This window comes from Pelophylax lessonae (assembly GCF_965119305.1).
Source record: "Pelophylax lessonae genome assembly, chromosome: 10".
Lineage (NCBI taxonomy): Eukaryota > Metazoa > Chordata > Amphibia > Anura > Ranidae > Pelophylax > Pelophylax lessonae.
The window spans coordinates 169457851-169529939 of record NC_138777.1 but is presented as its reverse complement, the minus strand read 5'-3'; the positions used below and the strand labels follow the sequence as shown (position 1 = coordinate 169529939).

The following is a 72089-nucleotide window of genomic DNA, read 5'->3' as shown; positions in this document are numbered from 1 at the left end:
TTTGCGCAAAAGTTACAGCATCTACAAACTTTGGGATATTTGTATTTATTTATTTTTTTTAATAGTAATGGCAGCAATCAGCGACTTATAGCGGGACTGCGATATTGCGATGGACAAATCGGACATCTAACTGACACTTTTTTGGGAACCAGTGACACTAATACATTAATCAGTGCTAAATACAGGCAACTGTCACTGTACTAATGACATTGGCAGGGAAGGGGTTAACATCAGGGGCGGTCAAAGGGTAAACTGTGTGCCTAGCTAATGTTTCAGTGTAGTGTGGAGGTGCTTTTACTAGTGGAAGGCATGGATCGGTGTTCCTGCTCTACAGAAACACAGGATCCATGCCTTCTATACTAGCAGAATGGTGATCTGCTTTGTTTACATAGGCAGACTGCTGTTCTGCCTGTGTACAGAATGATCAGCAGGTGCTGGCAAACATCGGGTCTGTGGGACCCGCTGATACGTTCCAGCTGTGTAAAATCACAGCAGAAGCAGGCTGCCAGCGGCATGCACTCGCACCGGAAGTTCAGGATCACGTGTATATATACGTGGTCCTGCGCAGTGCAGCCGCCCTGTAGCAGTAAATTTGCTATGGGGCGGTCAGCAAGTGGTTAACATACCAGCATGCCGTTGGAGTGTAGGAGGACACCCACAAGCCCAGGAAGAAGTTGCCTTTTAGGGGTGCCCTGCATGGCCAAAGCACAAATCTACTTTAAGCCCTGCTTCCCACTAGTGCAGCTTTGAAATTGTACTACTTCAGGGCAATATCAAAGCCGTTGATTAGTGCCATTTGGATGTGCGATTTCATTGTGGCTTGTGACCTCATTTAAAAGAGGTCAATGCAAGTCACAATGAAATCGCAGAAAACTAGTGCAGGAATCTTTTCCAAAGTTGCTACGACTTGAGTCACAATTTAACCACTTTACCGCTGAGTACTGGAATAGTACTGCGGCAAAGTGGCACGATCCCGTCTGACGACGTAGACCTACGTCGCCAGACTCCTCCCCCTGTAGGCGGCGCTCGCGCGCCGCCGGAGGCGCGCTCCCGCTGTTTACATTCACAGCGGGAGTCGGGCCAGGGGAGGAGCAGCGGCGATCGCCGCTGCTCTGCCCCGATCGTCGGGGAATCCAGTTTGGAGATCCGCCTGCCTGTGTAAACAGAGCGGGCGGATCTCCTCAGTGACAGGGAGTGACAGATCGGAGTGTTCAGCATAGCTGGACATCCGATCTGTCCCTGTCTCACTCAGTCACCTCCCCCCCCACACGTTAGTAAGCACCAGGCATACATTAACCCCTCCCTCTCCAATAAAATTAACCCCTTCCCTGCCAGTGTCATTTTTACAGTAACAGTGCATATTTATAGCACTGATCACTGTAGTAATGTCACTGGTACCCCCAAAAGTGTCAAAAATCTCAGTCAAGGGTCCGATCTGTCCGCCGCAATGTCGCAGTCCCGCAAAAAAAAATCGCAGATCGCCGCCATTACTCGTTAAAAAAAAAAAACACCAAAAATGACATAAATCTTTCCCTTTGTTAGTAAACGCAATAACTTTTGCGCAAACCAATCAAAATATGCTTATTGCGATTTTTTTTACCAAACATGGGTAGCAGAAAACAAATTGGCCAAAAATTTAAAAAAAAATTGGTTTTTACATCTTTTTTGGGGGGAATTTCATATAAAAAAAATGTGAAAAATATTGTTATTTTTTCAAAATAAACGCTCTTTTTTTGTTTATAGCGCAAAAAGTAAAAATCGCACAGGTGATCAAATACCACCAAAAGAAAGCTCTGTTTGTGGGAAAAAAAGGACGTAAATTTCGTTTGGGTACGGCGTTGCATGACCGCGCAATTGTCAGTTAAATTCGCACAGCGCCGAATCGCAAAAAGTGGCCCAGACGTAAGACAGCAAAATGCTCTAGTGGTAAAGTGGTTAAACAGTTGCATTGCGGCAATGGCACGGAATATGTTTAAGTTTTATAGACCCATTATATTGTTAAATAGGAATTGAATAATTCTAACAAAAACCTTAGCAATGAGGATGGCCACACTTATAATACTAGTTTATTGCATCCTGACCAAACTAGCTTTATGCCAGGTAAGAACATTCATGCTTATATTAGGAGGTTCCATATCAATGTTTTAAATGCCTTACAATTACACCGATTTGGCCTTATGGTGTCAATGGACATTACAAAGGCATTCATTCAGTTCACTGTAATTATTTTTGGACTTTAATACACAGAAAGGATATTGGGTCCTTATCCTTGAAAGACACTACGTTTTCATACAGTGATCCAGGATCTAGGTTACACACTAACAGGGAAGTTTTAATGTTTTCCCTCTGCGGAGATCATTAGCACACAGCTTTTGAGAGCCAATCCCGACAGTTCATGTGAAATTATCTGAAGGGACAAGTACATTTTTCTCATAAGATAACAGAACGAATGATTTTCACCGCCTCCTTTGCTGCATTTGTCTGAGCACCCGTCTAAACATAGATCCCCCCTCTCCAAATAGTCCAGGCTGCAATAAAACCCCAGCCACGGAACTTGGTAGAAATGAAGGACGGCCATCCCAGGTGCTCTGTTGGGCTTGTGCAATTCATTCCCTGCTGAAAAAATTACTCTGGGCGGATTGTATTAAAGATGTGCCCGCAGATAAAGAGGCAGATGCACTCAGAGGTAAAGCATACAATCATGAAGCAATAGCCGAGAGTATGCAGAGTTTGACTACTGCAAGCTGCTCCGGAAATGAGCCTAAGCCAAAAGGCACGTCTAAACAGGGGCAAGCCTCCCTACCACTGATGAAAATAGCCTCAGGTTAATCTGCGGAATATTTAATTGAGCATTCATTTGATTTTCAGCTCATATAGTAGATCCTTTCATCACAGAAGTAAAAGAGGCCATAAAATTAAAACAAGATTCTCAACTGCCTCAGAAGGTAAGGAGATATTCCCAAATTTAAAGATACAGGGAGCCTCCTTCCCGTTAATGACTGAAATACAGGAATTAATAGAAGATGAATGGGAAAAGCCAGAGTAGAAGGTGAATGTTCAGAATTGGTTCGCCAAACTATACCCATTCAAATCTTCAGATGCTGCAATATGGGATACGCCGCCAGGGGTAGACATCACTTTACCTAGCAAGGCGAGTTTCCCTCCCTTTGGAAGATTTTTGTCACCTTTCAGAGACCCTGCTTTACTCAGCAGTGGGCTCAGCTTGCTGACTAGTGATAAACCCTACTTCTATTTCCAGGGCTCTTAAGGCAGGCCTCGACAAAACCCGGGCGCCAGGTCGCATTTGCGACTAGAATTAGCGACCTGGCGCCTGGGGTGCCCTGCAGAAGGTGTCCTGTAATTTTTGCATGGACTTCCGCGCACGGAGTGCACGGACTTCCGGGCCGTCCGAAAATTGAGGCCCCGGCTTTTCGGCCTACTTGAGATGAGAGGCTTCCAATGGGGAACTGGCGCCCTCTTGTGGTGGCCGAGAGTAATGACTGTTGTAATTACTGTTTCCACTGCCTGTTTGTTCACAATGCATTACCATCTCCCTGTCCAGTTAGTTACCTTTGACAGGGAGTGTGGTTATTTATTATTAATTTAATTTATTTTTTAAATGTAAAAACTAAATAATATTTTTTTCTTTTTTTTTTTTAATTATTAAAAAAAAAAATATATATTTTTTTTTTCCAATTATTATTATAAAAAAAAAATAATATATATATATATATATATATATATATAATCTTTTTTTTTTTCCTCATCGCCATGCCACAGCCGAAGGCCCCTTTCACACGGGCTGTCTGATCAGGTCCGCCTGTCAGTTTTTCAGGCAGACCTGATCGGACCCTTCATTCTCCTCTATGGAGCAGTAATCTGCCGCCATCTGATCCTGTCCGCCAAAAGCAGACGGATGGTGGTTCTATTTTCTATCCATCCCATGGATCGGATCAGATGGCATCGGATGGAAAGAGACAGACAGTCTGTTTTCATCCAAGTGCGCTAGAGGAGAGTGGGGTTCTAGTCGTATTTATGTGTAAATTTAGTATCCGTTTTATTAAATAAAGCTTGGTTGTTAGTTTAAAAAAAAAAAAAACTGGCTCCTAACTTTTTTAGCTGGCTCCTAGATTTCAGGAAAATTTGTCAAGCCCTGTCTTAAGGTATGGGTCGCGAACGTGGAAACGGAAGTAAACTCAGGAATGGAGCCAACCAAAACTATTACAGCGTTAGAAGAGCTTAATTTTACAGCAGCCTTTCTGGCAGAACCATCTAAAGATGGAATTGTGGTGGGGGACACAGTGGTTATTTAAATAAACGTCTATTGGCACCTCCCCCAAGAAGAGCAAAAATTGTATGTAGGGGGTGAAGGCATGTGCTGGTCTACACACAGAAAGGGTGCAGTCCAAGCATCAGGCCTAGGGGGTTTAAATGTGCCACATATACTAACAAAAGAAAATTATTTTCACACTTCCAAACCATGTAAAAGGTAACAAATATAATTTTATTAGGTTTATGTTGACAACAATAGGAAGTGTAAGAGTTGAGTGTGGTACAGCAGTCATAAATACATATTATTACATTACATAGAGCCCCAAAGTGTCCGGGCTACATAGATAGAATGAAGAGCTGGAACTACGCGTTTCGCATGAGATGCTTCCTCAGGTTCCAGCAAGGTAGAAATAACAATATGTTCTATGAAATAAGCAACATATACATTAATTTATAAATAAGCAAAGATATATGTTAATATTATTCATACATGTGGAATATATAGAATTTTAAGAGTAAAGAAAATTGCCAACTTTACACTGTTTGGATCTTATCAGTATATCAAGAATTATTTATCTCTAAGATTAAAAAATATTTTATTCCTTTATTCTGACCAGTCTTATATCAATGAGTATTTATTTCATATTTTCTAAACTCTGTATTCTAGAAAAACTCAATTAATATTATTTCTTTAATTAATATGCTCAAAATAATAAAAGAAAAAGAGGAGAGATGGAATAAAAATAAAAAAAGAGAGAGAGAGAAGAGAAAAAGAGAAGGAGAGAGAGAGAGAGAGAAGGAGAAAGAAAAAGGGGGAGGGGGTACCTATTAGCATATATAGTAATCCATCAGAGAAACTTAAGTTTCTCTCTCTCTCTCTCTCTCTCCTTCTCTTTTTCTCTTCTCTCTCTCTCTTTTTTTATTTTTATTCCATCTCTCCTCTTTTTCTTTTATTATTTTGAGCATATTAATTAAAGAAATAATATTAATTGAGTTTTTCTAGAATACAGAGTTTAGAAAATATGAAATAAATACTCATTGATATAAGACTGGTCAGAATAAAGGAATAAAATATTTTTTAATCTTATAGAGATAAATAATTCTTGATATACTGATAAGATCCAAACAGTGTAAAGTTGGCAATTTTCTTTACTCTTAAAATTCTATATATTCCACATGTATGAATAATATTAACATATATCTTTGCTTATTTATAAATTAATGTATATGTTGCTTATTTCATAGAACATATTGTTATTTCTACCTTGCTGGAACCTGAGGAAGCATCTCATGCGAAACGCGTAGTTCCAGCTCTTCATTCTATCTATGTAGCCCGGACACTTTGGGGCTCTATGTAATGTAATAATATGTATTTATGACTGCTGTACCACACTCAACTCTTACACTTCCTATTGTTGTCAACATAAACCTAATAAAATTATATTTGTTACCTTTTACATGGTTTGGAAGTGTGAAAATAATTTTCTTTTGTTAGTATATGTGGCACATTTAAACCCCCTAGGCCTGATGCTTGGACTGCACCCTTTCTGTGTGTAGACCAGCACATGCCTTCACCCCCTACATACAATTTTAACCATCTAAAGATATGGTGCAAATTTTGGCAAGGCTTATGGCACACTCCATCACAGCAAAGAGGGCTCGATATCTTGATATATCTCTGCTGATAGGATCTACTTTATCAATATCACTGGTGTCACCTCAATTCAGCGAGGTGGTCGGTTGACGGCGTGGCTCTTGAATCAGCCAGGTTACAATCTTAGGGGCTTTCAAACCAAGTGATTGAAATACTGTTGAAAGCAAGGAAGTCCACAACAAATGCTACCTATGATAGAATCTGGGAGAGATTTGTATTCTTCACTTCACGGAGAGATTTTTCTCCACTGGCTCTGGCTATCCCACATATATTAAAGTTCTTACAATCGGCTCTAGATATAGACCTAGCCTACAACTCAATCCAAGTCCAGGTATTAGCACTATCATTTTACATGGTGCAAATGGGGTAAAAGAGCTTTTGGTGAAACAATTTCTGAGGACTGTAATATGATTATGGCCTCCTAGGAAAACTCTCTTTTCATCATGGGATTTAGCAGTAGTGTTGAAAGACCTACTTCAGCCACCATTTGTCCTGGACGATACTTGCTCGCTTTGGTTCTTGACTATCAGGTCAGTATTTTTTACAGCTATCACTTTGGCATGAAGTGTATCCGAGCTGGCGGCGCTGTCCTGTAAGGAGCCATTCTGTATCATCCTTCGGAATAAAGTCATTCTGCAGCCTTCACCTAACTTGTCCTCAAAAGTGGTTTCCAAATTTCATGAAAATTGGTAAGTGTTGCTTCAAAGTTTTATGAAAGCACCAGCCAGCTCAGATCAGCTAGACTTTAGACCATTGGATATGGTCAAATTGATAACTACCGAATCACACCAGATTCTGCGAAACTACTTATTTATATTACCTTCGGGTCCTAGAAAAGGGGAAGAGGCTTCATTGAGAATTATAGCTACCTGGATCACCAAGACGATCATTCTGGTATACAAGTAGGACCTTGACAAAGTGTGCAAGCTCACTCAACGAGAGGGGTGGCAGCCTCCTGGATAGCATATACCAAGGTGTCAGTGGAAGACATATATGAAAGACTGCTAGCTGGAGTCCTTTCGAAAACCTTTGCTTGGCGTTTCAAATTGGACGTAATCTCCGCCAACTCAACTAGATTTGGTGGGATATCAGTGTTGTCAGCCCCTTTCCAGGAGACTTTTTTCTTTTTCTGAGAAGCAGCATATTTTCTGTAGTCTTCATTCTTTTTCCGCCCTAGATCATCTAAGGTATATCTCATTCAGTGCAGACGTGAGGTGGGCCAGGAAAACAGAAAATTGTTTTCAGGGACTTACAGTATCTCACAAAAGTGAGTACATCCCTCACATTTTTGTAAATATTTTATTATATCTTTTCATGTGACAACACTGAAGAACTGACAATTTGCTACAATGTAGTGAGTGTCCCCTCAAAATAACTCAACACACAGCCAATAATGTCTAAACCGCTGGCAACAAAAGTGAGTAAACCCCTAACTTAAAATGTCCAAATTGTGCCAAATTAGCCATTTTCCATCCCTGGTGTCATGTGACTCATTAGTGTTACAAGGTCTCAGGTGTGAATGGGGAACAGGTGTGTTAAATTGTTAAATTTGGTGTTATCGCTTTCACTCTCTCATACTGGTTGTATAATAGGAGATGTAGCGCTAATCAGAAGGATAAACCAATAAAGTCCATATGAGGTAATAAATATTCACGTGACAATATTAAACCACACCGACAGTCCTGGAAATGTAACAAGGGGTGCAATAGATCCGCCACCAAAGAAGGTCTTCAAAATACCCTTACCAGATCAATAGACCAAAAGGTCATAAGCAGCATATGGTAAGTAGCTGTAAAACAACGGTCTGAAGCACCAATTTCTTCACTTCCTGCATTTCATCTCGAGCCACTGGTCTGCCTAAGGCTACGTTCACATGTCAGCGTATCGATCGATTCTGCCCACGATCCGGAAATCATTGCAAATCGCGGGACGCCTGTGCGTTGCCCGTGATTTGCAATAGCACCCCAAACGCTGTGCGATGTTGCCGCGATTTGCGCCTGCCGAATTGCGGTAACAACGTGCAAAAAAAATTGCGGGACGCATGAAGCCCAAAAAAGGTACAAGAGCTTCTTTGGGGCGTCATGCGTCCCGCAATTTTTTTTGCGCGATGTTACCGCGATTCGGCAGGCGCAAATCGTGGCAACATCGCACAGCGTTTGGGGTGCTATTGCAAATCACGGGCAACGCACAGGCGTCTCGCGATTTGCAATGATTTCCGCATCGCGGGCAGAATCGCGGTGATTCTGCCCGCGATCGATACGCTGACATGTGAATGAAGCCTTAATGATCTCACAAGATACAAAGGTGCCTCTCATAGTGCAGTCATTTCACAAAACGTTTATTAAAGAATAAGAGAGCAGCTTACATTTCAGCAGAGTGGCAGCAGCGTATCTGTGTGTAGTGTCACCGGTGTGATTCAGTTTCCAACCAAAAAGATGGCCGCCGTCCTCCCGAACCACGCATGCGTCCGACCATCCGCCTATGGGGTCCACCCAACGTGTTTCGTCACACGTATTGACGTCGCCAGGGGCGTGGCCTTTTCTACATATTTTGCAGACTGCTGGTGGGTACTTCTGGCGGTTACTGCTGGTGGGTAATGCTGGCATGTAATGCTGGTCATGCGGGAACTGCTGTCACCTCACAGGTTCCCGCCATCTCCGACTGTCCGTGTACATCTCATACTGGTCACTATAAGTTCAACATGGTACCTCATGGCAAAGAACTCTCTTAGGATCTGAAAAAAAAAATTGTTGCTCTACATCAAGATGGCCTAGGGCTATAAGAAGATTGCCAAGACCCTGAAACTGAGCTGCAGCACAGTGGCCAAGACCATACAGTGGTTTAACAGGACAGGATCCACTAAGAACAGGCCTCGTCATGGTCGACCAAAGGAGTTGAGTGCATGTCCTTAGCGTCATCTCTAGTGGTTGTCTTTGGGGAAATAGACGTATGAGGGAGTGCTGCCAGAATTGTAGAGGTTGAAGGGGTCGTGTGTCAACCTGTTAGTGCTCAGACCATATGCCGCACATTGCATCAAATTGGTCTACATGGCTGTCGTCCCAGAAGGAAGCCTCTTCTAAAGATGATGCACAAGAAAGCCTGCAAACAGTTTGCTGAAGACAAGCAGACTAAAGACATGAATTACTGGAACCATGTCCTGTGATCTGATGAGACCAAGATAAACGTATTTGGTTCAGATGGTGTCAAGCGTGTGTGGCGGCAACTAGGTAAGGAGTACAAAGACAAGTGTGTCTTGCCTACAGTCAAGCATGATGGTGGGAGTGTCATGGTCTGGGGCTGCATGAGTGCTGCCAGAACTGGTTAGCTACAGTTCATTGAGGGAACCATGAATACCAACATATACTGTGACATACTGAAGCAGAGCATGATCCCCTCCCTTCAGAAAATTGGCCTCAGGGCAGTATTCTGACATGATAACGAACCCAAATACACCTTTAAGACGACAACTGCCTTGCTAAAGAAGCTGAGGGTAAAGGTGATGGACTGGCCAAGCATGTCTCCAGACCTAAACCCTATTGAGCATCTGTGGGGCATCCTCAAATAGATGGTGGAGGAGCGCAAGGTCTCTAACATCCAACTGCTCTGTGATGTCATCATGGAAGAGAACTCCAGTGGCAACCTGTGAAGCTCTGGTGAACTCCATGCCCAAGAGGGTTAAAGAGGAAGTAAACCCTCCTCTGCAACTTTTACCTATAAGTAAGCCTATGATAAGGCTTACCTATAGGTACTGTAGATATCTCCTAAACATGTACTGTTTAGGAGATATTTACCTTACATGCAGCCAGTGACGTCACTGGCGCATGCGCTCTGAAGGAACGGCTGCTGGTGCTGTTCCTTCAGAGCCCCGTGCAGTGACCGTCGGCTCCCGCACTCGTGCGCGGGTGTGACGTCACCACGGCTTCGGCCAATCAGATGGCCGGATGCAGCGATCCCAGAAGACGGGCGACTGGACATGTCCCCCGTCATACAGGTAAGCGGGCGGCACGGCAGGGGCTCGTTCTAAGGTAAGTATTTCATAATGAGCTAGTATGCGGTGCATACTAGCTCATTATGTAATTCTCTTTCAGGTTGCAAAAAAAAAAAAAAATGTATGGGTTTACAACCTCTTTAAGGTAGTGCTGGAAAATAATGGTGGCCACACAAAATATTGACACTTTGGGCCCAATTTGGAAATTTTAACTTAGGGGTGTACTCACTTTTGTTGCCAGCGGTTTAGACATTAATGGCTGTGTGTTGAGTTATTTTGAGGGAACAGCAAATTTACACTGTTATACAAGCTGTACACTCAATACTTTACATTGTAGAAAAGTGTCATTTCTTCAGTGTTGTCACATGAAAAGATATAATAAAATATTTACAAAAATGTGAGGGGTGCACTTCGTTTTGTGACATACTGTAACATAATTCTTTCCTGGCCTATTCTCACCTCAGCACAACTTTCTTCCCTCCCTAGTGGCCTGTTGCTGGCTAAATCATTGAACGTAGTCTGCAGCGGAGTCTCTTTTTTTTATTTGGCTATCGTGGGGAAGGTGGTCCTGAGGGTTCTGAAAGAAGAGCTAACCCATTCAGTGCTGATGTGAGGATAGGCCAGGAAAAGAAAATTACGGTAAGTATCTGGAAACAATTTTCCATTATCTCTTTATGCAGATGACACCGTGGTCTATTTAGATGTCTCCGCTCAATATTTTCTTTTGTTAATAGACATTGTTGATCAACCATTCTACATAGTCCAAAGTCATCACCAACAGCTGCAATCTGCAGGACTTTAGTACATTTTAGTACTTTAGCACACACAATAAATGGTCAGATAATATGCCTGAATTTACCAAGGACGACTAGATTTAGATGGAACAAAACTGGTTTATTGACATCATTAGTATAGCTGTGATAAGGTGGTTCTATTTTACCTCTTTGGACTTGTTCAAATGCTTTCATTTTAGTCAAACTTACAGAATCTGCTGCTGACTGCTCATTTTGGTTTTACTGTCCCCAAATATCCTGTCCTGGTTTGACTAAATATATTAGATGAACATGACTAAAGCCCCGTACACACGCACTGATTGTCGGCCGAACGATCGGCCGTCTTTTGTCCAGTGCTGTCCTGTCGGTTGAAAAGTGCTAAAGACTGCACACGAATTTTGTCGGCCAACAACAGCCGACTGCAGAAGTGATGTCATGTGATGGTTAACTTTCTGTGTGTTTTTTCTTCTCTGAGCATGCCCAGGCTTGCTCATCTGCTGTTTGTCGGCCGAATTCTGTACTGACTGAGGAACAATCGGCCGTTCTGGTGTTGGCCAACAAAAATTTTAAAGGCTGCACACCAGATTCTGTTCGGCCGAAAAGTCGCAGTCGGTTGTCGGAAGCATCATACTAACAAGCCGACAATCGGCCGATCGGACGGTGCCCGAATATTTACGGCCGACAATCGCTACGTGTGTACGGGCCTTATGTTTTAGATGTGTTTATGCCTAGAAAGTGATCATGTCCTACTGGAGAAACTCTTAAGGGCCATACACACTATAAGATTTTCTGAAGACTTTTAACTTTAGATTTACCAAAACCATATAATATGAGGTCAGACCTAAACACTTTCAATTTGTATGCAATCTGGCAGGCTCTTGCACTACATAGAAAAGATAAATCTGAAGGAAATCTAACCACAAAAGTTGGATAGTGTGTATCCAGCTTTAGCCGTTATAGATAGATCAGCTGATTCAGATAGTAAATGATATGTTAGCCAAATGTATATGGGCTGTCACTGCCCAAATAAGTTCAATAAAACCCATGGCTGGTGCAAATTACTGTTTTCAGCACAGTATAGAGTTCTAACATAGAATCATGTTTATTGTTTTGTAAAAAAAAAAAAAAAAAAAAAAAAAAAGTATACCTGTGTTTGAGGCAGGATTACGTTTCTGACGTTGTTTTATAGTTTGTTAAGTGCTAAATGGCACTGTGTAACAGCAATGTGTGAAAATATTATTATAATTTGTTTCTAAAATGTGAAAATTGATGAACAACCTTAAATAAAATAAATAAAACAATCCCGCAAAGATGCTCATATAAAAGGTGTTGGGAGAATCCAGTTCTAGCAAAGGATTTAATTTAATCATTTATTAAATAATTAATTTAATTAAAAACATAGTACCATGTAATAGGAGATGCACAGCCAACCCCTCCAGTAGGAATGGGATGGGGCGTTTTCGGGATCCCGCCAGGAAGCAGACACTGCACACTGCTAATCAGAGGCAGTGAGACATTTCCTGATTAGCAGCTGCTAAGAGACAATATCCCCTGGATGGATGGATCCAGCACAGCCTTCAAAATATCTCCGATACAGATATTGTCTCAGTTTAAGGCTTGTCTTTATCCTAGATCTGGTGAGTGCATCCCCATAGGGGTTTATTTCCTGAGAGCACTTTGGCACCTATGTGGATTACTTTGAGCACCTTTTCAGCACCTTATGGCACTTTTCCACTGCAAGTACCGGCTAGTACCGGCTCGGGTCTACTCGGCCCTGCTTGGCCCGGTTTGCTTTTCCACTGCGGTACCGCATGGTATAGTGTCGGAACGGTTCGGTACGGTATAGGTTTGCTTTTCCACTAAAGTAGTACTAAAGTTAAGTGGGTGGGATAACAACGGGGTGGGTGTGATTCTCTGACCAATCAGCGGCTAGTAGTGACTGCATGCAAAGGATTGTGGGATATGGTACCAATTTGGTACCTGTTGGAACCACAATCGAGTAGGTACTGTTTTTTCAGAGCCGTACCGTACCGTACCGTTCGGTTCCATGCAGTGGAAAAGCACCGCCGTACCGTACCGAACCGTTCCGACCCTATACCATGCGGTACCGCAGTGGAAAAGCACAAAAGCGTGCCGAGCCGGTACGGTTCTATGCAGTGGAAAAGCGCCATTAGTTCCAGTCAAGGGAACCATTTATTTTGGACTGCACTTTAATTCAAAAAAATATATTTTTGCACTACTGTATTGTTTGCACTATGGACATTATATGATTGCACTTTATTATATATGAATTTTGTATTTATTGATCAAACTATGCACGGATTTATTTAACAATATTCACCAATTTTTATACCTTTTAGCGCTGCTTTTAGATTGATTTTAGATACCTTTTTGGATGCTGTTGACCCCCCCTGGTTAACCCCTACCTATAGTGCTAAACTTGATAGCCCAAACACTGTCACAGTTTTCGGTCAGCCCTTTTTCTCACTTTAGGCTAGCAAGACACCCGGCTCAGATGGCCTCCCTGCAGAATTCTATAGGACCTACGCAGAGGAGCTGCCACAAATACAGAAGATGTTGTGCCAGTCCTTGTGCTCTGGGGCGTTCCTGACTTCTATGTCTGAAGATGTGGTGGTGCTGCTCAAGCCTGGGAGGGATCCAGACCTATGCTCCTTATATCATTCAATTTCCTTGCTGAACTTGGACGTAAAAAATCTTGGGCAATCGCGCAAACTATTATCTCGGCCCTTGTGGATGGTGATCAGTCTAGATTCATCCTGGTTAAGGGAAAGGATATTAATATCCATAGGCTATTTACACAGATTGCCTTGGCTTCTCCGGACAGCACAGGGGTGGTAGCCCCCCTTGATGCCGAGAAGGCTTTTTTATTCTGTCAAGTGGAACGACCTTTGGCCTGTCTTGGAGAAATTTGGTTTTGGACCTCGCTTCTTCACCTGGATTTGTTTGTTATACTCTGCCCCAATGTACCGTACCAGGAATCCATAACCTGTCCTCTCAATTTCCCCTTTGAGGTACGTGCCAAGGGTGCCCCCTTTCTTGGGGGCTCTTCGCTCTGGCAATGAAGTGTCGGCTGCGGCGGCTTTGCGAGCTGCCCCTACGGTTTAGGGTATTCAGGTGGGTGCCCTGGTCAAAAAAGTGGCCCTACACGTGGATGACACCCTTTTATTTTTACAGGACCCCTTCTAACTGCAGGCTGTGGTTGGGATAGCAAATACATTTGGTGCCTTCTCTGGCATAGGGATCAACTGGGACAAGTCCATTCTTTTTCCACTTGGAACTTTCCTCCTGTTACTAATTTAGAATTTAGGTACCTTGGCATTCGTGTTGGCAATTCTACCCAGACGTATGTGGACTTTAACTTGTTACCCCTGTTGCATTCCCTTCCACTTTCTACTGTAGGTAGAATCAATTTGTTAAAAATGATTTGCCTAAATTCCTATATTTTTTATTTATTTTTTTGTAACCCTTCCATACTTGTCCCTAAATCCCTTTTTGATAGACTGCATGGTAACGTCAGTATGATTGTTTGGACTACGTTGAAACTCCAGCTTAATCAGGGGAGGGGTCTCTCCCTCCCAGATTTTTATTTGTACTATTGGGCTGCAGTGTCAGTTACTGTACAGTGGTGGTTTTACCAGCCAAAAGACAACCCTGTGGTAGCCCTAGAGGCAGATCTGGTGGGCTTCTATGAAACCCTCAGTAACCTGGTTTTCTGGGGCCCCGCTGCTCATCCTGCACTCACTGGTTTGATAAGAGAACCACCATCATGGTCTGGTACCAAGCACGGGCAAAATATCAAACCCTCTACATACCACTTTAGGCTAACTCCACTCTACCCCCTTTTTGCATATGCTTCCTGACCCCCACATATCCGCCTCTCAAAGGATCATGGGTCCTAAACACATTTCTAAAAGGCATGATAAAGAGTTTTGCGGAACTTAAAACGGAATGTTAATTGCCCAAACAATTGTTGTTTCGATATTTACAATTTTGGCATGCAGTGCTCTCACAATTCTCTACCCCGGTCACCCTTCAATCTGACCCTCTGAAGCATCTTTTAACCTCCAGGGAGCTGGTGAAACCTGTCCTCAATCTACCTTCAACTCTCAATTGCTCACTGCTAAAGTGAACAGGCCATTTCATAAATGACAGGTAGACCTGTCGGGCCTCACTTAAGGGCTCTTTCACACTATCCGCTCTGTCGGCAGACTCAGTTTATCTCAGCGGGGGATCGATCCGCCGATCCCCCACTGAGCAGGAGAATGACCGCTGTTCTCCGCACTGTGTGCAGAGACACAGCTGTCAGAGCCCCATACATCTCTATGGCGGAATCGGATGGGAACGGACCGTCGGTCCGTTCTCATCCGATCGACGGATGGAAAAGCTAGAGTTATTACCTGATAACTCCTTTTCCAGGAATCCTCCACGGCGGTCACGAGAGATAGGCTCCCCCTCCTGCATCAAACACAAGCACGCAAGTTTAAAACAAGCCGCCCTAGGCTGCCCCTTCAGTTGTATAAAGATTTCCTTGTCGTCAAACACGAATGTGCTGATATATGGACTTAGTATCCTACATCTATAAGGGTGGGGGTCTACCGTCCTGGAGGATTCCTGGAAAAGGAGTTATCAGGTAATAACTCTAGCTTTCCCCAGTCATCCTCCAGGACGGTCACATGAGACCCCAAAGATTCATACCTAGGGTGGGACTACCGCTTGCGGGACATTTCGACCAAAGGTTAGGTCTTGGGCGGAGACCAAGTCGATCCTATAGTGATTCACGAACGTGGAGTCACTGGACCAGATAGCTGCCCGGCAGATCTGCTCAATAGACGCCCCAGCTCTCTCTGCCAGGAAGTGGCTATGGAGCGTGTGGAATGAGCTTTTATGTTTGTTGGTCTGGCTGATTCCTGGCTGTCGTAGGCTACTTTAATTACATTTCTGATCCATCTTGCGATGGAGCTTTTAGATGCTGTTTTTCCTTTGTGGGTACCTCCAAATAGTACAAACAGATTTGAGGATTTTCTAAATTGCCTGGTGGCTTCAAGGTAGGCCAAAGTGCACCTCCTGACATCCAGGGTTGCAAATTTTTCTTCCCCCTGGTTCGTTGGGTTTTGACAGAAGGATGGCAGTATGACTTCTTGTGTACGATGGAAGTCTGAAAAGACTTTGGGGAGGAATAGCGGATCCGTCTTGAGTATCAGTTTATCTAGGAAGACCGTGAGAAAAGGTTCTTTTATGGAAAAAGCTTGAATCTTGCTGACCCTTCTGGCTGACGTGATTGCTACCAGAAAAGCCGTTTTCAGTGTTAGGTTTTTTAGAGAAGCTTCCGAAATTGGCCCGAAGGGTGCTTGGGTAAGTGTACTGAGTACCAGGGAGAGGTTCCAGGGAGCCACGTTTGTGGTTTCCGCTGGGCGTGTTCTGAAAATTGATTTTAATTTAAAAATTTTAATTAGCGGATTTACGCTGAGTTGGGTGTCCAGAAAAACTGAGAGAGCTGCCGTACGCACTTTAAGGGTGCGTGCCGCCAGTCCTGCTTCGGCTCCGTCTAATAGGAATTCTAGTACCGTACCAACCTCTTGTAGGTCTTTGTTCTTCTGGCACATGTTATCGGAGTATTTGTTCCAAATTTTTCCGTAGCTTTTTTGCGTAACCGGTTTTCTGCTTTTCAGAAGAGTTTCTACCACCCCTGGGGTAAGTCCCTTTCCCCGTAAGATGCCCCGTTCAACAGCCAAGCTGTCAACTTTAGGGTTTGGAGTTGGGGGTGATAGGCTCCTGACTGCAGGAGAAGATCTTCTTGTATTGGTAGAGTCCAAGGTTTTTCTTCTGTCATATTTCCCAGGGCCGAGAACCAAGACCTTTTTGGCCAGTAGAGTGTTATCAGGATTACCCTCGCCCTCTCCGTCCAGATCTTCCAGAGTGTTTTGGGGATTAGCTGTATGGGCGGGAAAGCATACCCCAGTTTGAATGACCATGGGAAGCCCAGTGCGTCTACTCCTAGGGAGTCTTTCTCCCTCTTTAGGGAGAAGTATTGCTTTGTCTTCCTGTTGCTTGCTGAGGCGAAGAGGTCCACCTCCGGGGCTCCCCACCTTTTGATGATTCGGGAAAACCCCCCTGTTCAGCTCCCACTCTGTTGGGTCTAGCTGTTTCCGACTTAGTATGTCCGCTAGTGTGTTGAGTGAGCCCTTTATGTGTATTGCTGATATCGACTGGAGGTGTATTTCTGCCCAAGAAAGGAGCGAATATGTTATCTTCATTAGGGGTTTTGACCTTGTGCCCCCTTGACGGTTGATGTATGCCACCCATTGTCGTTCCATTGTGCGACAGGATCTGGACGTGTTTTCCTATTACCATTTCCTGAAACGCCTGAAGGGCCTTCCATATTGCTGACAATTCTCGCAGGTTGGAAGATGCTTTCACTAGCCTGGGTTCCCAGGGCCCCTGTCTGACTTGCTGCCCTATATGTGCCCCCCCCTCCAGAAGCGCTTGCGTCCGTGGTGACTCAAACTTGTGTGTGAGGTAGCCACAGTCTGCCTCTTCCTAGGGTGTTCTTCCCGGTCCACCAGGTTAGAGTTTCCCTGACCATTCTTGGGATTGGTATGACTTCTTCCAGGGAGTCCTGGTTTTTGTCCCAGCCTTGCAGCAGATGATGTTGTAGAGCTCTCATATGTAGTTGGCTCCACTGGACCGCCGGGATTGCTGCCGCCATCAGTCCCAAGAGTGACATGACTGCTCTCATTTTCCCCTGCTTTTCGGTTATAAGTTGGTTTGCTTTGTCGCACAGCTTTATTATTTTTTCCTCCGGGAGGATGATTTTCTGCTCTATGGTATTGATGGTGTATCCCAGGAACGTGGTCACTTGGGAGGGAATTCTGCTTGATTTTTTTAAAATGATTTGCCACCTCAGATAAGTTAGGAACTCCTCTGTCTTCTGTAGGTTTGCTAGGGTTTCATCTCTGGAAACCCCATAAATTAGGAAGTCGTCCAGGTATGGGACTAGCTGGACTCCTTTTAACCTCAGTTCCTGTACTACCTCCGCCATTATCTTGGTGAAAATGCACGGGGCTGAAGTAGAGCTGCACGATTAATCGTATGAAAATCGCGATCTCGATTCACCCCCCCCCCCTGACGATCTAAACCTGACATATGCTCGATTCTTTGCATAGCGAGTGAGGAAGCAGAGAGAACAGCTGTGGAGAAAAAAAAAAAAAGCCTCCCGCAAACAAACGCCTATCAGCATTAAGTCTCCCAGTAACTATAAACAAAATGATTACATTGTATCTTTTCCTTCCCTCTGCCAGGGAGAAAGGAAGTTTAACCTCTTAAAGACTAGACATTTTTCTGACACTTGTTGCTTGCAAGTTAAAATCAGTTTTTTTTTTGCTAGAAAAGTACTTAGAACCCCCAAACATTTTATATATTTTTTTAGCAGAGACCCTACAGAAAAAAATGGCGATTGTTGCAATATTTTATGTCACACTGTATTTGCGCAGCAGTCTTTCAAACGCAATTAATAGACTTTAATGAATAAAAAAAAAAACTTAACAGTAAAGTTATCCCAATTTTTTTTTGTTAAGGCCGTACACACGTGCAGATTGTCGGCCGAAAAGATTCGGCCGAGGACCGATCGGCCGATTGTAGGCTTGTTAGTATGATGCTTCCGACAGCCAACAGCGCACTTTCGGCCGAACAGAATCTGTCGTGCAAGCATTAAAATTTTTGTATGCCGACACCAGAACGGCCGATTGTTCGCCAGTCAGTACAGATTTCGGCCGACAGACAGCAGATTTGCAAGACTGGGCATGCTCAGAAAAGAAAAAACACAGGGAAAGTTAACCATCACATGACATCACTTCTGCAGTCGGCGGACAAAATTAGTGTGCAGTCTTTTGCACTTTTCAGTAGACAGGACAGCCCGGGGACAAAAGACGGCCGATCGGTCGGCCAACGATCGGTACGTGTGTACAGGGCTTTACACAGAGAATCGTGATCTTTATTCCAAGCTAAAAAATTGTGATTCTCATTTTGGCCAGAATTGTGCAGCTCTAGGCTGAAGAGATGCCGAAGGGAAGCGCTTGTTATTGAAAATGGCGCGTTTTCGCACCCTCCTGTGTGGCGAAACGCAGGAACTTTTGGTGGTCGGGGTGGATTGGTACGTGAAGGTAAGCATCCTTCAGATCTAGTGTTACTAGGAATGCTGCTGGTGGTAGGATTGTTCTTATTGAAAAGATTGTTTCCATCTTGAACTTTCTGTATTTTATGGATTTGTTTAGATTCTTTAGATTCAGAATTAAACGAGACCTGCCCGAGGGTTTCTCTCTGAGAAATATGTGAGAATAGTGCCCTTTGGTGTGAAGGGTTGGTTGTATCTCCACTATCACACCTTCGCTTAGTAGGTCTTTGATTGCCAAGTCCATGAGTCTTTTGCCTTTTGATCCTACTTGGACCTTTGTAGTTTTGAATCTATACTGGGGTTCTGATTCGAATTCTATCATGTAACCCAGTGCAATGATCTGTAAAATAAATTGATTTGAACGGAACGTTTCCTATTGTGGGAGAAAATGACGTAGCCTGCCCCCCACTGCCATCCGGCTGGCGTCATTGGGTTTTGCTGGTAGATGCGGATTTTGGGAACAGGAGATTGGTCCTGCCCTTGTTTCTGTTGAAGTTCCACCGGCGTTGAGTCTGGGGTCTTTCCCCTTTCGCCTGGTTTTCGCGTCTTGGTTGACGAAAGGAATGTTTTTCCCTTTGTTTGGGTTTTTTAAACGGGAAGCCCTTTCTGTCAGCTGATCTTTCTAGCACTTTCTCTAACTGAGCCAAACAGTAGGTTGCCATCAAAGGGAATGTTACATAGCTTGTTTTTAGAGGCATAGTCACCCTCCCAGGTCTTCAGCCATAGTGCTCTCCTGGTTGCGTTGATCAGGCCCGTGGTTCGGGCAGCAAATCTTACCTCTTCTGCTGAGGCATCAGCCATATATGCCACTCCTTTCTCAATGAGTAGGAGGGAGTCAAGGGCCTCTTCTGTCCCTGGAACCTTGCTCAGATGACCTCTGAGCTGTTCCAGCCAGAATGAAACATTTCTGGCCACGCAAGTATTCGCGATATTAGGTTGAAATCCCGCTGCCCCTGCCTCATAGGCTCACCGGAGTACAACCTTCATCTTTTTTCTATTGGGTCTTTCAATTGGCCCATGTCCTCGAAGGATAGGTCCGATCTCAGAGACTTTGGCCAAAGATACATCCAGTTTTGGGCATTTGGTCGCGGTGATCTGGTTCTCCTCTAATGGAAATCGTCTTTTCAGCGCCTTGGGGAAGAAAAGTTTATTTTCTGGGTTCTTCCATTCTTTTTCTATCATGTTTTTGATTGCCTGGTGTACTGGGAACGTTTTTCTTCCTGGAGTCCCCTGTAAAGTCTATCCCTGATGGACTGTGGGGAGTGTTTCTGGGATGTCTTCGGTTATATATATATATATATATATATATATATATATATATATATATATATATATATAGCGCCTGTAGTAATTCTTCAGTTTCCTCCGCCGGGAAGAGGTGTTTGGGCGTTTTTTGGGGTTCCACCATTCCCGGATCATCTGAATCCGAGCTGCTTTTATCTAGCAGTTCCCCCTCTTCTGATTCCGAATCGGAGGAGCTTGGTTGGGTTTGCGTTTCCCCTTAGGTTTAGGGGTTTTGCCTCTTGATGCCGTGGAGGGCTGATCTTCTCCTTTCATGGCATTAATTGTGGCCTGCAGAGACTGCATTGTGGCTGTGATTTCCTTTTTGAAATCCAAAAAGTCCTTTGCTAATGGCTTTGCTTCCTCGTCAACTATTTTTTTTAATGCATTTACTGCATAAAAGTTTGTCGCTTTCTGTTAGAAGTTTTGTACTGCATGTACGGCAGTATTTTCTCTTTTTTGGTTTGTTCAAACTGTCCGTCTGTTCCTGGCTTTTGGTCGAGTGAGAGCTGGGGCTGGGCTCCGCAGCCTCTGGCAATCTGGTGCGGTCCTCCGCCATTGTGCCGCCTGGAGGGGTATCACTGCAGGAGCTGTGCGCTGAAGTGATCCGCTGCTGCTGTGTAAGAGGTGTGTTGAGGTAAAGGCATCCGCCCTATCTTTCGTGTAATTTATCCCTATCCAAGATGGCTGCCGAGGCACTTCCTGTGCAGGCGCCATCTTGGTGATGTCACTTCCGCTCCCGAAGGCCGTGAGTGAAGCAGACGCTGCAGGAGTCAGAGACTTTGCCTCTATTATGCAGGGAGATGTGATCAGCCTCTGCAGCCGCCATCCCCCGCATGAGCCTGCCAGAGTGGCGACCGCACTGGGGGAGACCGCCTGGAGTCCCAGTGAGTGGCGTCAGGGCTGTATACCCATCCCCCACTTAGCCTAAAGCGGGGATGGGAAGTGTCCGGGAAATCCTTCTTTGGAAACCCCCTGATAAGCACCAAGTTTCCAGGTTGGGGAGGGGGGGGGGGGCTGTCCTGGCATCCCCCCCCCGTCCCCCTTTTCCTTTGACCTGAGACCGACGGTCTCGCCAGTCGTAATTCAGGAGGTCTCAGTGGGTACCGAAGGACGCCTGCCCTGGGTAATAAACCTGTTTCCAGGCCTAAAAAAAAAAAAAACTGGGGAGTTATCCCCCGATGCTGTGTTTGCAGGACGCAGAAAACACAAGAACTGAAGGGGCAGCCTAGGGCGGCTTGTTTTAACCTTGTGTGCTTGCGTTTCCTGCAGGAGGTGGAGCCCATCTCTCATGTGACCATCCTGGAGGATGACTGGAGAAATAGGGTTTCCATCCATCCAGATTTGACGGATCAGATCGGATGTCAGTGGACATGTCTCCGCTGACATCCGATGCCCCATAGGGATGCATGGGGGGGACCATTCAGATCCACCAAAAAACTGACAGGTGGATCTGAATGGTCTGCCTGTGTGAAAGGGGCCTAAGAGGACTGGGATGATTATGTAAGCCACTAGGTTACCACTATCTCAGCCCAAAGACAGTTTTGCCCAAATCAAACTGCAGCCAGTCTCTTAGGCCCCTTTCACACATGCTGTCCGTTTTTCATCCATCCATTGATGGATGAAAAATAGACATCAATGCATTCCTATGGTAAAATGGATGTAACTGGATGATCATTCATTTACATCAGTTTTCACCCGCTTCCATCAACATCAGTTTTTTTTTTTTTTTAACGGATAAAAAGCCTACTTTTCATTTGTTTAAAAAAAACTGATCGGATGAGAAAGGATGAAAAACGAATGCGGACTGAAAAAAAAAAAAGCGGATGACAAAAAAAACGTGACTGAACTGATGAAATGAGTGGTCCCATATGTGTAAAAGGGGCCTTAGTCTGGAACCCAGGGTGTTGGAGGGTACAGAGCTAGACTGTTATATGTCAAGCTACTTGTTCTATTCTCCTCCTAAGGCCAGAGGGAGCACTTCCTTAGTTGAAAATAGATACCCCCTACCGCAACTTATCAGTGTGCAAAGTTACCATTGTATAAACTCGCCTATGACGGCCCCAATTTGATAAAGTTTGGTCAGCATGGATAAGACTCCTGGGAATATCCGATCTGGGACCCAACTCGTTGTTTAACTACCTCAATACTGGGCACTTAAACCCCCTTCCTTCCCAGACCAATTTTCATCTTTTCGCGCTGTTGCATTTTGAATGACAATTGCGCGGTCATGCAACATTGTACCTAAACCAAATTTGTGTCATTTTTTCCCCACAAATAGAGCTTTCTTTTGGTGGTATTTGATTACTGCCAGGTTTTTTCTTTTTTGGTGCACAAATAAAAAAAAAAAAGACAGAAAAGTTTGAAAAAAAAAATAAGTTTTTTGTTTAGGTTATAAAATTTTGTGAATAGATACGTTTTTTCCTGCACTGATGACGCCGCACTGACAGGCACTGATGAGGAGACACTGATGGGCACTGATAGGCGGCACTGGTGGATGGCAATAACAGGCACTGGTGGGCAGCACTGATATATGGCATTGGTGGGCAGCACTGATAGGAGGGCACCACTGGCAGGCTGTTTGCCATCCCTGGTGGCTCTAGTGGCAACCCACCCCAGGGCTGCACTGGTAATCAATGTTCTGATTACCAGCACAGACCCCCCCTGTGATCAGCGAGTACTTCGAAATACTCACTGATCACCCAAGCTCCAGTATCGATCCTCTTCTTCTCCTCCCTGACAGGATCTGTCAGGGAGGAGAAGAGATCGAAGCCGTTACAACGGCTGTATTTACATTGCATGACGGCTGCGATTGGACACAGCTGTCATGTGATCAGGAGGGCCAATCACAGGGCCCTCCTGACGCATCTTGTTGCGCTGTGTCCGAGGGACACAGGCACATCGAGATCGCGCCGCGGCGCGATCTCGCTCCTTCTGAAGGACGTTCCGGAACGTCCATTCAGAAGGACGAGACTCCCACCCGGCCGTATATGTACAATGGCCAGGTGGGAGGTGGTTAAGGGGTCTACTTCCATAATCTCCTACTGTTTCCATTGTATCTTGGTCCATTCCTCCCCTCCTTTTCCTGGTCCTACTCTTTATAGATCCTGAACCCCTTGCTGGGATCATGGAACCATGCCACCCTAAACCCTGTTGGAGTGCAAATTCAGCTAATATAGCTAATAACCATCTCTGTTGTAATGTGTACTGATGCCATGGCTCTGACCCAACACACTGTACACTTATGATGCCTTCTGTGTCCGTTACTGCATCTACCACTAGCCACAATTATTGTAATGTTTTCCATTTTCTTTTGATTCAATAAACTAATTGTTAAAGAAAAAAACCTCTTGCTGGCAATAAAGAGTAAGAGTCAGACAATGAGTGTGTCAGTTTTGGATAAATGTTACATTTGACGGTCAAACAAAAGAGGTTTTAAGTTTAAAGGAAATTACGAGTCACTTTGACAAACACACACGTTGAAAATCCTACTGTTTTTTTTATTTTTAACCATGGAGCAATCAGTTATGGGCATTTTAAGATTGGCACAGACTAGGTTTCTGGCCACAAAAAAAAAAAAAAAGTTACCTGGATAGAGATAGGACAATAATAGCGTTTTGGCTTCTAACAGACTTTACAGAATATTTCAGGTCAAACTATAAGATTTTGGCACCTATGATCAGATAAAATATTAACTTTTTAACCAACCTTATGCTAAACTTGTCTTCCTTCCCCACTATATGTACCCCCCCCCCCCCCCCCGCAGCGAGGAATTCCTATTTTTGGTCACCGGAACATCACTGGGGCTGAAGAGGTCTTTAATCTGGCACAGCAGGGATCCAAAAGGTCACCCTGCTTCACTTATCCCAATCACACCCTTGTGGATACTTGTCCTGTGATGCTTGGCATGAAGGGGGGAAGGCGATTAGTAGTGACAATGCTGATAGCCCTCTGCATGTGTAGAGACTGAGCTTATCCACCTTTTAGGAATGTTTAGGCAATTCAAATTTCTGGATACAGTATAGTAAATAAGGCATTTGAACAGGTCTCAGTGTTTTGATGCACCCCAAGAACCATTTCCACAACTGGCCTTTTTCAGAAACGATGTGTATGTTCAAAAGGAATACACCAGCAAATTCATAGTGCTGAACCAAATACTGCAGTAATGCATACAGCAGACCAAATGTGCAAACCCAGGTATACATTAGATAGGCATCACACCATTTTCATTCCTGCATGGCCCTCTCCCTCTATAACGGTCTACGCATTCATTCCCACAATCCTTTATTTTATCAAGAGTGTTAAAGAGGATATTGCAAATAAATGTCATCAAACAGGGGAAAAAAAAAAAAAAACACCAATACTTTATTGAAGGCATTTATTAAAGGTTTACTGGTAAAGTGGTCCATGTTTTGGTCACACAAATGCATTACACATTAATGTCGGACTTGATCATTTTTGTTAGAAGAAAAACTACATTAGCTGCCACATCCAACCCATTTTAAATGCTAGTTTCCAACCAGTGATATGGCTCATCTGGAATGAATACTAACATGGAACTGTTTACATCTGAATGCCGGATCTGCATAATTGCTGTAGATTTAAAAAAACTCAAAGAATTCCAGAGAACCTACATGACTGGCTTTCAAATGGCCTTTCCAGATGAACAGAAATGGCAGCCCATGAGTTTTATGCACTACAGGTTTCCTTCAACACCTTCCCATACTAGTTTGTTGGATGCTACTCTTAAGCCAATGCCACAAAAAATGATTTTTAAAGCACAATCCTTCCAATTCACCCATCTAAGTTTGTTGGTCAGTGCACTGTTCATAAGCAGAAAAAAATAAAAATAAAAGGGAAAAGACCATGGCAATGGCACAAACCGTTCATCTGATATTAACGCTAATATCTGGATAATGAACACAACAGAAAGCCTAATTTTCTTGCATGTTTTATTGGTGACCAACTCATTTGCAATGAGCATTAGAATTTTCTCCCCAAGTGTTTATCTGCTATATGATTAGCATCAACATGGCAGCAGTAAAATGGAAATAAGGTTTAAGCTTTACTGCTCATTGATGTATGCTGTTTGATCCAGTCTGCATTGTACACAAAATTTTTGACATGAGAGAACCCCCCACATATTAAAAAACAATTACATTTGGAACACTTACTCTTCCAGTCATTTACATACAATCAAGATTAAATAGCCAAATAAAAATAAGCAAATAAAAAAAAAAAAAAAACATCCTTAGGTTTACTTTCGGCTTTTTAAGGACTCGTGCCCCCCCTCCCCCCAATTTGTTTTCTAAATCTGAGCTTCTGCTCCAAAATGTACCTATGGCCTTACATAGTGGAGGCAACCATAATGTGGACTAATCCAATGTCACCAAATAACAGTAATGTCTCCAAATTCCCAGTCCAATAACAGACTGCATTTACTAATGTACTGGTTATGCCCATAGAACAGCTACCTCCAATATGTGTTAATTAAACACAAAAACACTGGAGAGAAATTACATCACACAAGTTTTATTTCTTAAAAATGTTTTCTTCTCTTGGCATAAAAATTAAACAGGTTACAGGCTTATGATGAGACCGAAGTAAAAATCACTGCATATTACTCCTAGCTAGGCAGGAGAATGCAGGGCAGGACGGAGCCCCCATTCACACAGGTGTCTGTCCCACAACGCTCTTGAAGAAAAATGGACAGTCCACCTCAGCCAGAGGAGGACAAGACTGGACAGAGTTGTGAACCTGTGCAGGTTCTAAGATCAACAAACACACAAAAAGTTGAAAGGAGATCAAGTCTCTGACCTTTTACATGCTCTGCAGTTTCTCCTCCACAAAATTGTTTTTTTTTTTTTCTTTTTTTGGATGTAGAAAAGAAATATACAAACCAAGCCCCCCCCACCCCGAGCTGCCTTCCCCTGTGTGACTACTTCATTCACCGGTATCCACGGTACCCATAGTAATCCCAGTATGGTGCTCTGTCATAGTTCTGCCACTGTGGAAAACAAGAAAAGAAAGTTGGTTATTTGAGGAAGACAAGACAGCAGTACATTTACCATAAACAATGGTGTTTACTTACTATGCAACACCGCACATCAAATCAATTCAGATTCAAAGTCAAGACCGCCAAGGCTACACATGCATTTTAGATTTTACATTACAAAAAGTCAAGACTGGTCCCCCCAGATCTGGATTATCTGGGTTTTGTAGTTTTATATAGCAGTATTAATGATATATATATATATATATATATACATATACATATACATATATACATATACATATACATATATATATATATATATATATATATATATATATATATATATATATATATATATATATATATATATATATATACACACACACACATACATATGTGTGTTGGTATTGTATTTATAATGTGATCCAAGTGACAGCGGGTTTGTACGTTTTTTTTGCAGAATAATTTCTGATTTTAAATATTTTTACTTATTTACATTACTGTGACTTGCATATTTGGTGCAGTGTATGCTTAAGTTAGCTGTTCGGTCCAAACACGAGTTTTGGCCTATTATATTAGCCCTCTCCTTTTAGGATCTGTTTACAGTTTTTTATATGGAGCACTGAGTTTAAATGTTTATTCCCCTTTAAGATTTAGTTGTAGCCCGGTGCCTTCCGGGTTTACGGCGTCTGTTGCTATGGCAACGTATAGGGGTAACGTATAGGGGTAGTCAGCCAATCAGTAGTCACTGCGGGCTATTTATGAGGGTGACAGTTTGACCAATCTCCATGACCGCTGAGGAAGCCTCCACTCACGGGAGGCGATACGCGTGCGGGGGGTTAGGAGGAGCGTCTGACGTCACCCGCTGACACTTGGAAACCGGCGAGGACCGAGCTGGACTCGTAGCTCTCGCCGCTGTACACATCTGAACTGCATATGTTCCATTCATCTAAGAGTAAGAGGCCAATTTCATTGTTTGTGATTAATAAAGTTTAAATCCGGTTTACACTATGGGCTGCCTGCTTTTGTCTCCTTTATAATATATGTTGGAGGAAGCCCTGGAGTTTATCATACGATTTCCCATGAATAGCGGTGCCCTGGTTTTGCCTGTGAAGAGTGGAGATCTGGTTGCCCTATTTTTATTAGGTTAAGGCGAGAGGTCAATTCGTATGATGGTGGGCTGTTTTGCACACTGAAGATCACCTGTAATACCTGCATTACCCGTCAGGATTTTGCCACTTTAGTCTGCACATGTGGGCGGTTTGCATGGACTATTTCATTATATGCCATTTATACTCCATTTATGCTTGACTTCTAAGGATTTTAGCACTGCGCTATTTGTTTTTAAGACTGGGTCCCCCCCATATTGCCATCTCCACCCTATGTGTTTTGTCAGTGAGGTCACCAGGGTGCCCCTGATGACATCACTATGACAAAACCTGTAGGGCAGGGCTTCACTGATCCAAGAAAGAGCTAGTATGAGTCAGGCCACAAGTGATCTGCCGGTTTCTGTTACCTTTCTGGGTCCAGGATTTGAAATGTGAGGGGAGCTGGTGGCTTGATATTTCTTCGTGCAGTTACTCTGGCTCCTTAACGGGAGTGCAATTTATGGTTTTGATAGAGTTTTATGGGTTACAAAAAGAGGCGCTTTTTTGAGTTGCTTTGGTTTGAAGTGGGATTTTCTGGCACCTGCTGTGAATACCTGCATAGCCATCGGATACACACATGTAGCTGCCATCTCACACTCCAGATTGTTTTGAGGCTTATTTGGAATTGAAGTTTATTGATTGCACTTTATTTTTAATTAATCAGATAAGTGTACATTGATCACAAGTGAATATGAACTTGCATGTACTTTAGGTTTATTGGTATACATTGATTCTTTGTGCATATTGATCATATTGCTTTACAATGATCCTTTTTATCAATTGATCTTAGGAGTGTGATTTTGAATCCCAGTAAAAGCCTTTACCATAGCCCAACTACACTATAAATGTATAGCTCTTTTGGTTATAAATCCTAACAATACATTTTTGTGCTTTGCATGTAATTTTCAAGCAGAATATGGATTATGCTCGGGCGGTGGTGTCTGGATGGAAATTTGCCAACAACCCTAAAATGATATAGAAAGCAAAAATTCCCCTAGGTGCGGGACTTTTTAGGCATAGGACGATCAAGCTAGTAATGAGAGTATATGCACAAATGTAAAAAGTAAATATATCGATTTATTCAAAGTGTAGAAAAAAGTTATACTAAATAACATACAATGTGATGTAAAAACAAAGCAATATACATGCGGTATAGATACATCAAACCGGAAAACTGAACGAAGGCGTGAGTGATCTCTCAAGATAAGACCTTGACGCGTTTCGGGTAACAACCCTTTATCCAAAAGGTCAGTTGGGGTACACTTCTAATTATAAAGTACAAATTATTTAAGTATGTAGTATCAGATTATATATAATACAGCAGCAAAATACATATACATTGCACTTGTTGTCTCTAGAAAAGTAATATATAAAAAGATGTATATACACACACCCCGTATCAGGTTTCCAGAAGTTCGTAACCACATGTGTAGAGAGGTGCCGCGGTTTAAAGAAGCCGCAGCACTAAAAGGAAGCGCGCCAATAAGGGGAAGGGCCAGGACAGAGGAGTCCCCAAGTCCTTATAATGGGGGAGGGATGGAATCAGCGAAAATAAAGCCAAATAAGAGTTGTAATGCTTGATTGAATAGTATTGTGCTACAGCCCTCCGTGGCCTATCCCGCAAGGATCCCACGGGGCAACTGACCTTTTGGACAAAGGGTTGTTACCCGAAACGCGTCAAGGTCTTATCTTGCGAGATCACCCACGCCTTCGTTGTTCAGTTTTCCGTTATGATGTATATATATCGCATGTATATTGCATTGTTTTTACCTCATATTGTATGTTATTTAGTATAACTTTTTTTCTACACTTTGAATAAATCGATATATTTACTTTTTACATTTGTGCATATACTCTCATTACTAGCTTGATGGTCCTTTGCCTAAAAAGTCCTGCACCTAGGGGAATTTGCTATTTTCAAGATGAGCGGTCAAATAAAAAGTGGCAGATGGTCCTGGAAGGCTCCTACTGAATATTCTCCAGCTATGCTAAAAAAGCTTAAAGGAAATCTCCCAGCTGACCTAAACATCTAAAGACGACCTTAAAGTGGTTGTAAACCCTTACACCCAATCACCCAGTGATGTGACTGGCCTCAGGTGAGAGATTAAACAAATCCTCCTGCAAACGTACCAGTTTATCAACATCGATTCAAAGTGCACAATTAGCTCAGGATCTCTCAGCTCTAAAAGCAGGTGGTGGGGAGTCAAAGTTACACCAGTGAGGAGAGCTCTAAGAGCTGATTGGCGGGAATAGACACTCTCCATCATACAGCACACAGGAACCAGAGCTGAGGCTGTCAAAGGCTCTGCCCTACCAAGTCACCATTTTTCCCTTGATGTTAGGAAAACTCATCAGAAGCGACTCATGCTGATAGAGGAACAAAGTAGCGGACAGAAACCCAAAACTTAGTGCACCCAATTGAGACAAGTACACACTATAGAGGGATAGGCTTTGTTCATATTTCATGTCTGAGGTTTACCACCATTTTAGGCTAAGCTTGACTTTTTCCAACCAACCACTACAAACATATATGACACGATAGGCACTAGGTATTGGAATAAACTAAACAAAAAAAAAAAAAAAAACAACACAACGCACTACAACTGCTCTTTTAAAAACATTCCATAGTGCAAGGGTGAACAACATTTTTCAATGTGTTTTTTGACAGTCACCAAAATCAGTTCCAAAACTTAAAACACTTACCCCTCTATTTTGTTGCCTGAAGTTTGGTTGTCCATAGTATCTTTGTGGCTCAGCATAACGATCATAGAAATCCTGGTAACCCTATATTGCAAAATCAGATAGTTTAGTAAGATGCATGATGTTCAAGCACTCACCCCACGTTGTCAATAAGCCCTTCAATATGCATTCATAAAAAGGTGGTCTTTTTAAAATTATGAATACACATCTTTTTGCAGATAGAAAATGTGCGCTATCATTTTTTTTTTTTTTATTTAGGAGTCCAACTCCAACCTTTAGGCCCATTCTACATGCAACTGACCCAACAATAATCTAGTTACTTACTCCTCTTTGGGTTCCTCCCCAGTAATGACGTGGCTGCTGATGATAGGGCTGTGGCCTTGAGTGCTGCATGTACATACGGCTATTGAAGTTCCTCTGATGTTGGTAGTTACCTAAGAGGGGACAGAGCATTAAGACTGCTGTCAGGTTGACATTTCTTTGGGCTTGTTACAATCCAGCCTAACAGAAGGTTGAGCATGCTGGCATAGTACAAGTGATATATGGATCATATTGGTAACCCATTTCTTGGGACACAATGCCAAGATTAATTGTGTGTATTAAATGAGCAGACAGACCCTTTTTTTTCCACCCAATGGTCAGGGGTAGGTCGGAAAATTCCTGACTATTATCAGGATAATGAGTGGAAAGGAATAAAGTTTTGCTTACGGTTTCCACCGCCGCCACGTCCCCTATCTGAACGTGTGCGCTTTTGCATACGGTTTCGTCTCTTTTCATTGGTGGGCAGCTGTTTCCGTGCCTCCTTTTTCTCTTTCTGTACCAGAGCATCTGCTTCTTCCTGGCCCAACTCTGCATACAGAACATCATCTAGAAAATCACCCTTTGCAGGGAGAACGAAGTTGGCTGAATAAGACAAGACATGCCAGTTAGAGTGGAAATAGAGAGTGGACTAAATTACTGTTTAGACAAGCAAGATTAATAACCTCTCATTTCCAGAAGTACATATTCAGGGACAATCTCCCCTTCCTTCTCTTTGCGCGTTTCCAATCTTTTCTTCCACTCTTCATCACTGAGAACGAGTACCACAGCTTTGCGTTGAAATCCTTTGAAACAATGCATTTTCCTGCGCTGTGCAGAGCTGTACACAGTGCACTGTGAAGAGGGCAGAAAAGAAAAATCTTAACATTCAAGTTAATAAGACCATTTGTACCAGCAAACACTTCACTCTTCTCACCTGATCAATGATGTAATTTCTCTTCCTGCGGGCAGCCAGTGGCACCAGCCTGATCAAACACTGAGTTGCTACCTGGACAAGATGGTCCTTGGCTTTCTCATCTTCTTCAGGTGCATCTGGTCCGGCTGTCTGCATAGAGAAAAACACAGGCAAAAGTTGTCAAAAAGATCCAGTCAGTCAATACAAAGCATATTACAAGATGGCAGCATATGGAAAAGCACAAGTATTCCACTCCTGTTTGGCTTTGTGCACTGCCACTAAGCCCACAAAAAAAAAAGTTCAAAACTATGTTCATACTGCAGTGTCACTAACACCACTGGTCAAAATATACCCCAGTGTCCTGTTGGGATTTTAACAAAAAGGAGCCAGTCCCTAGCCATAAATAGTCTCCATGCTTACTGGAGATCTGATTGATAAAAAAAAAAAAAAAAACACAGGGATATTAAACCACATACCAGCGTGTCACATTTCTGCTAAGTGAGAAAATAATGCCAGAATCTAAATCAGATATTTATTTATTTCTTTCATGGTGCTCACCTTCAGTTGTGGCAGCAGAGCATCTGTACAAAGATGCTGGAATTGTTTGTCTGGGTTCTCCTTAATGTGTTTTTGAGCCCATGTGCTTTTTCCAGTTCCTGGGAGGCCAACCATAAGCAACACCTGAAAAAAAATAAAAATAAATGAATACTAGGATTACCCAAGTCAACTATCAGATCAGTATGTAACAGTTTATTGCATTCTTACACATTGGTGCTTCCCCCTCTGAAATGAAACTAGAGCGATCTACAAGACCAGGACCTGTGCAAGCATACACCAAGGCTCGACAAGTGCAAAAAAAAAAAATCCCAAACAAAAACACATGTTGCTTCTGCCAAAATGCTAGGTTAGACACCACCATGCAATGTATATCACTTCAAATGAACCTATCCAAAGCAACCTCAGCTGATTTTAAGATCGACAAAAGACTAGTCCTACAAACATGCTGCTTACCTCACACTCCTCATTGGTTTTTGGTGGTGATGGTGCACTTGTAAGATCCCCATCTGGTAAATCTTTCAGGAATGTAAAGGTATCAGGTGGAACATGCCAGGGCTCCTCCCTCTGTCCAAAGTTCACCTGGAAAGCGCAGCCTTTGCACAAAATATGGGGCATCAATGCCTGCTCTCCCAGCGTACTCTTCTCTATGACAAATGCCTTCCCAAATTCAGTGCCATTTTTAGAGAAAGATATTTCCACTGAGTCACCATCAAGGTTCTGTAGAAAGAAAAAATGCATTTTTAAGACCGAAGAAAAAAAAAAAAAAAAAAATCACTTCAAATATGCTTTGCAGTAAAAACACACAAGACAAACACTTGACATTTCCTGGGTTGGGCATCTTTCCTCTTTGACCACTGATGATGCAACTACTGCACAAACAAGAGCGCTGCATTGTTCCAGAACCAAGGTCCATTCTGTATCTTAGAAAACTGGGAGTCCAATGTGCCACAGGCAGTGTATGCACAGACTTTATTTTTTATTTTATTAAGAGAACCCATTTAGATAAAAATGGTTTTGCACATATTTCTTTGTTTAGGGAAAAAATAATCAGTCTGAATTTAGCCATGCAAGATAAGGGCAAAACCTTTAGTTTTACCAAAAAAATGTATCCCAAGGATAAAGTGGGGAAATGTTAAATCCGCAGGTTTTTCTTGAGATAAGACTTCAAATGAACGACCATTGCCCCACGAATGAAAACATGTTGACAGCAAATACAAACAAATTAGAAATGCCCCCAGAACAAGGAGGTAAAGGGGAAAATCGTCTCCAAGGGGATATCAACTGGAAGGGGAAAATTTCCATCAGTTTGGAGGGTTTCTCTAACTTCCTGTTAGGTAGAATAGAAAGGAAACACACCACAGGCAGGTGTTTAAACCCTTCCCTACTCTATCCAAAAATCAAGAAAAGGCCTGAGCCGTAGAACTCTGCAACCTCTTTTACAGGACTCCCAACAGCTGCTCTGGTAGCAAAAAGGGTTAAATATATTATGCAGTTTCCCATCTGGCCAACAGAAAGCTTTGATCTTCTGTTCACAGATTCAGCTACTTCAGCTGCCACCTGTATTAAAAGGTGTCCATTGCTAAAGAATGCAGGCTAAACAACACCTTTTAAATGTTGCCCCCCCCCCATTGCTCTGATACTCTATGTATATTTACCTTTTTCTATGCAGTCACATGAATGCAATGCTTCAGGGCAATCTTTTCTCTGCAGCTGGTGGGTGTGAACTCTCTCCTGGCAAACACCACCTTTAAAGCTATGAATGCCAGCAGGATGTCACTGCTCTTTGCAATTAGGAGAGGTGATGAGGGCCAACAGCTTAGCAGCATTGTAAAGCCTTCCACATAACAGGCTGACCAAAGCTTGGCAGTCATGTCACTGCACAGAAACTAACCATTCTGCCCACCTTAGAATGCCAGCCACCTCAATGACTTCTTGTGCCCCCCTGGTAATTGACACAAGCCACAGCCGTGGCAATGTCTAATTAAACGCGCACTGGACATCCCTGAATACGATCCATCCAATGTTCTAGGCACAGTATGATCGTTTGGAGTACCAAGGCATTGAGCAGTAGTAGTCCGGACTCTTCCAGTGTCCAGACCCCCTGAGCAGAATTTTTTGCTGAGGAGGCCTCCCCAGCCGGACAGGCTGGCATCCATGGTGACCACTGTCCAAAACAAGGAGAGGAAGGATTTGCACAGCCGAAGAACGAAGCCACCATATCAGGGACTAATTCCCCAACTCAGCTGGATCCGATTGTCCAGAGACTGCGGAGTTCTGTCCCAATAGGCCAGAATCTCCCTTGCAGGCACCTCGTATAGAACTGTGCAAACGGAATTGCTTAAAAAATTATTATATAGATGTAGCCAGACTATCTGCTGTGTCCTACTCCTCTAGGGGGCAGTATAGTCTAATGGTTAACAAGATCAGGAGCCGTGTCCGTCAATGAACAAAAGAGAAAGCTTTTTAGTTGCAAAGCAAGCTGTACTGCCAAGTCATCTTTAGCTCGCTTAGTGTTTTGGCAATCATTCATCCTGTACTATTTGTAGGACAGATTGATTGAGAGCCAATAGCATACAATTAAACAGCTTAAAACAAAATCTAAAAAAGCCAAAAAGACTTACAGCAAGGCAGCCAACCACATCATTTTCACCAAAGGATTCCCCATAAGATTCAAAATGTGCACTGGTGACCTTCAAACCTCGGCTGTCATAAGCAAAGGATAAGTCATCTTCACCTGATAAACAAAACAGTGACAGAGGGAAAGTTCAGCAAAAAATATTGCATGTAAACAAGGAGCAGTTTTAATAAAACGCATTTGGAAGAGGTTATTACCCAGCTGAGGAGCCGACTTGTATACGGACCAACCCACACGGAGCAGAGGAACCTCTGTAGAGCCTTCTTTCACAGGCAGGTTTTCTGTTAGCTATTCATTAGGTGGGAAAAAAAAAAAACTCACATGAGTGTTCAAGCATTTGTAATCAAGCTCAACTAGGTAAGACATGCAAGGAGTGCTGCCAAGAGAATAGACAGAATGAAGACACCGACCTACTAAAAGATCACCAGCTGCCACAGGAGCCAATAAGGCAAGTACTTCTCCGCATTACACCCCCAGAAATTAACTGCTTGCCGACCGCCACACAACTATTTACTGTGGCAGTCAGCCCCGTACAGGCAAACCGACGTAGGGCTACTTCACTCGCCTACAAACCTCTAGGGGGCGAGCGCGCGGTGTCGGAGGCACGCTCCCGCCCCCGCTTGTTCCCAGACATGTCCGCGCGAGTGACCAGCGGCTCGGATGTCCGCGGGTCACTCGCGATCTCCCGCTGGAGGGGGAGAAAGGCAGGTGGCTAATGTAAACAAAGCCGCCTGTCATTCTCCCTGATGTAACTGCAAAGACTATACGAGATCCTGCTATGTAGGATTGTATGTCTCTGTGGTTACATCAATAGCCACGCTCCTTTACAGTTAGAATCTCGCCCCTAGGGACACACCCCTTGATCACTAATAAAGTTAACCCCTTCCCTGCCAGTGTCATTTTTACAGTAACAGTGCATATTTATAGCACTGATTACTGTAGTAATGTCACTGGTACCCCCAAAAGTGTCAAAAATGTTAGTAAGGGGTCTGATCTGTCCGCCGCAATGTAGCAGTCCCGCAAAAAAAAAAAAAAAAAAAAAAAAAAAAAGACAAATCTTTCCCGTAGTTCGTAAACGCAATAACTTTTTTTTTTTTTTAAACCAATCAAAATACGCTTATTGCGATTTTTTTTTTTACCAAACATATGTAGCAGGAAACAAATTGGCCTAAAATGTTAAAAAATTTTGATTTACATTTTTTTGGGAATTTCGTATAAAAAAAAATGTGATTTTTAAATTGTCGCTTTTTTTGTTTATAGCGCAAAAAGTAAAAATCGCACAGGTGATCAAATATCACCAATAGAAAACTTTGTGGGAAAAAAAGGACGTCAATTTAATTTGGGTACAGCGTCGCACTACCGCGCAACTGTCTGTTAAAGGCACGCAGTGCCGAATCGCAAAATAGGCCCAGGAAAATCCTCCGGGGCTTAAGTGGTTAAAAAAGCAGCAATTATACAGGGGCACACCATGATTAATTTTAATTTATAACCAACTTTGGCTCATGTTTATTAGAGACTATCATAGTCAAAATAAGCTACAAAGTATGTTTTGCCAATGTCTTGCTCCATATTGTCTAAAAACTTGACATTTTAAGCTGAAGACAGGTTTATATACAGTTCTTTTAGATTGTAAGCTCTAACAACCATGGCCCTCTAAATTCCTCCTGTATGAAACTGTACTGTTTGCCCTAACGTAAAGCGATGCGCAAACTGCTGGCGCTATATAAATCCAGTATAATAGTAAAAGAAATGGCATACCTATGACTATGTTGCCCCTTACTGCTCCTGTCTTGCTGTCTAACGTAAGAATTCAAAAGTGCTAGTCAAAGCACACTGAATTTTAACAGTCACACCAAAATACCGTCATACTCCCATCTACTATTTGAGGAAAAATAAAAAACATTGTACTTAGAAATTTGCCTGAAAACGCACCTTGACTTCATAGTAAACTTCGCCCTCAGTTACACCATGAGTGGCTCGAGAGCCTGACCACAAAGATGGAAATTTCTCAGAAAAGAGAGGTCTTCCTCCAAAGCGGTCCTTATCTATCTTAAACTGCAGATCACAGCTGGCTGTAAGAATACATGGGAATCAGAAAAATAAAAACTTACACAAACAAGCAACAAAAGAATAGAGAGCAGGAATTTATATCTAGGCAAAATTCACATTTAAACATGAATGCTACATGCAACCATGGATTCATCTAAACTCCCTCCCCAAAAGACTGAATTTGCTGCACCTTACCAGTCCCGATATGAGGTTTCTGCATTTGTTTTATCCTGCAAGCTCCTCCTTAACCGTCACCTAATCTCAAAAATAACTTCTGTCCTGTCCCTGGGTGGCTAGCCTCACTCGTCCACTATGTAGAGTGTCATGGTTGCCACCCAGGCTAAACTTCAAACATACCAGTCTTTGTTCACCTCCATTACATGGGAGTGGGGGAGATTTGTAGTTCAGTTCCTCTCCCAGAAGAGATTGAAATACTGCATTTCTGGCAGATCAACGGGTTTTGCACGTACTTACTGAAATGTATTTATTTTTTTTAAATAAAGACACGGCGGCAGTCACCACATCTGAGGACAGGTAATCTGCAATATACTGTATATATTGAATGTAACAAAAATTGTATGCATAACTGCAATATACTAAACGTTCCTGGGTTTAGTTATTCATCAATGAAAGAACAAAAAAAATAAAAATTTGGATATGCTAATGTAGTAACATTTTGTAAACCCAAAAAAGCTCCCATTGTTAAATGCCCATTTCCTATGAAAAAATAAAAATCACACACGTGTGATATTTCGGTCTAAAGATGTGCACAAATTTCCTCTTATAGAGAAAAAAAATACAATCTTCAATTGAGCCTATTGTGACCCTAACCTTCTCTCTTCAGGATAAGATGGTCACTAGGACTAGCAAGAGAAGATCTCTCTAAATGAAGACAATAAAGTGGCTGTAAACCCTTACATATACCGAGTGAAGGGACTATCTTCAGGTGACACAAATCCTCCTACATAAGTTATATCAGTCTTTAAAGAGCTGAATTTTTTAAGCTTGTCTGAGTTTAGGAATAAAGGAGGTGTAGAGCTGAAGGTATGCACTGCAGAGATCTGGGAGGATAGATCTGAGCGCAGATTGCGGGGTGGGAAGCTCCCACCCACCATCTCCGCACAGCTCACATGAACAGAGCTGTGACTGTCAATCAGCTGGAGATCCCTCCAATGTCTTTTCTCTTGGTGTCAGGAAAACTTGTCAGAAGTGATTGATGCCAATAGAGGAACGAAGCAGCAGACAGAAAATGGCACTTCGTGTTTTAAATTGAGACAAGTACACACTATAGGGAGATCGAGAGGGATATGGTTTGTTCACATTTCATGTCTGAGGCTTACAACCACTTTAAAAATAAAAGAAATCTATATATTAGGTCAAGAGGATAGGACAATATAGATACAAGGACTTACAAATATCAAGACACACCACGCTGTCTTCCACTTCGTCGCATGCCTCTGCAGCAGGTGCAGGAGACTTGGAACTAGCAAAGTAAAAGAATAAATTAATACCTGTGATCCAGGTACATTTTTATCACAATACACAAAAAAAAAAACTTCAGCTATAAGAGCTATACATTGGACCTATAACGACAAGACATAGAACTGTAGAAATAAAATTTCAAAATCTTTTAAGACTTTTCTGAGTAGGCAGTACTCATTTGGACATGATATAACTGCATCTGTACTATTTTAAGTGTAGGTTTCCGATTTATATAGTACATGGTTTCCATGGAGAGGTAGCAAGAGAAACAACAAAATAAATTGCAGAGACATCAAGTGCCAAACCAAAGAACAAAATTCAATCAGACATTGAAACAAATAGGGCATCCCTGGCAAAATGCAGTGGGAGCTAGACTTATTTATTTTTAAGTGTGTGTTTGATAGCCTTGTTTATAGATATAATTTGTAGCGATATACCATTATGTAAAAGGATGCAGCAACAGTTGCTCATTTACTCCACATAATCCTATTTTGCAATTCTACACACAGGTTGCGCATTACAATTGCCTCTCCTGATTCCAGGCTCTTTAAATCCCCTTATTGGGGAATACATGGGCAATTAAAGCCAAGCTCAGAACCCAAGAAACAGTCAAACCATGTCAGAATCACAACAGATGGGTTTGGAAGCAAGGCTTTGCCTGCTCTTAGGAGGAATTTTAGAGAAAAAAAAGAAATGTGTGTGTGTATATATTATATATATATATATTCTATATAATATAAATACATAAACACACATGCGCCATCAAGCAGTCCCTCAAGATATACTGCCCCCATAAATCTGATGGAAAAACCTTACCGGCTATAATAACCCTCCTCCTTGTATTCATGAAATGTGCGACCACGTTGTTCTTCCTCCCGTACTCTTTTAACTCCTTTGCGTGCAGCTCCTGAATTTTTTGAATCCGATTTCTTTTCCTTCTTATCACCTTCGGCAGCTGCAAAATCCAGAAGAGTAAAAAGTATTCATAAGAACTTGCTTTGGAAAGAAAAAAAGATCAGTGATGGAAGGTTTAATGAAATAGTCAGGAAAATATTTTGGTAACTAAAGTACCATGGGAAATGTCATTCTTTAGAATCTGTAAAGTCTGTAGTCAAACACCCATTATTTTTTAGACCTGGCCATTAATGCATTTGCTAAAGTGCAAGCAAAACCAAAATGACCCGGTCACATACCTGCCCCCCCACACACACACACTATATATAATAAATATATATATATATATACATATACATACATATATATATATATATATATATATATATATATATATACATACACACACACATACATATACATACATATATATATATATATATATATATATATATATATATATATATATATATATATACACACATACATACACACACACACATATACATACATATACACATACACACATACACACATACACACACACACGCAGTGTCTCAATGTTTTCATGAGGTATTTACACATTTTTCCAAGTAAGATTCAACTAAAATATTTGGATCTTGGGTGCAAGTGAATCACTGAAGAATCATCAATAAATATAGTCCCACAAATCAGTTGCATCATAAGATTATAATCTGCTGAACTATTGTGACAGGACGACACAGGCAATTAAATCAAGGATTAGAACCATCACAAAAACATCCACAATACTTTGATTTTATACACCGAGGGGCCTTTATATCTGCTGCCTAAACTGCAACTTTTCTGCATGAAAGTTTACCTAATCGTGTATGTAAAATGTGGATTTTATTTTAAATTATCTGCATAGGCATAGAACGTTGAACCAAGTAAGCAGAGGAGAAAAAAAAAAAAAAAGAAGAAGAGCCCAAATGCATGTACATTTAAATAGGTCTGCAAAATCGGCTTCCAATCTTTAATCGTAATGTGGGGTACAAAAAAGGAACTGACAGATCGCTGTACTAACACAAGCAATGTTCGTGGGACAATCTCCCCCGCTGTGCTATTGTGTTCGAACTGGCGGATCCACACCGATCAGCTGATCAGATGCTGGTTTTCCAGCATGCCTGTAGACAGAGGCCAGTTGTAAGACTGAGGCTACAACTGTTGATCTTAGGCACAACATTATGTTGATAAAATGCAGTGTCCAGCCCAGAATAGTCAGTAACTGTAGCAGTATCAAAAGAGCCCTCTAGTGTACATCTCCTTTGAACTGCGGGGCTCAATTATGATCCGCTTCTGCACATTCAGGAGACGGCATCTGTTGACAGCTTTAGGTTTTGCAGTTAGTAGTGTAGCATCTGTCAGACAATAGGTGACCTCTCACCCTTCACCTCCCATGGCCTGATCTACAGAGAGATTAACTTCCATCCCATAGGGTGACAGATATACATTATAAAGGTAAGCTTGTCCCTTTACAACTTGAATATTTTAAACCTTTAAGATTTTTTACGCTCAAGTTTTAATAAAATCAACCCCATTGTATTGCACACAATACAAAATAACTATCTGCTTTATCTGTCTAAGGACTTTCAGCTAGGTACATCATCGCAATATTTACACATTTCTTCATGGTCTCTAAAAAAAAAAAAAAAAAAAAAAAAAAAGTCAAATATAGAAAAAATAAATCCAGTTTTCATTTGAATAATGTAGTGTAGATATATAAAAAAAGAAAGTGACCCGTTCCTTTCATTGAAAATATGTAGTTTTAGTTACCAGGGAACCTTAACTGTTTTAATGTAAAGCACACATTAAAGAGGAAGTAAACCCTCCTCTGACACTTTTCCCTATAGGTAAGCCTCATCATAGACTTACCTATAGGTACTGTAAATATCTCCTAAACATGTACCGTTTAGGAGATATTTACCTTACATGCAGCCAGTGACGTCACTGGCGCATGCGCTCTGAAGGAACGGCCGCTGGTGCCCGTTTCTTCAGAGCCCCGTGCTGTGACCGTCGGCTCCCGCGCGGGAGTGACGTCACCGCGGCTCCGGCCAATCAGATGGCCGGATGCTGGGTTCCCAGAAGACGGGCGACTGGACATGTCACCCATCATACAGGTAAGCGGACGGCACAGCGGGGGCTCGTTCTAAGTAGGGCTGGGCGATAAAACGATACAGATATGTATCGCGATAGTCCCGTGTTAGATAGCAATAGAAGACTTCGAACGATAACCACTCCGACGGGTTTAAGCTTTAAAAATGGCGCCGCCCGTCGCATACATGTCACCGCGCACGCGCCGCCGCTCGGGAGAGGCCGGGAATAGCCGAAATTACACAAGTGGTGGCGGCGCGTGCGCAATGACGTGGCGGCGCCATTTTTAAAATGAAGGCGCCTCTGGAACAGGTAAGTGAAACAGCTTCACTACCTGCCATTATGCAGGGCTGCGGGCACACTACAAGGGATGCAGTGCTGCGGGCATGGTTTACCTGTACCATGCCCACAGCACTGCATCTCCTGTAGTATGCCCACAACCCCGGATCCTCTTGCACCATGCCAGTGCCCTGCATTCTCCTGCACCATGCCAGTGCCCTGCATTCTCCTGCACCATGCCAGTGCCTTGCATTCTCCTGCACCATGCCAGTGCCCTGCATTCTCCTGCACCATGCCAGTGCCCTGCATTCTCCTGCACCATGCCAGTGCCCTGCATTCTCCTGCACCATGCCAGTCACCCTGCATTCTCCTGCACCATGCCAGTCACCCTGCATTCTCCTGTACCATGCCCGCCGCCCTGCATTCTCACCCTAGGGTCACTATTTTAAATGGGTAATAAAAAATATCAATAATTATCGATATCGACCGATATGAAACACTGATATCGTGATACAGTTTTCAGCCATATCGCCCAGCCCTAGTTCTAAGGTAAGTATTTCATAATGAGCTAGTATGCAATGCATACTAGCACATTATGTATTTCTCTTCCAGGTCAAAAGAAAAAAAAAAAAAGTTTGTATGGGTTTACAACCTCTTTAAGGGCCGGTTCACACTATGCCCACACAAGAATCGCACAGGAAAACGCGTTCCTGTGTGATTCACATGTGGTTCTATGCAGTGCGAAATCACTCCGCACCAAAAGTAGCGAATGCACTACTTTTAGAACACACTGCAACCAGATCACATGGTACAAAAGTACCATGCGATCTAGTACGGGCAAACACACTGTTTGCAATCTGCATTTGGGGTGTCATTAACTTTGTATTGACACCCAATGCAAATTGCAAACCAAATGCATTTTGCATGCAGTGTGAATTGCAAAGAAATGCACGGCGTGTTCCTGTGCGATTCATGTGCAGGCATAGTGTGACCCGATCGCAAATTAATTTTAACTCATTCAAAATTAAAGCCCACCAATCAAATTCCCAGAACACCAACAACCTACCCACCTGAATAGACAGAAGTGTAACACTGTGGAGTATGGCCTTGTCAAGGCATGCGATAAGATCAGGTCAAGGTACTATCCAAGGATTTTCACACCTCAAAATATAACTAAAGGCTACATTATTATTTTAGATTTGGATTGAGTAGTGAGGGGTTAGAACCCCAGTCAAGATTTTACTGTGTCCGTGTAAGGGGTTCTCTCACCAACAGTCCTGATACCAAGAATGAAAGTGAAGGCAAATCTTGAAATGAGATCACTCGTTCCTGTGACAACTTTCTAAATGGGGATTTCCATCATATAGGAAAGATATCCTCTCACGGTTGAGTTTACAGGAGAGGAAGTGAAATAACCCCCCCCCCCCCGCCAAAAAAAACCTTCCCCTGTACAAAATAAATGTCTTGCATATAGACAAACTTGGAAAAAAATGTATAAACGTTTGTTATGGCAATCAAACTGCAGAAGTCTGGACATACATTAGTAAAATTGTGACTTTTCTGAATAGATTTGTTTTCCTAATCCTTAGTGGAGTCAATGTTTGTTTTATTCACCTCAGTGATTTCTTTGAATTAGTGATCGACCAGTTATCGGCAAAGCCGATATATCAAGGGCCGATATGCACTTTCCCTGATATAGCGGACTTTTGTTTTACCGACATTTCGGGAAAGTGCATGTACCGGAGTGATGCCTCTAGCATCACCCGGTACCCGTGTCCATAGCTGACGGTCGGCTGACTTGTAATGACAACCGGTGCGGCTGAGAAGCCGCTCGGCTGTCATTCCAAGGAGCAGGAGCGGGCCTCCCCGGGTCTCCTGTCCCACCGTCACCGCCGCCGTCTGACCGGGTCTCCATTTCTTTGAATTCGGCGCCACCGAGTACCCAGAAGTGATGTCAGGGCATGACCACTTCCGAGTACTGGTGGCGCCAAATTCAAAACGCCAAGTTCTGTCGTTTTGAATGCTTTTAAGTGCAGAGGAGGGGTTTGGGGTATTTTAGACCCCCAGATCCCTCCACCACAGTACCTGTAGACATTAAAAAAAAGTTTTTTTTTTTTTTAATGTCCAAAAATATTGATCAATACCGATATCCGTTGACCCCCCAAAAAAAAAAAATCAGTATTGGCAGTAAAAAACCATATCGGCCAATCACTACTTTCACTACCAGCTTAAGTCGGACATTTCCCAGATGGAGCGTTTTGCAGCCACCAGATTCTCCCGTTTTCATTTAGCCCCCCAATCACAGTAGTGCATTCACTCACAGCAGCTGCTGCACGAAAATAGAAATCCCATTATTCTCTATGGTGTCCATTCACACGTAGTGCAGCTGCAGAGTGTTTTTGATAAAGTACAGGCGCTACTTTAGTGCAGTTGCAATGCGATTCTGACCCCATGCAGAAACACATGAAAAACAAATGTAAAGTGCGTGTTTTTAGTGCATTCTGGCAGAGTTGTCCAGTCTCCATCCCCTACAAAATAAAACATATCGCGCTGCAGCTACCCAAGTGAAAAGCTAGACTTATGCTTGCCCTACATTGTACAATTTACCAAAACCATATAAAGGTCCCACCTAAAAATGTTCTCAAATTGTAAGCAATCAGGCAGGCCCTTAAACTAATAATATATATATATATATATATATATATATATATATATATATATATATACACATACATACATACATATACACACACACATATATATATTTTTTTTTTTATCAGGGGCTTTCAAATTTCTAAGCAGAGCCAATTTACGGTCCCTCGTGCTTAAGGAGGGCAGACTGGCCAATGGGGAGAAGAAAATGCCCTGGTATCAGTGCCCCATCATAGGTTTTAATAGGAGGAACAGTGCCCCTTTGTTGATATAGTGCTCCATTGACTTGTCAGTAAGGGGAATGGTGTCCCATCATTGGTGTCAATTGGTAAAAGCGTGTCTCAGGGGCCAGATAAAGGCAAGCAAGGGGCCACATCTGTCCCCAGGACCCAGTTTGGACACAGACTTCAAGCATTTTCTACCCCAGCACTTCATTGATATATGCCTGCTGTATCATGTACTCGTATGGTAAAGTATCCTGTTCTCTGTATTGCTTCCATTTGTGTGAAATCCCTGGTGTTCCTACCAGTCACCTCTGCTTTCCTATTAAAAACTGACCGCACTAAGCAGGAGAGCACAGCATGGTTCGGTTCTCTAGCTATGCTGGGAACTCTGTACTCTCCACCAATGTTCATACTTGTCCCGACATCCTCATTACACAGCCATTCACCGGGAAGCTCAATGTGCTATTGCTTCTCCTCCCCCAGCTCTTATGCAGCTGAGAACAGAGGGAGTGTGATCACTTAAAGAAAAAAAAAAAAAGGAAAAACCATTTACATTTTTTTTTTATATCTACACAAAATAGATTGCCTTTCATTTATATTTAAACGTAATGGGTTGTTTTACAGGGTGGTCATTTTTAGGGATGCACTGATCCGACTTTTTTGGACCCGATACCGATATCTGGCGTTGTGAAATCGCCGATACCGGAACCGATCCGGAGCTACACACAAAGGAAGCGGTGCAGTACAGAGCAAAGCTGCTGCTTCATGTGTATGGTTCCTCCATTCACAGGCGGAGTGCATCTGATATCACTCCACCTGTGAGGCGGACCTATACAGGAAGTAGCGGCTCCCATTCCATACTACCATCATACTATTACTGCACCTAGTAAGGGATGGCTGAGCCATTACTCAGCAAAAACCGGATCGGCCAGTGGATCGGTCAATGTTACTGATCCCCCGACCCATCTAAAATGGCCATATCGGCACCGATATCCGATCCAAATATCGGATAGGTGCATTCCTAGTCATTTTACAATCGCTTGAATTGAAAATGAAGAAAATTGTAAAATATATGGCCAGCTTTATTCATCCGGCAACCAATGACCTGAGAAAACCCCGCACCACAGACAGATCACACTACGCCAATGACCCGAGAGAACCCCGCACCACAGACAGATCACACTACGCCAATGACCCGAGAGAACCCCGCACCACAGACAGATCACACTACACCACAGACAGATCACACTACACCAATGATGTGAGAAAACCCCGCACCACAGACAGATCACACTACACCAATGACCCGAGAGAACCCTGCACCACAGACAGATCACACTACACCAATGACCTGAGAAAACCCTGCACCACAGACAGATCACACTACACCAATGACCTGAGAAAACCCTGCACCACAGACAGATCACACTACACCAGTGATGCCCCCCTAACAGGAAGGCCAGAGGATCACTGGAGTTGGATGACCACAGCAATGTGTGATTCAGGGTGGGGGAGAAGATGGACATAGGTTTCCATGACTACAGCCTATATGACCAATTATGATGATGATGGGAGGGGCAGTCCCTGCACACCGCCTACTCCTAGATCAGTAATGGAGAAATGTGAGATTTCTTTACATTTCCCCGACCCTCCATACAACCATCACACCCCGATTTCTATCGTACACGAACGATCCCCGATCAGACAAAGACAATCAAATCCCAGAGATTCGGAGACTGTGCTGATTGGATCATCGCCAACATCCCCTCCCCCAATAAACAATGGCCCTTCCCCATCCATCTGCGCAATGTAGGAGAGGCTGTGTAGGCCCCGATGGCCGGTGCCATGTCGGCTCCCCCCTGATGCCCCCCCCATATCCATCCATATAGGCGGACTGTTTGTATGGAGACAAAATGGCGGCCTCCATTGTGTACAGACCACAATGCTCCACCCGCCCCTCCCCCATCCTCCGGTATACTCACCGCCAGCCGCCGTCTTCACTCCGTCCTTACTATCCGCCGACTCCTTGATTGCGGCCCCGTTCACCGACCCTCCGGCCTCCGCCTCCATCTCCTCCTCGTCGTCTTCCTCGGTGGGGACACAGGCCGATTCCCCGGGGATGTCCTGTGCGGCCTCCTCGTCCTCTTCCTCGTCTATCGCCTCCGCGGCCTGGTCGTCTTCGTCCTCCCCCTCACCGAGCTCTAAGGCCCGCTCCTCCTCCTCTTCCTCCGTTAATCCCGGGTTGGTGATGGTGGTCGCCGCCTTCTCCTCGTCACCCCCGCCGAGTAGCTCGGAGTCCAGGGCCTCCTGCAGTCTGTCGCTGAGCTCAGCCTTCAGGCCTCGGCAGTCTAGTCCCCGGCGCTGCAGTTCAGCTCGCAGCTCGGTCACTTTCATCTTCCGCGGGTCTAGGCCGCTCATGTTGCCGCTGATTACAGATAAAGACACAGGGCGGATGTTCGTCTGAGCGCACCGGAAGTGGACGAGGGAAACGCCCCGGAAGTTCAGCTCAAAATGGGAGTAGCAGGGGCGGAAGCGCACCCCAGTGCCTCAAACAGCTGGAAAATGATGCTAGGCCTCTGGTGGCTCAGCTCCCTTGTAGCGCCCCTTTCGCTCACAGCTAAACTGGAAAGGGGTCCCCCTGTGTGTCGGTAACGTTCCGCAACGGTGGCAATAATTCATACCCCCAGTAACAATAGACACCCGCCGAGCGACAGGACCCACCCACTGACGTCATTTTTTCTGATTGGTCGGGGAGAAGACCCCTGTTCAAATATCAAACTCGGATTGGACAGGAAGTAACTGGGTGTTCATTGGTAGCTCTAAGTCAGGTGACGGGCTCCCGCCTTTTTCTCATTGCTTGTCGGAGAATAAGCCATGATGCTGTACTCTGTGATTGGCTGCTGGCCTTATGTGGTATCTTCCAACTAAGCCTATGTGCGCGGCTCTCCTTTATTCACCGGGTGCAATGTTATATCGTTTACAATGTCCTAAGGGTTGTGTGTTTACAAAAAAAAAGGTTCCTATTGGCCCTTCTCTCTCCTTTTTAGCAGACCTGCTTTTTTTGTTTATTTTTTTAAAAGGCCGCTGTACAGTCGTTTGTGACTGATGGAGAAAAGGACGGCTTTAGGCCGGAAGTGTGTAGTCCTATTCGTGAGAAGACGACACCGCCATATGTAATCTGGAGCTTTTCTCATCTTTGGCCGGTGTGAATAAAGTTATTGAAAGTTTGGGTCACGTGACGTGCTGGTGAAAGCGAGCTGCGCTGAAGCAGCATGGGTCACTGAGACCGGGATGGCTGAGCAGGTTTGTGTGTGGAGAGGATTGAGGTATTGTGTGTGGTGAGCAGTCTGTGCCTTTTACAGGCCATCTCCTATATAATCACAGCACATCACTGCTCCCCCCCGTGTGTCTTTATACAGCAGGCCAGCTCTGTGTGCTGCATGAAGATACAATTACACCATTATAAGGAAAGCTGCAGGTGAACCTGCCAGGGTTGTCATTCTGAGAATCCAGGCTTCCTGCCATAGGCAGTCATGTGATCAGTGCCAAGGCATTCCTTGTCTAAAGATGCTCAACTCATAAAATGGTTAGACCTTGCTCATAGTAGCCAATCAGGCTTTCCGTTTCTGGATCACTGACTGTCATATATATATATATATATACTTTGACTTTTAAATGCTCAGGTTATGGCAGCAGCTAACTGGTATCCTTTTTTTTACTGCGGGTGATTCTGCGTCTGCTAAAAGTGATTTCAGCGGTGGATTCGCCACGGATCCCTTTTAGAGGCAGCGGGAGAGATGCCCCTCCCCATCCTTTCCAGTATTCTGCAAAAAACATCTAAATTGCAGAGAATTCAGACGTTCCTTCCGGTGATTGTACACCAGGAATAATTGGAGATTTCCACCACTTGGTGTTTTTACAGAACACCGGCAGCCTTTACACTCCAGTACATGCTATGAGTAAACCTTGTTAGTCCGCCCGCTAGTTGTCGCCACCTTGGAGGCGGCCATGTTTTTGGTTATTAGTGGGTGAACAATGTGCACTCATTATAGCGTGTACAGGAGAATGTCCACACATTATAGCGTGTCTGCTGCCTTTTCTGTGAAAACACCAAGTTGTTGAAATCTCCAATTATTCATGATGTACAGTCACCGGTAGTGACGTGATTGGTGTTTTCGGCAGAACACCAGGTTTACTGATGGTTCCACTTCATTGGATGGATAGGCAGGAAGTCAAGTGAGGACAAGATGGCCCCCACTAGGCTCTTTGCGCTTGGAGGACCGGAGTGATGATTTTTTCTTTTGTTTTTAAAGGAGTTGTAAAGGCAGAAGGTTTTTTTTTTTTTTTTTTTTTTTTTTTTTTTTTTATCTTCGTGCCTCTCTCTTCTCACAGAAGAAGGCCGAACAGCCAGGGACTCAATTTTCAGACGGCGCGGAAGTCCGTGCACTCGGGGAGGAGGTGGGGGCGCAAAAGGGACAGGGCACCCCAGGCGCCAGGTCCCTAATTCTAGTCGCAAATGCGACCTGGCGCCCGGGGTTTGTCGAGCCCTGGTTTAGAGGCTTCAAGAAACACGCACAATGCTGGAGGCAATTTACAGCACACACTAATTTTGGGAGCATAATTATTAATGTGGAATGTGTGTTCCTTGCTAAAGAACATGATTTTTTTTATGAAGTTGTCATGGGAAAAGTTCCGCCTTGAAGCGATCTTAGCCCTGGGAGCAAAAGCAAAAAAAATGACTTACTTAAAAATGCTGTAGACAAACAAATGTGACTTGTCCTAGAAGGTTGCGGGTACGGAGGCTGCGGTGACCTGATCATAAGTGGAAGCGGGTTCCTGTCCAAACTCAGTACCTGCACCCCCCCCCCCCCCCTAAAAAAATAAATAAATAAAAGGCGGGGGGGCATGAAAGTGGAACTAAAGGCAAAATTTTTTTTTTTGTGTGTTTGGATAGCGTGGAGATGGAACATTTGCCATGTTTTTTTTTATTACTGTCTGTGCCCCTGTTAGGGAGAATCAACCTCTGTTTGTCCATGATGAAAATCAATTCCTTTTTTGTTAACAAACGAAATGAAAATGTGAAGAAGGGACGTTTTCCTTCGTGAACTTGCATCTTCCACAGAGCACAATGATTAGCAGTTAGCTCTGCAGAATCGCAGGCCTCCTCAAATGACTGTCCAGAGCAGTACTGTGCATTACAGGCCTCCTGATGAGTCCTGACTCATGGCTATCCAGAGCAGAGCACTGAATGTTTTTCATTACAGAGCACTGTGTGCATTACAGGCCTTCCCTAAGACCACCATCCAGCACTGTGCAGCTCTACAGGCCTCCCCTCTGACCACCATCCAGAGCACTGTGCAGAATTACAGGCCTCTCACACCACTGTCCAGAGCACTGTGCATTACAAGCCTCCCAAGACCTCTGATCAGAGTACTGTGCAGTGGTGGCTGGCGCTCCATGGGCCTGGGGGGGTGGCAGACAGACCACACACTACCCCCACCAGACCACACATAGGTCACCGGCTCACTCACCCTGGACATGTGGAGGGCAGTCAGTGGCGGTGGCTTCCTCCTCACTCGGTCTCTTGTGTCTTGGCGGCGGCAGCTTGGCCTCACTCAGTCTCCAGCATCTCCTCCCTTCTCGGCCAATGGCATGGCTTCTCCTTTTGGAGCAATCGGGAAACGAGTCTCAGGACCCGCATCCTGATTGGCCAGGAGGAGAATCAGTGTGATAATAGCGAATATTCATTTGCTATTGTCACTCAACTTGGTAGGCTTGGGGCGCAGTGCATAAAAAAATATACTGGAAGGGACCAGTAAAGACAAAAGAGAGCCTTATGGGGATAGACTAATGAAACCACAGGGCGATATATAATCCAAAAAAATGTGTTTTATTCTGGTATATTTGTCAACACATGCAACAAGATGTCAGCCAGACAGGTACAGTGATATTTTAGAGTGCAAACAATGAGAGACAATAGTGACCCAGATTGGGGTAACAAAACAAAAACAGTTTAAAAGTATGGGTAGCAATTGATCATCCAGATGTCAGGTGAGGAATGGCACTGTCAAAAAATTCCCACAAGCAAATCGCCAGGTAGGTTTACCGTGTATAAAGTGAGGTATATGGGAATATCAAGGGGAAATTAGTGACAGTGCCAGGCCCCTGGTGGCTCGAGCAAATGTGTACACTGCTTAACTATAGACAAAAAAATCACAGGAAAAGAAAGTCAGTCCACTATACTAATAGTATGAGGATCCCTCTAAAGCAGCCATTGCATCCTGGCAAAATATTCCTGAAAGTATAAGCCAGAAAGGAGGATCAGTAGAATCAAAAGTAAAAAAATGATTCCAAAAAATTCCTGGGAAAGCGAATCGACCCATTGTAATTGGGTGAAACACACAATAACTTAAACCTTGTAACACTTTCCGGATGGCTCCAGATCCTGCTGAAAAAAATACCTGTGTGAGGGCTAGAGGAAGTGGATGGATCACTGCTTAAGTGTGCATATTTTCTGGTTCCCTTATTATTATTATACAGGATTTATATAGTGCAGACAGTTTGCGCAGCGCTTGGCTTGCACTTTGTAAAGGAGGGGCTCCTGGGATCCGCTTGTGGCGGCGGCGGCAGAGACAGTGCGCCGCTGTCTGTGTTTGCTCCTGCCGGTACAGGGATCTACTGGCCAGCGTCCGTTGGTGAATGACGTTACGCGTTTCACATAGTAGATGCCTAGCTTCGTGCTCTGCGCCCTGAGCCCACCCTTTTTTGAAGCCTATTAGAGCCTCTGGCTCTAATCATGTGCTTCAAAAAAAAAACCCATATGAATCCATGCGTCCGGCGCCCTGCATGTAGATTAGGGGGCCGGACACATGGATGGGGGGCGGCGCCCTCAGTCGATGGGCCGCCCTTGGTACTGTGCAACATTACAGCCCTCTCAGACCACCGTCCAGAGCACAGTGTGCATTTCAGGGCTCCTCGGACCACCATCCAAAGCACTGTGCAGCATTACAGGGCTCCTCAGACCATCCAGAGAGGCTAAACCTGTATCTGTGGGTTTGTTCAAACCTTAATACCATAAATAATAATCTATTTGAATTTTTTACTCCAGGGGTATAGAATAATGCCTCGTACACACGCACCGATTGTTGGCCGTGAATTTTCGGCCAACGTCCGATCGGCCGATTGTCGGCTTGTTAGTATGATGCTTCCGACAACCGACTGCGACTTTTCGGCCGAAGAAAGTCTGGTGTGCATGCTATAAAATTTTTGTTGGCCGTCAACAGAACGGCCGATTTTCCGTCAGTCAGTACAGATTTCGACAGACAAACCTCAGATGAGCAAGACTGGGCATGCTCACAGAAGAAAAAACACACGGAAAGTTAATCAGCACATGACATCACTTCTGAAGTTGGTTGTTGTTGGCCGAGAAAATTCGTGTGCAGTCTAGAGCACATTTCAACCAACACAACAACACTGGACAAAAGACGGCCGATCGGTCGGCCAACGATCATTGCGTGTGTACGAGGCTTAAGTTTGGAAATTCTAGAGAAATGCTTAAATAATGCATTACAATTTAACTAAACCCATTCGATTTTAGTTGACTAAAATGTACTGCAGATTTAGTCGACAAACTAAAACCATTGCAGATGACTAAAATGGGACTCAAACTAAAATGGCATTTTAGTCAAAAGACTAAAACTAAATCGATATTTGCTGTCAAAATTGCCATTGATGTGGGGCACCTTCAAGAGGATAAATCAGGAAATCAATGGCTTACTAAAAGACAAATGTTGAAGCATGTGCACTAAGAGTGGCAACGCCGTGGCCAGAGGTTCAGCTGTGATTGTGTTGCCATTGACAATATGGCAGTGTATGGAAACCGCAGGATATTCCAGGTATTTATTAAAAAAAAAAAAAAAAAAAAACAGATGAATGATAGCAAGCATGTGAACACAAGTATAGAACCTCTTTTTAATACCATACTGTATAAACTAAGAATTTTTGGGGGTTATTGACACTTTAAATGTACAGGTCATGCACAGAGTGATCAGGAGGTCAAGAGGTTAATGTACAGGTCACATACAATGGAAAGATGGCGCTGAAAAGGTTAATGTATAGAGGTAAGGCGTTAATATACAGGTCAAATCAGAGATAAAATGGGGCTGACATATACTGTAGAGGGGAGAATGACATTAGGGGGTGGATTTTGTTACCTGTTAGTTACTGCAATGCACTGCTGCTAGGGAGGCTCTTTTCTCTGTGAGTAGCAACCATTGTGATGCTGCAATTGCTCACAGTGATCATGGGGTACATACCGATAGTTACTCTCACTGACTATGTACCTTTTGCCTGTGCAAAAGAAAAAAAAAATACCCTTACAAAATTTTAAAGGCCATCCGCCTCCACATATATGAATGCACATGCTCTCTGCCGTCACATACCAATGTACGCATCGGGTACATACAAATTTGACAATTATAATCAATATATTTATTGTGGCTACGCACCCTGAAGTGAGAGCAATAATTCTACAGCCATCATTTGTTTGCTCTAAATTAATGAGATGTAAAGGATTTTAAAGTGTTGCCTATGGACAGTTTTGAGTACCATAGTTTTCGCTGTTACATGGATATACACAATGGAAGCTTGATATGTTTGATATCTATTTACTCGACTCAACCTTATCTTTTATGCTATCAAAAAAAATGGTATTATATTAAATTGAGTGTATTTTGCTTCAGTTTTATATGTGATAAACAGTAGCACAATTATCTTGTGAGATAAAAAAAAAAAAAAAAAAATTGCAACTTCCTTATTTTATTATACAGAGTCTCTGCTTTCTGGCCTGAAATGTGCAATAAAATAGGGGGAATACTTTTAGTGGTGAAAGGGTTAAATGCTTTAACAAAGCTTGCCGAAAGCTCTGCAAATGCGTTTCAAAAGCTTGCTGTACACACTGCTCTCGTACAAGCATAAGCCTGAGTGAACAAGGCTTTTAAGAGATTTAGTAATACTGGCATTGGATGCCCCGATCTGCAGGAATGAAGGAGCTTTTCCCAATTGGCAGACATATCTTTTAGAAGTCTTTTGCTCAAACAATTTAACTTGTTTATTGCAATTGCCTTAGTAGTAAATGTATGCTGAAGATTAACCCCTTTTTTTTCCCCACTCCTTTGTGTAGGATGGAGACGTTGAACTGCGGCTTCAGCTGGCAGTCTCTTTTAAGACTCAGGGCAATGCTTGCTATTCTGACCATCGTTGGCGAGAAGCTATGAAGCTGTACCATCGTGCTCTTTTGCAGCTCCGCAGCATAGACCCTAATTTGGTTAACCCCCTATGTGGACTGGGCCCTGCTTCTGTCAGCCTCACACCACAGCAGTTGGAAACTCTACAATCCCTTCAGGCAGACTGTTATAATAATTTAGCAGGTACAAGGTTAAATGTATGTCTACAGCTGTGTAAAACTTAGTTTCTTTTATCACTAAAGCACTCCTTTTGTGTTTTTTAGCATGTCTCCTACAGACTCAGCAACCACGATATGAGCGTGTATATGAGTGCAGTTTGCAGGTTCTTAAACTGCAGCCCCTTAATGTTAAGGCATTGTACCGTGCTGGAGTATCCTGCTATCACCTTTGTGACTATGCTACAGCTCACAGCTATCTGACACAAGCTGCCTCTAAGCAACCTAAAGGTGAGTATTACATACCAGTATAGTCTTATTGTATCATTCCTGACTGCTAGTTATCCACTTCAGCTCCGGAAGGTTTTACCCCCTTATTGACCAGGCCAATAAAATTATTGGCTTTCTCCCCCACAAATAGAGCTTTCTTTTGGTGGTATTTGATCACCTCTGCGGTTTTTATTTTTTGCGCTATAAACAAAAAAACACAATATTTTTTACTTTCTGCTATAAACATTCCCAATAAAAAAAAATGTAAAAAATCAAATCTTTTCATCAATTTAGGACAATATGTATTCTGCTACATATTTTTGGTAAAAAAAAATCCTAATAAGTGTATATTGATTGGTTTGCACAAAAGTTATAGTCTACAAACTATGGGATACATTTAAGGACTTTTTTTAAATTTTTATTTTTTAATGTTTTTACTAGTAATGGCTGCGATCACTGATTTTAAACGGGACTGCCACATTGCGGTGGACAAATCTGACACGAAATGACACTTTTTGGGGACCAGTGACAAAAGGACAGTGATCAGTGCTAAATATATGCACTGTTACTGTATAAATGACACTGGCAGGAAAGAGGTTAACACTAGGGGTGATCAAGGGGTTAACTGTGCTCCTAGTGAGTGCTTTCCAACTGTAGAGGGACTGGATTTACTTGAAGAAAAGAGATCTGTGGTTTAGCTTGGCTGAAACACAAGATCTTTCTTCCTCTGTGACAGAACAGCGGTCTGCCTTGTTTACATAGGTAGACCGCTGTTCTGTCATTCTGCCGAACGATTGGCGGAATCACAGCGGGTGCAGCAGCGCATTCTCCCCCGAAAACCCCTGCCCAAAATCATGTAGATGTACGTGATTTTGCATATCCGGGCCACCCTGCCACAGTATATACAGTGGGCGGTCAGGAAGTGGTTAAAGCGTAACTCCAGCCAAAACTTTTTATTAGGTTTAGTTAGAGTGCAGAACGGTTATAACCTTTTGTCAGGTGTTTACTGCTATCTGAATCTCTATTATAAAGATTTCCCTCTGTCATGTAACCATGGTTTCACCAGACAGTATATGAGGGAATATCTTCAACAGGAAAAAAAACATATTCTTGTTTTATTTCAGATTTCACTGCAGATTTTCATTTACATCCATGATCTTCTTGCAGAATAACGTTAAGGATAAAAGCTGATGAACCAAATTTTTTGTTACCTCTGCATTCTTCCCCCCTAATCCTTTATTGTTGTAAGCATGATGCTGATACTGCGTAGTCTTTTGACTATTTAGCAGGAGCAAAAAATTACTCAAACAGAATGGCCGCTACATCTGCAGTTCCCCAATCATCCTATTGCAGCACTGTATGTTATTTTTTTAGTTATGATAATTTTAGTGCTTTGTATTGAAGTGCAACCAGTGCATACAAAATTACCAGCTGGGTCTATTTATCAATGTTTTAACATAAGGCACAACTTTCACCCAAGATTTTAAGCATGGTTACATTGGTCCAGCATGGACCAATATAACTGTACTAATACCATACCTGTGGGATCACTATAGTAGACACCCCTACTACAGTGATCTCCACTTGCTTCTGGGTCCTGTGCTGAGTCGCTGCTTAGCTGCATTCTGGACACAGGGGGTCGGCCACTCAGCATGGGGTCCAGTAACAGAATGTTTTGCATTTACTCAGTGAATGCAAAACATTCTCTGATTAGACAAGGTAGAGAGTGTGATGTCACTGCACTGCCTCGTCCAGTCAGAGAAAGCTTTGCATTCATTGAGAAAATGCAAAGCGGTCTCTGAAAGACTCCTGTGCTGACTTTCTGTGTTCACAATGCAGCAGCGAAGCCAGTCGGCACAAGATCCAGAAGCAAGTAAAGATCACTGGAGTAACGGTGTCTACTACAGTCATTTCCAGCTTCTAGAAGGTTTCCACAGGTAGGGTATATGCATAGAGTGCCTTGAAAAAGTATTCATACCCTTTGAAATTTTCCACACATTGTCATGTTACAGTCAAAAAACATAAATGGATTTTATGTGATAGACCAACACAAAGTGGCACGTAATTGTGAAGTGGAAGGAAAATAATACATTTCTTTTTCTATTTCTATTTTCTCTGATACCCCTAACTAAGATTTAGTGGCACCAATTGCCTTCAGAAGTCACCTAATTAGTAAATGAAGTCCACCTGTCTGTAATTTAACCTCAGTATAAATACAGCTGTTCTGTAAAAGCCCCCAGAGGTTGTTTTTTTTTTTTTTTTTTTTTTTTTTAAGAGAGCCTTAGTGAACAAACAGCATCATGAAGGCCAAGGAACAGAGCACACAGATCAGGGTTAGGCTATAAATAAATATCCCAAGCTTTGAACATCTCACAGAGCACTGTTTAATCTATCATCCGAAAATGGAAAGAGTGTGGCACAACTGAAAACCTACCAAGACATGGCCATCCACCTAAACTGACTGGCTGGACAAGGAGAGCATTAATCAGAGAAGCAGCTAAAGCTGGATACACACTATACAACTTTTGTGGTTGGATTTCCTTCAGATTTACCTTTTCTATGTAGTGCAAGGGCCTGCCAGATTGTATACAAATTGAAAGTGTTTAGGTTTGACCTCATATTATATGGTTTTGGTAATTCTAAAGAAAAAGGTCTTCAGAATATCTTATAGTGTGTATGGCCCATTAGAGGCTTATGGTAACTCTGGAGGAGCTGCAGAGATCCACAGCTCAGGTGAGCGAATCTGTCCACAGGACAGCTATTAGTCATGCACTCTACAAATCTGGCCTTTATGGAAGAGTGGCAAGAAGAAAGCCATAGGAAGTCCCATTTTCAGTTTTTAAGAAGCCATGTGGGGGACACAGCAAACATGTGGAAGAAGGTGCTCTGGTCAGATGAGACTAAAAGCAAAACGCTATGTGTGGTGGAAAACGAACACTGCACATAACCCTGAACACACCATCCCCAGCGTGAGATATGGTGGTGGCAGCATCATGTTGTGGGGATGCTTTTCTTCAGCACAGACAGGGAAGCTGGTTAGAGTTCATGGGAAGATGGAGCCAAATACAGGGCAATCTTAGAAGAAAATCTGTTAGTCTGAAAAAAGACTTAAGACTGGGGCGGAATTTCACTCTCTAGATGTGCAAAGCTGGTAGAGACATACACATAAAGACTTGCAGCTGTAATTGCAGGGAAAGGTGGTTCTACAAAGTGACTGAATACAAATGCACGCCCCACTTTTTAGAAATGTATTTGTAAAAAATTTGGAAAACCATTTATCATTTTCCCTCCACTTCATTGGAATTGTTCAGGCACTTCTTTTTATTGGATAAAAACACTCAGTACTTGTCCCCCAATATCCTTTCTGCTTCATCACCCTGTCACATACTGAATGCTTCTAGTGTAAACTATTAGACGCTGCGTTAACACTCATTGCACAGGCATGTAATGTAGTTGCAGCCATTAAGAGCCCCGTCCTGAGCCAGGGTAGATAGAAAGTGGCTGCAAAGCATCTGGTGAAGACTAAACTAAGAGGTCCATTTTAAAACTCTGTATATGGTCTTACTGTAGCTATACTGCTGCTTATACATACAGGGATTTTCGTTTGATTGGGTAATTGATTTGAATCCTTACTAAATTTATTGTGTAAAATAAATATTCTAGAACAGTGTTTTCTTTCTTTTTTTTTTCTAATCCAGATGCTAACATCAGACAATATATACAACTGACAGACGCTGCCCTTAGTGCTTCCAAAGAAAAAGAAAAACAAAGATACCAAGGAATGTTTGACAAGTAATCTTCGCCACAGAGCTAATGAATTATTTCTCCTAAAACAAAACAAAACAAGATGCATATATTTCATGGCAGCAATCTCTATATGTACAAAATGGACATTCTCCTACAGTTTTGCAGTGTATCCAAATGATGTGCAGTTCACGAATTTCATCCTAATTTGCCAAAAGTAAATTGGTGACGGGGTCAATCATTCTAAGACATGTTACATAAGAATGTAAGGTAACAGCAGTTGTTCAGCTAACTTGATAACCCTTAACATACAGAACAGGAAGAACATTACATCTCAAGCAAGCAAGACCATTTTATAGTATTGTGGAACATACTGTCTATGATATGTAATAGGAGGTGAGGGCAACAGTGCAGGAGATATGTGCTAAGTAAAATATAGCAAATTGTTGCTTTACTACATCAAAATGAATGAATTCTAGCCTTTGGATCAAATGGGGAAAAATTCTGCTTACACCTTAATTTATTTGAAATAATTTCATAGGCCTGTACATTTGAGACTATTGCACAAAATGTCAAAATCTCAACTTACAGCAATGAAGCCACATTTTTTTTTTTCTCTGTATCTTACAAAAATGTTTAGCCATGTTTGCTAATTGAATTGTTCTCAGTTGTCTCTGTCCTGTGCATGAAAAGATGGAATAGAAAATGAATTCTGAAAAGCAATAGTTGTAATAGATTTTTCTTTTGCAGAAGTCTATATGATTATTTTGCTAACATGAAAAAATGTTTTTTATGGCCTCACTAAAGTCAGTTTATAACAAGGACCTCACCTCGTCACAAATGTTTGGGAATACATTCTCTTTTCAGCTATCTACATTATTTTGATCTTTTTTTTTCCCTTTTCTTGTCATTACACAAGGAAAAAAGATCCCATGTTGCATATACAAGATTTAATTATGGGGAATTTTTGCATTGACCTTTTGAAATAAAGAATATCAAATCAATTCCACACATTGGGGTCTTTCATTTAAATCTTTCACTATTAAATGAAGCTCTTATACTACATGCAAGACATTGTTAAAATATATTTAAAGTGTTCCTAAACCCAGGACCCTGCATTCATATATCTGGTCTTCCACAGTACACAGAACATGGAAGAGCAATCATTTTAGTAACTAAAAACTGCTAAATACCTTTTCTCATCAGCAGTATATAGCAATCTTGTGACTTCTGTCAGGTCCTGGTAAAGCTTGTAGGAGGAGTTTTCAATACTGCACTGGCTGTCCTGTGAGGATGACCCTCTGTTGGACAGTGCTGACCGGCCCTATGCTGATCACATGAATCACTCTCCTAAGAAAAAAAACTCTAACAATACACATGAATCTGAGCATGTGCAGCCTGATTTCAAAGGCTCTTTCTTATCTGGACATGTTCTGGAGTCAGTGGAAAAAGAGGTGGATCTGTGCATACAAGATCACGGAGCCCTGTTACAAAATGCACAGAATTAACCCTTTAGGTTCCACAGTGAGTGACATAACAAGCATGCTTTACAGCATATACACACTGATTTTACTGTTGTGGATTTAGTAACACTTGAAGCTGTATCTAACCCTAACAATGAACTTAATTTGTTTGCTCCCTTTTTGGTTTTTTTTTTTTCAGCCCCCCCTGTGCACCAATATATCACTAACATACCTCTTTTGCAGAAGATAAAGCTTTCAATTTTTTTCTAGACAGGGCCTTACCTCAGCCTCGGTGTCCTGGTGAATGGGCTGCCCTATGCTTGACGATCAGAAATGTCTATATATATATATATATATATATATATATATATATATATATATATATATATAAAGTGTGTGGGGATGTGAACAGGCCTGACAGCTGAGTGTCTCCATCCCCTATCTCCTATCACTTGTATAAAGATGGCCATACACTATGCAATCTTATTTGTACAATTTCCTTTAGATTTACCAGAACTTTGGAATAGGATGACCCACCTAAACAATCCATTCAGTTTGTATTAAATCATACAGGCTCTTGCACTACATAGCTGACGGTAGATGTAAAGGAGAGTGTACAATAAGACTGTACAGAAAGTGGGTGGAAATAACACAAGAGATGGTATAGTAATGAGGAAAGAGTGGTCCACTCTGGTGAACATGCCCTATCACACCCTCTTCGGTGAGCCAATGCATGCTGAAATATGTTCTACAGGAGGTGATGGAATCAAAAAGCATTTCTCTATCATTTATTGACGGACGCAGTCCTCTGATGCATATTAGTAGGGTAATACCACCCCCCTACAGGAGTAGGATACTAGGCAAAAAGAAATTCTGGATACGCCTGTGGGCAGTCCCTGGTGGTATACTCTCTCTCTTCCTGCATAGGATGCCAGTTTTAGTCAGGAGTAAGGACCTAGTTCCTTGCTTGGGATCTTTGCTCCTGGCATAAAAAGTACTTTTTTTAATTATTTTTTATAGCCAGTTTTATTTCTTCTGATTTTTTCCTGTGAGATCTTCAAGCAATTATGCCGGGCTGGGCGATGGGCTGAATCTCTATATCCAGTGGTCACCCCAGTCTGGCCAGCGAGCGCATGCAGACCTTAGCTTCGCGACAGTTCCACTGGACAGGGACTGGCCCAGAGAGTTAAACGTCTCACTAGGACGCACACGACAGGGTCTAGGCTTATGTCGCAGCGTTCCTATTTGGCCGAAAGTCCCCCCCCCCCCCCCCCCGGTGGTGTGGGGTCCTGCCAAGAGATGGCGCTCGCCTGTTTTTCCTAGTATGGTGAGTAAACTCCCCCCCCCTGGTGGATTTTGGGGTGGACGCGGGCCCCCTCCCTGGGATAGTCTGACCCTCACACTTCAGGGTTTCTATCCTATCCTGTTGTGACTCCCTCCCTCCTCGTGGGGGACTGCTTGGGCCTACCTGGGGATGGAACCTCTTTTGCAGGCTGCATGCGGGGCCGGTGAGTGACCAATCATGTGAGGGGGGGGGGCTTGGTGAGGTTTTCTGCAGCTGGATGGTGTAGATGGACTGTTGTATGGGTCCCGTTTCCTGCGCAGGGCCGCCATTTTGTTGTAGCTGTTGTCTGTTTCTAAGGTGGTGGCCATCTTGGTACACCTGTTTTCGGCCATTTTGCAGTGGATTTCTTGCTGTGAAGGCCGGTGGGTGGGCCTGGATGTGTTTTTGGTGGGAGGGGCCCCTCTCTTCACACTGGGCAGTTTCCTGGCTCACTTCCTTTTACTAAACCGCTGCTGACACATGCAGACCTTGATACAGAGGGACAGTGAGTTGCTGGGGGCATATTCCTCTCTCTGCGGGGGTTCTTTAGCGTGTGCCCAACCCGGGCGGGGGGCGCTGTAGCGCTGTGAGGATGTTTTTTGTTTTTTTTTTTTTTTTGGCAAAAAATTTTTTTTTCTGTCATTTTCTCAAAGTTTGCTGGCGGGTTTTATTAGTGCAACATGGACCCTTCAGATCATGTGTCCCCACCTGACCCCCTCACGGAGTCCGCAGGGCCCTCCGGATCTCAACTGTCCACCGTCTGGCCTACTCGCAAAAGAATGGGATCGGCTGAAATGTTCCCCTGGGGTGTCTAGGTGGTTTACTAGATGCTACCCCTTTGAGGAGTCTCTAGTGAAGAAGTGGTCGGTGCCTCCTAAGGTGGATCCCCCGGTCTCCAGGCTTAACAAGGCTACCGTTATTCCGGTGGAAGATTCTCCACCCTTTAAGGACCCAGAGGATAGAAAGGTGGAGGCTTGTGGCCCGCAACATGTACGCTATGGCGGGGACTGCACTGAGGCCTGCTTTTGCTGCAGCCATTGTCACCCAAACGGTGACTGAATGGGAAAAGCTCCTACGCCGTGACGTGGAGGGCAAGCCTGTCTCTCCTGCCTTTGGGGAGCTGTTGGACCAGATGGTGCAGGGGCGGCAATTTGCTTGCGATGCCGCGCTGGACACTGCTTCCCTGTTGGGTTGCCTGTCGTTTTCGGCGGTGGTTATGAGGCGTATGGCGTATGCTCTGGCTGAAGTGTTGGTCTGCAGATCAGGCTTCTAAGAAGGCCTTGACGGAACTCCCCTTTAGGGGGACCGTCTGTTGGGGCTACCCTGGATGACATTATTAAGGGTCTTACGGGGGGTAAAAGTACCTTTCTCCTGCAGGCTTCCAAGGGTAGGAACCCTCGCCGTAGGCTGGGTCTGTCCTTTTCAGCTCAAAGAAAGTATTTTCGTTCCTCGGGGGCAGCCGATAAGGCAAAGCCTTTCAAGGCTCCCTCGGGTGGTTCCAAGCGTCCCTGGTCTGGGAAACAGAAGTCCAATTCCGCCAGGCCTGTGGACAAGGCCCCCTCGGCCTGAAGGTGTGCCCTCACCTGTGCCTGGGGTGGGGGGAAGCCTTTGCCGGTTCTCCCACCTGCGGCTGGCCTGGATTCCAGACAAATGGGTCCAGGAGGTGGTGCGGTCTGGATACAAGATCAAGTTTCGATCCGTTTCTATGGTCAGAGTGCTCTATGGGCAGTTCAGGACTTACTACAGCAAGGAGTGATAGGAACGTTTTCACGGGTTTTGTTCCATCCTGTTCACGGTTCCCAAGAAGGAGGGCAAGGTGCGTCCGATCCTGGACCTAAAGGCACTGAATGTGTTCGTGCGCGCTCAAAAGTTCAAGATGGAAACAATTCGCACAGTGGTGGCCTCCCTACAGCAGGGGGATTTCCTGGCTTCATTAGACATCAAGAATGCCTACCTTCACATTCCAATCTGTGCCGCTCACCAACGTTTTCTCAGTTTTGGCGTGGGGGAGGATCACTATAAGTTTGTGGTGTTTACTCTTTGGTCTCTCCTCCACTCCTCGGGTCTTCACAAAGGTTTTGGCCCCGGTCCTGGCGCTGTTACGGCAGCGGGGGGATATTGGTCCTGGGTTACCTGGATGATCTGATTCTCTGGGCGGAGTCCCCTGAATTACTGACGGAAAACTTGGGGGTCACCATGAGTACTCTGGAGGAGTTCGAGTGGATCGTCACTCCATTAGACTGGTTTATCAGGGCCTGCCTTTGGACTCGTCCTCAGCCAGGGTGTTTCTTCCTTCTGAAAAACTCCAGAAGCTCCAGTCAGCGGTTCATCTGTTGATGTCCAACGACCGGCTGTCCCTTCGGACCTGTATGAGAGTACTGGGACTGATGGTGTCCTCCTTCGAGGCGGTCTCATTCACTCAGTTCCACACGCAAGTTCTTCAAATGGGAAATTCTTCTCAAGTGGGACAAACACCCGAATTCTCTGGACCTTCAGATTCAACTAAGCCACAGGCCCAGGGAGTCCCTGGTCTGGTGGCTTCGGTCCCCGATGCTTCAGTCGGGAAAATCCTTTCTCCCTATATCCTGGACGATTGTCACCACAGATGCGAGTCTGTCCGGGTGGAGTCCTCAATCAGGACTCAGCTCAGGGAGTCTGGTCCCTGGAAGAATCTCGATTGCCGATCAATGTCCTGGAGCTGAGAGCGATCCGGCTTTGCCTGGCGCACTGGACCGAACGTCTAGAGTGTTGTCCAGTGTGCATTCAATCGGACAATGCTACTGCCGTGGCTTATATCAATCACCAAGAATGTCCTTGCAGCCCTGGAAGTGGCAGGCATTCTACGTTGGGCAGAGCGCCATGTTCCTGCTCTCTCTGCTGTCCACATTCCGGGAGTAAAAAATTGTCAGGCGGATTACCTCAGTCGCCAGGCCTTAGATGCAGGGGAGTGGTCCCTGCATCCGGAAGTGTTTCAGCAGTTGTGCCTTCGCTGGGGCCCTCTGGATGTGGATCTGTTGGCATCTCGCATGAACAGGAAGGTACAGAGGGTTGTCGCCCACTCTCTGGACCCTTTGGAAGACGCCACAGACGCGCTGGTGGCCCCCTGGGGCCTGTACCGGCTGATGTATGCCTTTCCTTCTCTCAAATTGCTACCAAGACTTCTTCGCAGGATAGAGGTGGAAGTGATTCCGGTCATTCTTGTGGCTCCGGACTGGCCTCAACTCGCTTGGTACGCCGACCTGGTCAGGCTTGTCACAGACGCCCCGTGGAGACTTCCTCTCAGGGAAGATCTACTGTCTCAGGAGCCAATCTTCCTTCCTGCTTTACAGTCGCTGGCTTTGATGGCCTGGCTGCTGAAACCTAGGTGCTGAAGGACAGGGGATTGTCTGCTTCAGTGATTCCCACTCTGCTAAAAGCGAGGATGGCGACTTCCCGGACGATTTCTCATCGTACGTGGATGTCGTACATTGCGTGGTGCGAGTCCCTTGGGACCCACCCTCGCTCCTATTCAGTGGCTCGGATCTTGACTTTCCTTCAACGGGGAGTTGATCATAAGTTGGCCTTAAGTACTATCAAGGGTCAGGTCTCGGCCATGGCTGTTTTCTTCCAGAGGCCATTGGCTGCCCATTCCCTGATGCTTAGCTTCATTCACGCGTGTGGCACTTGGTACCTCCGGAGCGACCTCCGTTACCGCCTTGGGACCTAAATTTGGTGCTGTCGGTTCTCCAGATGCTTTCCTTTGAGAATATTCGGGAGGTTCCCCTGCTTACCTTCTCTCAGAAGGTGGCTTTCTTGGTGGCTATCACCTCTGCACGCAGGGTGTCGGAACTGGCGGCGTTGTCCTGTCATTCTCCCTATCTGGTGATTCACAGGGACAAGGTGGTACTTCGGCCGGATCCATCCTTCCTGCCGAAGGTTGTTTCCAGTTTTCATTTGAATGAGGACATTGTGTTACCTTCCTTGTGCTCTAAGCCAAAACATCCTAAGGAATTTGCTCTGCATACCCTGGATGTTTGGGCGATCAAGGTGTATTTGGCGTCTACTGAGTCTTTTCGCAAGTCTGACTCGCTCTTTGTACTCACGGATGGCCTTAAGAAAGGGCTGCCTGCGTCTGCTGTGACTATTTCCAGATGGATCAGACAGTGGTGCAGGCTTATTCCATTAAGGGTCAGGTTCCACCTTTCCCTGTCAAGGCACATTCTGCTCGGGCACTTAATGCTTCCTGGGCTTTTCGCCATCAGGCGCCTGTGCTTCAGGTGTGCAAGGTGGCGACGTTCACACCTTTTACCAAATTTTATAAGGTGGACGTGCTGGCATCTGCGAATGCCTCCGTTATTTGCAAGGTTTTGCAGGCTGCGGTTTAGAGGGCCCCTTGGCCTTCCTTGAGAGTGTTTTTCTGTTTGTTTTCAGGTGGACCTCAGCTGGTTGTCCTGTGTTGCCTGATCGGCCTTGGGGACTGTTTTTTTCTCTGTTCTGCTGTTCTCATCCCTCATTTGGGTACTGCTTTGGGACGTCCCTACTGATATGCATCAGAGGACTGCATCTGTCAATAAACGATAGAGAAAACTGGATTTTTGACTTACCGTAAAATCCTTTTCTCTTAGGTTCATTGACGGACACAGTACCCGCCCCTCTATTTTTTTTTTTTTTTTTTGAGTGGGTTGGTGTGTTTTGATACAAAACTTACATCCTATGCAGGAAGAGAGAGGGTATACTCCCAGGGACTGCCCATAGGTGTAGCCAGAAATTATTTTCTGCCTAGTGTCCTACTCCTGTAGCGGGTGGTATTACCCTTCTGATATGCATTAGAGAACTGCGTCCGTCAATGAACCTAAGAGAAAAGGATTTTACGGTAAGTCTAAAATCCAGTATCCAAATCCAAATAGACTGATGAAAATTGAAAGCTGTTATAGATGAGGTAAGTGAGAGATAATAACAATGGGATGGCTGGGGCAGAAATGACATTAGGGAATGCTTCTATTTATTATAAAAAGTGAAATTCTCCCCGAAAAGGTGAACTTAGCCATTAAATATACCATTGTAAGCATTTTGCTTCTTATACTGCACGATACATTTAACCCTAGGACAGGAAGTGAAAACTAATGCAGCCACCATATCTAGATTTGGTAAGTATATTCAATTTTTGTTATTGGGCTTAGATGTGCTTTAACCTCTTGCCAACAGCTGCACACAAATATGCTGCCTTCTGGCTGGTGGACCATGACGCAGAGAGGTTGCATATTTGTGTGCATTAGTGCAAATACAGCTCCCGACACAGTAACCGGTGGCTAACGGAAAGCTGGGAGCTTTACGAGCATGTGACTGGTGTGATAGCCAATCAGAAAGAAAACTGTGCTCAGACCAATTCCATCACATAGAAAAGCTGCTAGCACAATTTGCTGATCACAATCATAAACAAAAATAAAGCAGAGGAGTGCAGCGCCCTTTTTTTTTTATAAATCACACCAGAGTACATATAAAGTCTTTTTCCCTTCTCCATAAACCGTCCTTGATAGGCTGAATAGGGATACAGTATCTCACAAAAGTGAGTACACCCCTCACATTTTTGTAAAAATTTTATTATATCTTTTTATTTGACAACATTGAAGAAATGGTACTTTGCTGCAATGTAAAGTAGTGAGTGTACAGCTTGTATAACAGTGTTAATTATGCTGTCCCCTCAAAATAACTCAACACACAGCTATTAATGCCTTAATCGCTGGCAACAAAAGTGAGTACACCCCTAAATGAAATTGGCCAAATTAGCCATTTTCCCTCCCCGGTGTCATATGACTCGTGTTACAAGGTCTCAGGTTTGAATGGGGAGCATGTGTTTTAAATTTGGTGTTATCGCTCTCACTCTCTCATACTGGTCACTGGAAGTTTAACATGGCACCTCATGGCAAAGAACTCTCTGAGGATCTGAAAAAAAGAATTGTGGCACTACATAAAGATAGCCTAGGGCAGGGGGTCTTCAAACTATGGCTCCCAGTTGTTCAGGAACTCATCATGCCTAGTCATGTCATAAGAACATTGCCAAGACCCTGAAACTGCTGCAGCATGGTGGCCAAGACCATACAGCCGTTTACCAGGACAGGTTCCACTCAGAACAGGCCTTGCCATGGTTGACCAAAGGAGTTGAGTGCACATACTCAGCGTCAAATCCCGAAATTGTCTTTGGGAAATAGACGTATGAGTGCTGCCAGTATTGCTGCAGAGGTTGAAGGGGTGGGGTGGATCAGTCTGTCAGTGCTAAGACCATACGCCGCACACTGCATCAAATTGGTCTGCATGGCTTTCGTCCTAGAAGGAAGCCTCTTCTAAAGATGATGCACAAGAAAGCCTGCAAACAGTTTGCTGAAGACAAGCAGACTTAAGGACATGGATTACTGGAGCCATGTCCTGTGGTCTCATGAGACCATAATAAACTTATTTGGTTCAGATGGTGTAAAGTGTGTGTGGCGGCAACCAGGTGGGTAGTACAAAGACAAGTGTGTCTTGCCTACAGTCAAGCATGGTGGTGGGAGTGTCATGGTGTGGGGCTGCATGAGTGCTGCCGGCACTGGGGAGCTACAGTTCATTGAGGGAACCATGAATGCCAATGTGCGTGTACTGTGACATACTGAGGCAGAGCATGGTCCCCTCCCTTCGGAGAGTGAGCCACAGGCCAGTATTCCAACATAACGACCCCAAACACACCTCCAAGACGACCACTGCCTTTCTAAAGAAGCTGAGGGTAAAGGTGATGGACTGGCCAAGCATGTCTCTAGACCTAAACCCTACTGAGCATCTGTGGGGCATCCTCAAACGGAAAGTGGAAGAGCGCAAGGTCTCTAACCTTCACCAGCTTTGTGATGTCATCATGGAGGAGTGGAAGAGGACTCCAGTGGCAACCTGTGAAGCTCTGGTTAGCTCCATGCCCAAGACGGTTAAGGCAGTGCTGGAAAATAAGGCCGGCCACACAAAATATTGACACTTTGGGCCTAATTTTAGACATTTTTACTTAAGGGTGTATTCACTTTTGTTGCCAGCGGTTTAGACATTAACCACTTTACCACCGGAGGATTTTCCTGCTTTACGTCCAGGCCACTTTTTGCAACTTGGCACTGCGCGACTTTAACTGACAATTGCGCGGTCATGCAATGTCGTACCCAAACAAAATTTACGTCCTTTTTTTCCCACAAACAGAGCTTTCTTTTGGTGGTATTTGATCACCTCTGCGCTTTTAATTTTTTGCGATATTAATAAAAAAAGAGCGAAAATTTTGCGAAAAAATTTACATTTTCTTCTTTGACAGTTAAAAAATATCCAATATATTCAATTTTTGTCATATATTTAGGCCAAAATGTATTTAGCTACATGTCTTTGACAAAAAAATTCTCAATGAGCGTATTTTTAACCACTTTAAGACCGGAAGATTTTACCCCATTCCTGACCAGGCTATATTTTGCGATTCGGCACTGCGTTACTTTAACAGACAATTGCACGGTTGTACCCAAATTAAATTTATGTCCTTTTTTTCCCCCACAAATAGAGCTTTCTTTTGGTGGTATTTAATCACCTGTGCGATTTTTAATTTTTGAAAAAAAGCGACAATTTTGAAAAAAAAAAAAAAACAATATTTTTTACATTCTGATATATAACATTCCCAAAAAAAAATTTAAAAATCAAAATTTTTTAACATTTTAGGCCAATTTGTTTTCTGCTACATATTTTTGGTAAAAAAAAATCACAATAAGCCTATTTTGATTGGTTTGCGCAAAAGTTATCGCGTTTACTAACTAGGGGAAAGATTTGTAATTTTTATTGTTTATTTTTTTTTTACTAGTAATGGCGGCGATCTGCGATTTTTTTGCGGGACTGCGACATTGCGGTGGACAGATCGGACCCCTAACTGACATTTTTGACACTTTTGGGGGTACCAGTGACATTACTATAATAATCAATGCTATAAATATGCACTGTTACTGTAATAATGACACTGGCAGGGAAGGGGTTAACCTTATTGATGATCAAGGGGTTAAATGTATGCCTCATGCTTACTGACGTGTGTGGGGGGGAGGGGGTTGCGTGACAGAGACACAGATCGCAGGTTCATCTATGCTGAATCCTGTAATCTGTCACTGCCTGTCACATAGGAGATCCGCCCGCTTTGTTTACACAAGCGGGCGGATTTCCTCACTCGATCCCCGACGATCGGGGAAGAGCGGCAGTGATCACCGCCTCTCCTCCCCTGGCACCGACTCCCACTGTGTCTGAATACAGCGAGAGCGAGCCTCCGGCGGCACGTGCGGCGCTGAGAGAGAGGAGACTCTGGTGACGTAGGTCTACGTCGCCAGACGATAACGAGCCACTTTGCCACAGTACCAGCTCAGTGAGCAGTTGGCAAGTGGTTAATGGCTGTGTGTTGAGTTATTTTGAGGGGACAGCAAATTTACACTGTTATATAAGCTGTACACTCACTACTTTACATTGTAGCACAGTGTCCTTTCTTCAATGTTATCACATGAAAAGATAATAAAATATTTACAAAAATATGAGGGGTGTACTCACTTTTGTGAGATACTGTATATCCCAAACAAAATACGACCACCTCCAACAAGAGCGCACACAGCCTCTTACCAGATGCGATTCGCCACCCTATTACAGGTGGTCAAAACACACAATAATGCTCAACGGACAGTCAAATCCATCAGCTAATACATCCAGCTGTAAACCCTTATAGATCAGGATGGTCACACAGGTGTTTTCCCAGTTAACGATACACAGAATAAGATCCACAGTTTATGCATCTGTAATCTTCCTCGCAAGAAACCAAAACTTTTTGCTCATTCTGCAGAGACTGCAAATTTTTAATTTCTTGGCCCTTCTCATCAAAGAGTTGGGAAGGCCTCAGGCCTCTAACAGTGAAATCTGCAGACCACTGTGACCTTTGTTCAGAAATATTAAGTAGCTCCTTTATTGGCTGCTGCAAATCTTTTCAGCTAATACATACATAGGTTCCACCAAAATCTTTGCCATTTTCATAAACCTTTATATGTAGACCTGGGTGGAAGTGTAACATTGCTCGGGAGGGGTCTAATATGCTGGAAGATATAAGAGGTGCACTGCTCTTGTGAGAAAAATAGAATAAAATAAAACAGACAGAATACAACCATCTTCTGAAATTCTAATGGAATAAACTTGAATTTAAATATAATAGAAAAGAAAAGAATACAAATAACAATAAAATAGAATAAAATAGAAAGAATATAACAATTTCCCAAAATTTGAATAGAATAAATCTGAATAGATTAGAATAGAAAATAAAAAGAGCAGAATATACCCATCTCCTGAAATTGGAATAAAATAGAAAAGATTAAAATAGAATAGAATAGAAAAGAATAGAATAGAAAATAAAGAAATAGAAAAGAAAAACAATAAAATAGAAAGAATATAACCATTTCCCAAAAATCGAATAAAATAAATTTGAATAGATTAAAATACAATAGAAAAGAATAGAAAAATAGAATAGAAAAACAATAGAATAAAATAGAATATTCTGAAATTTCAAATAGAATAAATTCAAATTTGAATGGAATAAAAACAATATAACCATTTCCCAAAATTTGAATAGAATAAATTAGAATGGAATAGAAAAGAATAGATTAGAATAGAAAAGAATAGAATAGAATAGAAAAAATAGAATAGAACCATCTTCTGAGATTCGCATTTTGAATAGAATAAATTAGAATTTTAATTAAAAAGAATTGGAAAGAATATAATTGAATGGAAAAGAATAGAACAGAAAATAAAAGAATAGAATATATAAAAAAACTAGAATAGGAAAGAATAGAAAAGGAAAAAAATTGAATAGAATATTATGAAATTCGAATTCCGAACAGAATACATTTTAATTTGAATGTAATAAATTGAAATAAAATAGAATAGAAAGAATTCAACCATTTCCCAAAATTTTAATGTAATAAATTTGAATAGAAAAAAATAGATTGGAAAAGAATAGAATAGAAAAACAATAGAATAGAATAAAATAGAACATATCCATCTTCTGAAATTTGAATAGAATAAATTTAAATAGAATAGGAAGGAATAGAATAAAATAAAATAGAAATTAATAGAATAGAAAATAAAAGAATAGAATAGAAAAATAATAGAACAGAAAGAATATAACCAATCTTTCAAATTTTGAATAGGATACATTTGAATTTGAATGGAATAAATTAAAATAGAATAGAGTAGAAAATAATAAAAGAATACAATAGAAAAAAAAAAAACAATAGATTAGAATAGAAAGAATATAACCATTTCCCAAAATTTAAATAGAATACATTTTAATAGAAAATAATAGTCTAGAATAGAATAGAAAAACCAATAGAATAGAATAAAATAGAATATAGCCATCTTCTGGATGTACTAAACTGCACATTGGGATGATTGGATTATTGGCTGCAATGCTCAGCACTCACAATAGGTGTCAGTGTGCTTTTTACACACATGGTAATGACTCTGTTGTTACTCTTTCCTGCAGTGCTTGATACTATGTTGCAAATAAACAGTTGGTGATGTTTATCTGTTCGCTGATTTATATACATGCAGCTGTAAAATAATAGTAATTATTTTTCTGGAGATTATAGGTGGAATGTCATGGATACACATACTATGTAATGCATTTCTGTTTCCTATAAGAATATGGGTATAATTATTTTTCAACATGGGGATGATTATGGGTGAAATATCATGGCTAAACATACCTGGGAACATACCAAACCACAACATAACCTCTGTAAGAGGGAGGACCACATCCTAAAAAGGAAGAGGGAACCTCCACAACTACAGCAGAAAGGACTTTATTTGTGCCAACAAATGAGGAAGAATAGAACTTTCAATAGTATAAAAACGTCATTTTATTATATCACATTAAAAAGATGAAGTGCCATCAAAAGTAAAATCATATCATCATAAGGGTGTGGAATCAACACTTTTCGCTGGTAATAGCTTCTTCAGGGTTCACGCTTAACGATGGACACTGCAAGAACAAAGGAACACTTGACAAAACTCAAAGTAAAAACATTACAATATGAAAATTATCATCCTATTAAAACAGGAAGGACAGAAGAGAAAAAAAAAGAGGAGGAAAGAATATGGAAAGATCAATTCCTCTAAATGCAGCTGCCTCACCGCTCCTCTTATCCAGGCACATAGGGAGGCTGCTCAATCCCCGGGCACTCACCTTCTTCTCGCTCCCGCGAGCAGCACAGACCGAGGGAGCAGCTGCCTTCACATGAGGAGATGAGCGGCGCCAATACCGGCCTGACACCCCCCAAGTGCGCAGCACCCAGGGCGGCCCGCAGCCCCCGTTGGTACGCCACCGACTGCCCCTATGATAGACCTTCCCCCCATCTACCCCCCTCTTTTTTTTTCTCTTCTTTCTGTTTTAATAGGATGATTATTTTCATATTGTAATGCACATATTTACTGTTTTTACTTTGAGTTTTGTCAAGTGTTCCTTTGTTCTTGCAGTGTCCATCGTTAAGCGTGAATCCTGAAGAAGCTATTACCAGCGAAACATGTTGATTCCATACCCTTATGATATCTAAGACTGACTGTCTAACACTGTATTGGTTTTACAGTATATGATATGATTTTACTTTTGATGGCACTTCATCTTTTTAATGTGAAAAAAAAATGGCATGCGCCCCCCCCCCCCCCCATTTTATACAAAGCCCTTATTCGAAAATGCAGCCTGGAAGGTCAGGAAAGGTGGGGGGCACAAGTGAGCACCCCCCTC

General features: G+C 43.1%; 2 protein-coding genes across 2 annotated transcripts; one reads left to right on the top strand and one right to left on the bottom strand.

Moving 5' to 3' along the window:
• Positions 1-25675: 25675 nt before the first annotated feature.
• On the bottom strand, positions 25676-46809 carry HNRNPUL2 (heterogeneous nuclear ribonucleoprotein U like 2). The gene is made up of 14 exons (XM_082270821.1): positions 46083-46809; positions 38756-38894; positions 37870-37940; positions 36341-36480; positions 34606-34696; positions 34395-34507; positions 32227-32490; positions 31774-31896; positions 31237-31365; positions 30986-31154; positions 30711-30905; positions 30327-30436; positions 30006-30086; positions 25676-26166 (listed from the first exon to the last, which is right to left on the bottom strand). The coding sequence occupies exons 1-14, from the start codon at positions 46516-46518 to the stop codon at positions 26107-26109; spliced, it is 2121 nt and encodes a 706-aa protein (XP_082126947.1). The 5' UTR covers positions 46519-46809; the 3' UTR covers positions 25676-26106.
• A 439-nt stretch (positions 46810-47248) lies between these two features.
• On the top strand, positions 47249-57598 carry TTC9C (tetratricopeptide repeat domain 9C). The gene is made up of 4 exons (XM_082270737.1): positions 47249-47403; positions 53282-53528; positions 53609-53791; positions 57469-57598. Exons 1-4 carry the CDS (start codon positions 47392-47394, stop codon positions 57564-57566), a joined length of 540 nt encoding a protein of 179 aa, XP_082126863.1. The 5' UTR covers positions 47249-47391; the 3' UTR covers positions 57567-57598.
• The last annotated feature ends 14491 nt before the right edge of the window (positions 57599-72089 follow it).

Coding starts and splice junctions, on each gene's coding strand:
- TTC9C (XM_082270737.1), top strand. Junction 53,529..53,608: donor CTGTTATAATAATTTAGCAG/GTACAAGGTTAA, acceptor TGTGTTTTTTAG/CATGTCTCCTACAGACTCAG. Junction 53,792..57,468: donor TGCCTCTAAGCAACCTAAAG/GTGAGTATTACA, acceptor TTTCTAATCCAG/ATGCTAACATCAGACAATAT.
- HNRNPUL2 (XM_082270821.1), bottom strand. CDS start 46,518: ATGAGCGGCCTAGACCCGCGGAAGATGAAAGTGACCGAGCTGCGAGCT. Junction 31,366..31,773: donor CTCTGCTGCCACAACTGAAG/GTGAGCACCATG, acceptor TTCTCTATGCAG/ACAGCCGGACCAGATGCACC. Junction 31,155..31,236: donor GAAATTACATCATTGATCAG/GTGAGAAGAGTG, acceptor CCCTCTTCACAG/TGCACTGTGTACAGCTCTGC.